This window comes from Mya arenaria, chromosome 8 (assembly GCF_026914265.1).
Source record: "Mya arenaria isolate MELC-2E11 chromosome 8, ASM2691426v1".
Taxonomy (NCBI): Eukaryota; Metazoa; Mollusca; class Bivalvia; order Myida; family Myidae; genus Mya; species Mya arenaria.
In genome coordinates, this window is record NC_069129.1 from 16,605,774 (window position 1) to 16,677,862 (window position 72,089).

The 72,089-nt window shown below is 35.3% G+C and overlaps 1 protein-coding gene and 2 long non-coding RNA genes across 3 annotated transcripts; all 3 read left to right on the plus strand.

The window, feature by feature from the left end:
• The first annotated feature begins 10,189 nt into the window (after positions 1-10,189).
• On the plus strand, positions 10,190-21,946 carry LOC128242745 (uncharacterized). The gene is made up of 3 exons (XR_008262693.1): positions 10,190-10,271; positions 21,174-21,276; positions 21,883-21,946. It is a non-coding gene; the product is annotated as an uncharacterized LOC128242745 (long non-coding RNA).
• Positions 21,947-35,755: 13,809 nt separating this feature from the next.
• On the plus strand, positions 35,756-38,417 carry LOC128242614 (uncharacterized). The gene is made up of 3 exons (XR_008262649.1): positions 35,756-35,931; positions 37,823-37,952; positions 38,346-38,417. It is a non-coding gene; the product is annotated as an uncharacterized LOC128242614 (long non-coding RNA).
• A 9,799-nt stretch (positions 38,418-48,216) lies between these two features.
• Positions 48,217-68,162, plus strand: LOC128245096 (ankyrin and armadillo repeat-containing protein-like). Its single transcript, XM_052963312.1, has 8 exons — positions 48,217-48,522; positions 49,355-51,103; positions 57,351-57,595; positions 58,977-59,133; positions 60,110-60,257; positions 60,753-60,869; positions 62,663-62,830; positions 64,619-68,162. The coding sequence occupies exons 2-8, from the start codon at positions 49,513-49,515 to the stop codon at positions 64,785-64,787; spliced, it is 2,595 nt and encodes an 864-aa protein (XP_052819272.1). The 5' UTR covers positions 48,217-48,522; positions 49,355-49,512; the 3' UTR covers positions 64,788-68,162.
• The last annotated feature ends 3,927 nt before the right edge of the window (positions 68,163-72,089 follow it).

Sequence of the window (72,089 nt, forward strand, 5' to 3'; positions counted from 1 at the left end):
AGCCTCGTTACCTGGTAACGCAGGTACCCTCGGGCTGGATTTTTCTATCCGGAACGATAACACATAACAGATATTATTAGTCAATCCTTCTTTCCTGTCCTTGTTTCATCAATACAAGGTACACATAGTACATGGTCCTACAGCTTAATGGACAATGTGCCTAATCCCGCCATTCCACAAGGTAAATAGTCACCGGGATTAAACGTATGCTTTACGTAATCTACATCTACGGGGTATCTTTACAGTTTCGTGTTTTTCGTGTTTAATCAGTATATTGTGTTCAGTTTTAACGCCAATATGCTAAGGCGCATTTTCGTCGACAGTTTGGTATAATTGCCGTGTTCACCGTGGGGTTATACGTTACATTTCAGCAATATTTCAATGGAGAGCTTATGCATAATATGCACGTCAATCCAAGTGCAGTTTAAACAATGTCATTTCAAGTTATATGTCGACATAATATAAGAAAAGTGTGCAGATCGATAATACTCGTATAGGAAGCAACAACAGTAGAATTTTTCAATTTATTCAAGGATAACGAGGGCGAACAAAAATGATGGATAAGGTAGGCTTACCCTCCATAACGATTTTATAAACCTCCTCAGATGATACAGTCTTGTGTTTTATTCTGTTTAAAAGAATCTCTCTTTTTTTACAAATTAACTCATCTACACGGGGATTTCTTACAATCAAGCAACATTTAGCCATCTATCAAGGATTTTTCACTTTATTTCAGGTGTGAAAGCTGAACAAAAACAGTGTACAGAATATGTAATACATTTTCAGAGCAAGTCTGGATTGTGTCGGTGGCATTCGGAACGATAAAACTAACATATGTTATGTATAGATTCTTAAAACCTAAATAAAAATACCTAAATCAAAATTGACGGCAAATGAGAGCTGCAACACTGTCGGGTACTGAAATATATTTCTTTCCCATTTTACATTCAAAATAATGCATTCAATATCTGATAGTATAGACACGGTATTTTTCTATCGTATATTTAAAGTCGTTTTATATTCTAACTTTTAAAAATAATTATGTAAAAGGTACAACGCAAATGGCTAGAGAAAGGAGTTGACTTGAAAGCAATGTGGCTCCCGCATGTAGTGTTGGCCGGCAACAAAATTCCCTTTTTTCATATATGTAAAATCGCTCTTGTTTAACACATTATTTTGAATTTCTAAAAAATATTTCAGCTTTAACACTTTTTCCTCATATAATGAACGCTTTGCCTAATTTCAATCTTACACCAAAAAAACAATATCAGAATAGTTTCTTTGTTTCGATAGCTTAATTTTTGTACAATGATTCTCTTTAAGGTCCATGTCTCAAAGTGATGGCCGCGTCCATGTGGTCATCTCTTAATCAATCCAGCCAGGGAAGAGAGCAATTAACATATCATTCAAAACTATACTAGTGTCTTCAAATATGATATAAATCATGTAAAAACTGGAAAAACCTTCAAACAAATGAGAATCCTGTTGACTTATCTATCTCTTATATTTTATAGCATCAAAATGCTTTCTATGCACTATGGATCTCGGCGTTTACTACCCTGAAATTAAATACGTAGAAAACACCGTACTGCTGCTTAAAAATCATCCTTGCTCTAGTTCAGCTGGAGATATCGATTCCACAACGGCTTGAAAACTGACCCGGAGCATTGGAACTAAGCTTTCAGAAGTATCTGCAAAAGCAGGGTGGAAATCTGGGAAACCGCAGTCAATTTGACATGGCACTTATCATCATAAGTTGTGTACATGTAGAGCCTTTAGAACATGATTAGAAATGCCATAAACTGAAAGTTTCTAAAAGGGACTGCGATCTAAACTTACATTTGTTTGCCAAAACAGCGAGTTTTGCTCAAAACAAGTACGGACTTGAAGCAAGCGCATACATTTATCGCTTTTCTGAAATTTGTACGGTAACAAAAGGTATAAGTGTATTGCTGAGAAATGCAGACACTGTCAGCACGAATCTCTTATCTGTGAGGGAAAAGAGGACTCAGATGACTGATGGTACCATTCTGCATTTCTGCCCACACTCTACATCGAGTGCCTTAAACTAACAGTTTATTACCTTGCGCTCATGGAATGTATACTGAAAAAAAACGCACTAGAAATGTCTGTGCAGAAAAAAATGACAACTATAACTGGGTACCCTTTTTCACCTGGAGCATCAAGTTACTTGTCAGTAACCTCAAAATTGTCTAGAATTCACAAAATGTATCAGAAAATTGTAAAATACCACACAAAGCGTCAACTGAGAAGGGTGAATCTGAAACGAAGATAGTTCAAAGGATAGAAATCTGGTAAGAATAAAGCAGAATATCCATTTGAATGTTGTATGCTGAACTGGTTCAGCTTCCTATGACACTCAATTTATTACTGGTTCAGCTTCCTATGACACTCAATTTATTACTGGTTCAGCTTCCTATGACACTCAATTTATTACTGGTTCAGCTTCCTATGACACTCAATTTATTACTGGTTCAGCTTCCTATGACACTCAATTTATTACTGGTTCAGCTTCCTATGACACTCAATTTATTAATCCATGATCTACAACAAATGAACAAATAACTACATGGAAAGATTCGTAAATGTAAATAAATAAGGTTATTTTATCCCACAAAATGAAAATAATATTGCAGTAACAATAGCTGAATAATCAGAACATATGTGTTGTTGCTTTTTAATTTGCAGACGACAGTCCGAATACCCTGATGTATTGCACATATTGAAAGCGAGACTAATAAAAAAATATAAAAAATAAATAAAAAAATTGTTGAAATATTTTCAGAAACAATATTCCTACATTCATAGTGATTTGTGTGTGAACATTGCTGAGAAGCTGAGATATTACGAAATAATTTCCGGATATGCAAAGAAACTCCCCTGTTATTCATATGTGAATTTCCTCCTGTTTTTGTCACTTTTTATGAATGTATACTTTTTTCCACAACATATATATATATGTATATATATATATATATATATATATATATATATATATATATATATATATATATATATATATATATATATATATATATATATACTTTATCTGAGAAAACCATATCAAGATAGTTTATCTTATTTTGCTGACATGATTTGTTTACAATCACTATCTATCACGTCCATGTGACACAGTGATAACCGCATTTCTAGCATCGTATCTGAATCCATCCACCCAAGAAAGAGGTCTTGCAAAATATCATTCAAAGCCTCATTGATATCTTCAAATAGTATATAACTCATGTGTTAATATGTAAATGCATACAAGAATGCAATGCACACATCTTTAAAGGCTAACATAATGAAGTATTTTAAGTATGGTGGCATATAATTGTTGAAATATGTTACTTGTTAAGTGAAATTTGCAAAACATAACAAATTAAATTGTTAATGTTATAAACATTTGTGTACTTAAAAAGGGTATTAGGTGGCAGTTCTGTGCACTTTCAAGCCTGTTTTAGTCTGATGATATTAACCTTACCTTAAACGTTTCGCTAGTATATATAGCTAGATAATTATTACGAAAATTAAATGGTTAACACGAAACAATTCACGAACGCTATCAGGCAATTTTACGGCAGTAATATGCCACTATAAAGAGAAGAGATATCGATAATTATTTATTTAAAAGTTAATAGAGTGTGTCCTTGTCAAATATTTTATGATAAGCATATAGTTCGTGAAAGCTGTTTTTTCATGCAACACCAGAAATGAAATGTTGAGTGAATACAAATTTCGTTAACATACATTTATATGTTGTTAAAATTATTATTTGGGGTCGAAAGTAAAAATCATTTTCTCAAGTTAATGCATACTTTGATAAGATTTATCTTTTGCGTTTTATCTTTATTAAGAATTGTTGGGATAAGAGTGAGGTTTGTGCACATAAACTGGTTTAAACCCCCAGTAAATTTACATTTTACTGACCGTTCCAAGGCGGTATCTAACAATTCTTGATTAACATACCAATTATTTATATATATATATATGTTTGTAGAGTTGTGTGCTGTTCTATGTTTCTTGTTTGTGAATTTGTGTTCTATATCTTTGGCGTTGCCCATTGCCACTAAACCGGGTTTATGTTTAAACTTTTTGCTACTGAGCATGTTTCTGTAGCTTTTTGCATATATATTGAAACTGATATATAGAGGATTTCTGATAAATACTTCTTACACAATCAACATTTTTTGTGTCACAGTTTTTGAATATGTATTTGGTTGAGATGAATATTATTAAAGCACAAATTTGCTCATACGGTGGCGATTTCTTACCTCTGTATTATTGACATGAACATGGAAGTAATGGATTGTTTTCTATTCACGTGGATAACATTTGTCTTCGAAATCGGCGTGTGGGATCTAGCGTTTGTTAATGACTGGTCGGCCATCTTCTTTCCGTTAATTGGGATGAGCAGTAAATATTACCGTGCTAAATAACCCGGTAAAATCTTGAATCTGTTTCATACAATTATTTACTGCCAATTTACCAGAAAAATACCGACGGTAAAATATTACCATGGTAAATGTGTTTGTACAATTTATACAAATGTCACAGGAAGGGAAATCGAGCTAAGCTGTACCTCCCCCCAAACTGGCAGCCATCGTCACAGGGAGAGAATTAAAGTAAGGCGTAACCTCATCCACACTGACACCCATCATCATAGGGGGAAGGGGGGTGTAAGACGAAACCTTCCCTCAGCTTTGCAGCCATCGTCACAGAGAGGAGAATGGAGATGTAACCTTCCCACACACTGGCAGTAAGCGTCATAGGGAGATAAAATGAGTAAGACGTTACCTTCTCCCCACTGGTCATAATCGTCTAAGGAAAGAGACAACTTTACCTTTCCTAACACTGGCCAACAATGTCACAGGAAGGGAAATTGATTGATACGTTATATTTCCAACACCGGCCAGCATTGTCACAGGGAGAAAAAATGATTGAGACGTTATATTTCCAACACCGGCCACCATTATAACAGGGAGAAAAATTGATTTTAGACGTTATATTTCAAACACCAGTCACTATCGTCACACGGAGGTGAAAGACGGTACCTTCTCTCATAAACTGGCAACCATTGTCACACGGTGAAAACTTGAGAAAAAAGTTACCGTTCCCCACACGGGCAAACATTGTTATAGGGAGGGGATTTAAGTTAGACGTTACTTTCTTACACACTAGCAATCATTTTCACAGAGAGGATAATTGAGTAAGATGTTATCATTGCCCACATTGGCCGCCATTGTCACGGGGGGGGGGAGTTAGACGTTAACTGTCCCACACTGGCCAATATAGCCTCAGAGACAGAAATTGGGCAAGACGCCATTGTCATAGGGAGCAATCATTTTAGGCATCCAATTGTGCGGTTTTAGACTGCTCTGTATACATTTCAAGTTTTCGCAGTCAATCTTTCATCCAATTTGACATTTACGTATATGGCATATTTTGGTCAACCGGAGAAGATAAATGCATTTAACAGTGATAATTTAAATGGTAATATGCAATACTTTGCTGGAAGTTAGTAAATTTCTAATCCTGCAGAAAGTATATTTATCTCTGAGATTCATGTATTTCTTCTTTCTGATTGGACTGAATTCAAAAAGTAACAACTATCAATAATTTTTATAACTTAGACTTGAACATGATATTTATCTAAATAAGCACTCTCAATATCTAATATAAAGAGTGCATCCAGCACCTGATCCGGGCACTTGGCATTTGGTTAAAACTACCCTTTAATTAGATAACATCTGTAGAATAGTGTTTTAGTCTAACATTTTAAAACGAAATAAAAAAATAATGTAAATAATGCGGTTAGACGTTTTTTCCCCTCACAATCGCCACCATCGTCACAGGAAAGTAAATTTAGTGATACTGGCCTCCAGTTTTACAGGAATGTTAATTGTTTAAGGCGCTGCCTTCCCTCATACTGGCCACTTTTGTCACAGAGCGCGGAATTGAGTAAGTCCTCCTCCACATTAGCCACCATTTTCACAGCTCTGGAAATTGAGTAAACATATCCTCCCTCTCATTTGCCACAATTATCACAAAGACGGAAAACGAGTAAAACGATACCTTCTCCCACAACGGCAAACATTGTCACAGAGACAGAAATTGAGCAAGAAGTAACCTCCTCCACATTGGCCACCATTATCACAGGGAGGTAAATTAAGTAAGACGCTACCTGTTCCCGCACTGGCCACCATTGTCACATGGAGGTAACTTGAGAAAGATGCATCCTGTTCCCACACTGGCATCCTTTGTTACAGGGAGGAAAATTGAGCAAAATGATACCTTCCCGAAAAACGGACACAATAGTCACATTGCGGAAAATTGAGTAAGACGCTTCTCATCAACATCGGAAACCATTGTCACAGGGATAGAAAGAGAGTATGGCGTCTACCCCCCGCCCCACCACACACACTTGCCACAATCCTTACAGGGACTGAGATTGAGTAAGACACCATTGTCAAGGGGAGGTAAATTGATTAAGACGCTGCCTGTCCTCACTCTGGCAACCATTGCCACAGGAAGGGAAATAGGTCTTGATTTAAGTACTAGAGGGTCTAGACGCTACTTTCCCCGACACCGCCACTATAGTCACATGGCGAAATATTGAGTAAGACATCATTGTCAAAGGGAGAAATAATTCGAGAAATTGTGGTTTGGTTTCTTAGTCTTTGTGTTTTCTTGACGTTTATATAAATATGTAAAAAGTAACCATCAGACGTCTGTTCATTGCTTTAAATTTGCTAAAAACTGTTACGCATTGCTTTTGTCTTAAATCTTTAGAAAAACTCATCAAAGAATGAAAGAAATCATGCAACTTAAATAATGTAATCCTGAAAAGAGACTATACATATAATTTTTAATAAATAATTACGTATTTGACGAGATACAGAAACAATTACGGTACCAGTACCAGAAAACTGAAGACAATACATGCCAGAATTCGCTCAATATCGACCAAACTCAAACTTTCAGGATGCATGTCAAAATTAGCAAAGTCAAGTCTAGAAAAGCAGACACCATGAATGAAATAAGGGATAAATACGGCTTCAATGGGAACTAAAGATAAGTTATAAGAATATTTAAAAAGATGGTAATTGTATATTAATAAAATACTAATATTAATTAGGTGATTTCATATTGGCCCAGTTACTTTCGGGATAAGGCAAATACAGCTAACCTCGGACAAATAACTAGGCCAATATGCAAAACACCTAATTACTGTAATAACATTATAATATAAATCAACTCTTACCACATTTATGAAAGGAATTGCAAGTATAAAAATACTTATTCAACCAAAGTCAGGAAAACATAATTATTATGCATATTTTATAATTTAAAACGTTATAAATTAACCTTTCTAATTCCCATCAAAGAATAAATTAAATGCGGACCACTTGGTCCGTGCAATGAATCGGATTATTATTGCGGTAACAGTTCTGGGCAATGATATTTTGGAAGAATGAAAAACAATGCTTTTCCCACTTATAAATGCGCAAATTAGTATTACAAGACGACGATTGTTAAATACAAAAATGGTTGTTATATGAACACATTCATTATTTGTGTGCTTGCTATTAAAGTCTGTTGGTTTGTAATTTAGTTATTTTGCACACAAAAATCGTTGAAAAGTCGTCACTAGGCGCTCGTCTTTTGTTTAAAGCCGATTGTATCTCTAAATATTCCGCACCTAAAACGTTTCAAAGTTATGGAAAAAAGTAGTCAAATGATATTAAATATGTTTTGACAATAGAGCAGATAGAATGTTGCTGAACACGGTTTTTGTCGAATTCCCAAAATATCTTTGTTCGTTTATGCATGACATCATAGAGTACTTAGATTTAAGATATAAACAGATTGCAGAAATCATCCGATTCATTTATATAATAAAAACATTCTTGCCTTAATAAACATCTAAACGCATCTGTGTCGAGAACTTAAAAATGACGTTGATCCTAATGAAAAACATGGATGTTTATTAAAAAAGCTACTAAGACATTAGACTGTACATAATATGAGTTTCATCCTCATCTTGATAAATTTAGCACTTAACCAGAAAACATGGTGAAAACAAGATGGCGTAATGCAAATTAAATCCGCGACAACAAGGTCAAACTCTGGGTGTCTATTTCAACCAATGTTTACATGTTATCGCAAATTTGAGAATTAGATTTCACCATATTATCAAAGGGTTTTGAGGTTTTTAGTTTAAAACAATTCGATAATTATTTCGATGTTCACTTTTATTCAGCCAATCAACGATCGTCAACGTGTTAACCACATTCAGCACTCTCAGTGCTTTAACGAGAATAAGTGATTGGCTAGATGGTCCGAGAGGCGCGTTCCCCACACACCGTCAACTTACACACGTAGTTTACAATATTCAGCAAACTCATGAAACTGCACGACACCAAAGAATACGTTTTCTTGACAAGCCGCACGGACTCTCATGATTATGACTAGTTATACAATGAATACTACAGGGACAGGTCGTGGAGTCGAAAAAAATCAACTAAATACGCTGTTTGGTAAAAGAAGGTAAGGATCCTAACTACAATGAATAAGATAAACAAACATATAAACACCACATACAATAGAACTCCCAGGAAACGGCAAAAGTACCTCGAGCCTCGGGAAATTAGAGCCAAGCTAGCTTATGTTCAGTACCATGAAATCGGTCTTGGGCACGGGACTCCCTGGGATGAAAAAAAATATCTATATAGTCTGTAGCCGATTGAGTCTCGCTCAAAATCAGCGGGGTGACTTAAAAGAGGGCAGTTTTCAACTTTACAAATATCAGCACTGTTGGACTATCCACATTTAATAATCGTTGCCCCCACATAATGTCGGCTTTATAATTACTTCTACGTTGTATAATCGACCAACCCAGTTGTTGGTAATTTCAACTTCAAATCACACAGGGGGTGTGACTTGGTTAAGTCATATTGCATGATTATGCAGAAATAAAGGCGTGGGCAAAACATCACCAAATTTAATAGAAAAAGACATTGAAATGGTAAGAAAAACAGCGGTTTTCAAAAGGGTTGATCCGATTTGCCGTCGCTCAACCGCAAATAGATGTTACATACGTGATAATAAATATTATTATAAGATGGCAAGAGTGGTTATATAATATAATACTATGTTATAATATGGTTTAATCGATGAATAAAATGTACACATATTGTGAAAGTAGTTATATATGAAAACACATACAATACCAATAGATACTTAATTTCAATCAACTTTCATGCGAATTTGTGCTGTGGTGCTGAGGAGTTTCATATGTATACATGGGACTATTCCCCACAACAATAAAGCACTATTGTTAAAATTAATTTGAATTTGCAATTACAAAAGTCACTTTCTTGCCGAAAAGCGTAAGTAAAGCTTTTTGAAAATTGAATATGTTTTGGCTTTGATAAACACAAACTAGATTTGATAATGAAAGTTTTTTTCCGATTTTATAGCATCGCGAAGTCAACAGAAACAAAAGCAGTTTGGAAGTTGTTGTTTGTTGCTTATATCAAATGACGTCTCTGTTTATGTAAGCTTTGTCCAAAAGGTGAGGGAACGTAATCTATGAAAAGGGAACTCCATTTTCGTTCACTTCAACAAGCAGCTGGCGACTAGACAGACGTTAAAAATCTTCATCGAATCACAAAAATGTCGATTGTATTGCTTCATTGGTCAGGTAAAGGGAATTGAAATGATGTACTGGCATTGATATTTGTGCGATAGCATTCGACGTGTTCTATGATTGACAACCACTAAGAAAAGTCGAACAGCGATGGACCAGTATTTTGATCATTAAAGACACGTTGGCGTGTTCAGTTGTAAAACACAATTATAAAGAATCCACAAGCGTTTGCCTTCGATCTTAAAATTATCCCAGTCGCATGTTAATTGATGTGGTTAATTATAAAAGAAAGACAAATCAAAAAAAAAAAAAAAAAAACATTCACGCAATACATCTATCATTTTAATATTTGGTTTGATTGAAATGTCATTGTTATGCAAATTCCTGCTATTAAAATGTAATACTGTCTATCATCGGCCGTTATGAACAAGATGAAATACATCACAATGTCGGTGTTTTTTTTGCAATTTTGCTATCTTATATAAGAGCAATTGACTCCCTAAATTGTATTCACCACACCAGCAACCTCCAGACATGAACAAGCTCTTCATCGTTCTTCTTCTGGTTAGCTGCCTGACAATGCTGCCTGCCACTGTTGAGGGTAAGGAAACTTTTCTTCTGTATTATTTGTTTTACATTCGTTTTGATATCAAAGTAATGTTCTGCTTTTTTCATACTAACTTAGTAGCTTAAAATATGGTTGGATGTATCATAATAAATGTTGGGCGTTTCGGACACAGCAAAATGTAACAAAATGAAATTACTTCTTGCAAGGATTTTTGCCCCTGACAATAATCAATATAAACCACCCTACATTATGGATAGGTTTTTAGGCTGATTGTATTTGATTAATATTCTTGTTTGACTCCTAGTGCCGTATTCATAAATCGTGAAACTGTTCAACTTTATAACAATATATATATACTATTTCTTCCATGTATAATGATCGTTTATGAGATAAAGGTTGGTAAATCATTGTTCTTAAGTTCGATGAAGGTTTTCTAATAATTCATGCCGCACGAATTGGTGTAAATTACATTACTGTTAAAACGTAACATAAAAAGGAACGTTTTTTATAGAAATGAAATGTTACACAGAGTGTTTATACAAATAAAGTCATGTATTTTGCTTGTTGAACGAGGTAAGCCATATCTTAAATACTTATTAGACGATTTCATCAATAAATCCCTAAACTTTCTTATTTCTTGTGCAGATAACGAGTGTGTAATTTACGTTACTTTTAGTTATGATTTGCATAATAAAGATTTATGCTGGTAAATTATGAATAATATTATTACACATTAATCGCTTTAGTTATACACAAATTATATTCTGGTCGTATTTCTTATTTGAACCAGTGATAAAACCTACGTAACCATGATTACGTTACTTGGACAAAAGATTTGAATGTCATTGTTAAGTTTCAAGTGGAAAGATCAAATAGAGTTGCAATGAATGAAATGTTAAAACACAATAATATAAAAACATATGTATTTGTTCAACAGAACTTGTATAAATGCATAAACAATATACATTGTTAATTCATACTCAATACAGCGTGAAAATTCATTAAAATGCAGTTTACAACCCTAAACATCAATTGATAAAAAAGTGGAAAAACTAAATTTTGTAAGATAAATTAGATTTAAAATTGTGCTCATGGAACGGGCTAGGCAACTATGGAATAGTCATTAAAACCTAATTGTGAACAAAACTGCCCTTTCCTATGGTCAAGTTACGTGGTCCTTAGAAACCTGATAGAACAGCTTAAAAACCATGTGAGGATGTTGCACAAACATATGTCGGCAATGCAACACTTCAAAGCCTACCAGTGGTACCCGATACATTCGGAAAGCTGGTTGATTACCCTGACTTATTTAAGTAAGTTGAATGCAAAAAAAGAACTGCGCCAATATTCTTGATATCTGGTCCCGAAACAAGAACTCCTACGGATAGATGAATTTTTATGGGCAACAAAGACATACTAGTAACCTAAATGTCATGTTTACTTTTCGACCAAGGGAAAATTGGCAACTTTGCAGAAAAGTTTTGGGACCCTGTTAAGAGAAATATGTTAAAATCTTACAAGGGTTGAAGGTGCCAATGTTGAAATATTTCAGAAGAAAGCATTGTTTTCATCTTAACAAGAGGCAGGCATAAACACGTTCATTGTTAGATCTCAAGATGTCCTAGTGGTTTGAGCGAGGTATTTCAGGGTTTTTTCATACTGGTGTAGGTAATAAGCGACGATTTTTCTTTGGAAATGAAATTGGTCAAAACAAAGGAGAAGATATTTCTTCAGATATATTAGCAATTCATAACTTCACGAGGTGTGATACAACAATGGCGCTCCTTTAAATCATAGAAAAGGACTAGGTATTACCAATTCCATATGGGTTCATTGTCTTAACTTGGTAACATTCTTAAAAAAATCGAATGCTTTGTCTGCTGAATGGTAAACCAAAATATACACAGGTGAACAAATTGAGATATGACACATTCTGCAAAAAAAAAGAGAAACCTAGGTTCTCAATGTTTCTCTCTAAACTCATATAACAGTATTAACACGAGTTATAGAGCACCGCTTTAAATGCATGGTCAACTATCAATTGTACGTCTGACAATACTTCCATGAAAATTACCCACTTTAACTTTGAGATATAAAATGAAGTGGTTGGATAAATGTGCCAAGAAGTATCGAAAACATGTGGACATGTAGTAAGATTGTTTTACAAGAAGTTATTAAAAGTTTGTGTACAATGGAAGAAGAATATTACAGTGACTCGGAAAAGGATAACGAGGAAGTGGAGCTTGATAATATGACTGACATCGTATTTGAAGATGAATCTGATACAGACTAGAACAGGATGTTGCTATATTACGAGCATGTCGGTTAAAGTGACACTCTTATTTAAAATCAATACACACACATGTATAACAAACATAGATTTTGAGTGAAAATCTTTTTACTTTTGAAACTTACTCAATTATTCATTTTTGGAAACTATTATTTACTGATAACAAAATTGTAATAGTGTATTCAATATCTAACACGCAGTTTTCTGAGATTGGTGAGTACTTAAGATTAACTGTAATCTATTTTCTTCTCATAAGGTAGAAATACAGTGTTGTCTGCGTCTACACTCGGTATCCTTTATAAGAACAACTGTTTTCGACGTTTATTTATCCTCTTTGGTTTATTAAAACATTTATATTATTTGTGGTAAAACATATTTGGGAGTAAGAGTACATCTTTAAAACAATAACGAACATTAAATGAAGAAAGTTGACTTCACTGATTGCAGAATGCTTTTTCAAAATTTAACTATAATGAATGATTTTAAAAACGTTAAAAACGACAATTTTTCATGTAAATTATGCAAAATTATAAGATGTATAGCTTTACAATATGTCACGTACATGACACATACTGTTAACAAATGTCGAGTTTTTTTGATGTCATGTAAGAGAACTGCATGTAGAGGAACACACGAGCGTGTACAGCAAATTCCTAAACTGTGATTTTTAACATATAGTGTACAATTATAATTATATATTGTCCCGTTGCATGGTTATCGATATTCTTGTTAACATTGGTAACGTAAACTACAATTAACAGATGCAATAGTATTCCCATTTAAGAATGTAATTGATATGTCTAGTCCATTAACATAGAATATATAGGAGTGGTCTGTTATGACTTATCGAGTCAAAATGTCAAGTTATGTAATTGAAATTTGAAGTAAAGTATTTTATATGCAGATTGGTATTTTTGTGTGACATATCTTTAATTCAAATTTAATGATGTATTGATCGTTCATTTTGTTTTAGCCATTTAATCTTGCATAACAGATTATAATTATGATGTGAAAAGTATGAAGTTAATAAATCTAGTCCTGTTTACTTCAGAAATGGTCGGTCACGTATATTTTACAAAGTAACGTATTCTACATGCACATTCATAAAAAAATGTTTTTCAAAATTATATTTGTAATTTGCTTTTGTGCCATAAACAAGGATCACTGTATAGATAGGATTGCCAAATGACGATAAATCCTCATTGTAGGTATTATTTGTTTAATGTGTATAAACAGCCAACATACTTTTCTGTCGATGTAACGTAATATAAATGTGAAAGTTTAACTTGACATTATGTCTTATTCATCAGTATTGTCTGAAGTTTAATGTCTAACTAAGATTTCTCATCAAATCGATGCAGTTTGTTTTGATGCTTGTTTTTCGTCATAAAATATTGCATGTTTTGAAGTAACGTAAATAACAGTATAGTAAGCCATGAAATATCTTTGTTTTTAGCTGAAAAACTATTGGTGTGTAAAATGAGGCCATATATTATTAAATTTAAACAGTTTTCTACCTTTTTTCTTTAATAAAATGAAAGTATTTTACAAGTTAGTGGTATGTTCGAAAGTTTAAAATTATTTGGTAGCGAACTTTAAAATGTTGTTGTTTCCAAATGACCCAACGGCCAAGGCGTAAACATGTCTTAAAACGTTTGTAAGATGATACACTTTCAAAAAATCATAGTCTACAAAATTAACCCTGGGGGGAGCAAAACCTTTGTCCGCTCATAGTCTATATGGTAGCCTGCCATCTTGTTTTATAAACATCTCGTTATCTATCTCTGAACATGAGAACAAATGCACGAACATTGACAGACTCAGGAAATTGCCATAAGTCTGTAGAACCATATAGTGAAGGATAGTTTTAGTTTAAGTTTTAACAGAGGCCCAATTTATACTTTGATTGTTATCATTTATATTCATGTACTTCGACGACATATGACGCTGCTTGTGCGGATTATCACTGTCATAGCAGTAACAAAGCGTACGAACGAAGTCTAGATTTGCATGATTCTATACACTTTCTGGGTCATGTGACAACATGATCGTAGTTGATCATTTGGTGTAGATCTATTCAAGATAATTGTCATAGTGGGTCAAACTGGATTCACATCTAAACCGTACCATAAGCGTTGAGCACGTATGAAGCCGAAATCGACGCACAACAGTACCTAATTGCATTGGTTATATTGCATACTGTATTAAGACAAAGATTCAGGCTACAATTTACTAGTGAATACATTGAATACAACATTTACCATGGCAGTTTCAAGCTGCTTGGTCTTCTCTTCGATTTGAACAAAAAAATGAATCGTGTTACGGCCAGGATGGATTGAAGCCATTACACAGATTCCTGGCCCTTCCCGATAACTATTATACTGTAGTGGTGAAGATTTATGCAAATACCGTCAAGTATTTGTCCGCGATTTGCTACGTTTCACGAAACATTTGTGAATCGACAGCCGATGGTGACCCGAGTCGTGTCAGTGAGAGAAGCAATGTCCATAATAATGGCCCTTATTATTCAAAGAAGAGAGTACGAATGTCAATGAATATTAACGATTGCAACGAAAAGTCACGTAACGATATATGACGCCGTGTCGCGGTCTAGTACGGCTTGATAAAGGAAGGGAAGGGATACATTGACCGATATTGTAGTTCAATCGTCGTTATAGTAGTGAACAATCGTCATAGAATAGATCGAGGCCATTTTTATAAAAAAATAATAGTCGTACATATATCGATAGTATTCGCATTTCTTTTCGATGGAATTTCTCCAGTTGTTCATTGATGCAATGAAAACTACAGGGACAGGCCCAATTTTTATGCCAGGTTGACCATATTCCTCCTGATAAACGCCTCAAGAAATTGTGTCACTATTGAGGCACCAATCGATACTCTACTGTTCTTCTACTCTGAATATCCTAGTGTATGGAGACAAATAGTTGGTACAAACGTAACGGCATCAGCATGAATATTGCTTAATCCTTAAAGATCATGCGATTCCTATAATTCCTATAAACCTTTGTAGATCAGGGCCAATCGAAGCAAAATCGGTAGAGTGAAATTCGAGCTTGAATAGTCAATAAAGTACAATGAACCTATTGTCCAGCTCTATTTCTATTACCATGCCCTCGTGTTGCTGCCATCTTAACATTATTTATTATTTATTTTTCATAATATTTTTTTTCAATTCATCTCTTTAGGTTATTTCCATGGAAATATTAAAAAATTAAGAGAATTATGAAAAACAGTGAATATAAATTAGTTTAAACACATGAGACAACTGAATTGGCATCTGTGCCATTAGGACCGGATGTACTTTATATTAAGTTGGGGCTTTTGATTTCGTATCTTATTCTGTAACAAGTGCCATTACTTAAAACAAGTTTCATATTTGTTTTTAGAGCTAATATTGAGTGCATCTGTTTTAAGTGACTAAGTTATTTAACTACTATGTAGAAGTGAAATATTTTCAATAAATGCCTCCAAGCAATACCACTAAGATAACTTTTGCATAAAAGCAAATGGAGAAAATAATAAGAAATTTACCATTATATATAGTTGGAAACCATCTTAAAGCCATTTTGAATAGTAACCATCAGTAATGTTTTATATACACAATAACACATTTCCTTAATTATGACACACTATATTTTTAACGATCTATTAATGGAAGCTAAGGTTTTTGGTCGGAAACCAATGTTTTACTCCAGCCCGAAAACGAATTCCCCATTCTTATAACCTAGTATTTCTTGAAAGCTTGTGTAAATTATCAATCGGATTATTGTATAAGAAGGTCTAGGCTTCCAAAATATGCAAAAACATGTTCTATGCGCCGCCTTGCAGGACTGTTTTACTTAAAGAGGAATACAAGAAAAAGAATGAAGAAAATTTACAAGATAATTTAATTTTGGTGACTTTAATGGCAAAGTTTGTCAAAATCGTGAGGTTATCAACAGAACGCCGTGACATTTTTAACCAAGCCCTTTGTCACTATCAACAGAACCCCATTACACTATCAAACGAAACCCGTGACACTATCGACCGATTAATATGACACTATCAACCAAGCACTTTGTCACTATCAACCAAAACCCGTGACACAATAACTCGATCCTGCAACACCATCGACCGATTTCCTTGACATTATCAATCGAACACCTTGAGACTTTAATCGAACCCCATGACACTATCAACCGAACACCGTGTACCTATAAACCGAGCCTTGTGTCACTATCCTCCACCCCATAATACACTCATTTATAACATATTTACATATCTATATAATGATGACATTATATTACACATGAAAATGTAACAACAGAATAAATTGGTACGAATTGACCCAATTCCATCAAAATTCAACTCCAATGAAAATTTACGGTTTCATGATTCCTAAACGCATGCTTGGAATGTAGGTAACCGTTTAAGAAAAATCTCGTGATCTGTCACTTCTTAATCATGTTAATGATAATAAATAAACATTTAAAGAAACCATTGCTTGACTGCTATTCATTTTTAGTATTAAGTATTAGGTCAGATATTAAGATGCTGATGGTTTTTGAAGGTGAGAAGATAAGATTTCACAGAGTCATCTTCATTAATTATACACTATTCATATACTTAAATATGTTAACAAATATCAATATGTAATACTAGCATGGGTTTATTGCAAATGTATTACGTAATCGTTGTATTTCATCCTGTTTGGTGTATTTTCTCAAATAATAGTTCTCAAAAAAGTACAGGAATATGCTAAAGATAAACCCTTCCATAACCTGCTTTTGTATTTATATTTTTACATACGGCTATAGAATTCACTTTCTAGTATCTTTGAACCAAGTTAGGGGATATAAAGAATACGGGGAGCGAACGTTTAGAGTAAGACAATGTAAGGGGAACAGATGGGGGATATTTTGGAGAGTGGATGAAAAACGAAAGATGAAATAGTAATGAGTAGGTTTGGAGAGAGAGAGAGAGAGAGAGAGAGAGAGAGAGAAGAGAGAGAGAGAGAGAGAGAGAGAGAGAGAGAATGGAGACAAGTAAAGTCGGTAAATATACCAAACGTTCGTTGTCCTATCAGTACTACAGCAAGAAGTGTTGTAGAGCCTTTTGAGCTGAATTCATTATGAGGTCATATGGATTGGTGAGATAAAACATGTTTGTAAAAGAGTCTTTTTGTATTGAAGTTTTATCAGTAAAAAGAATAAATTGACACGAATATGTAAGATTTATCAAGTTGATTTGCCTTCCCATGACGTTTTACGTTTTCTGTAGTATGTGATCGTCAACAAAGTATTTTTGTCAAGCTCGGTTTTGTGATTTGGTCGTTTGCATGAAATCATGGTTTCCGAAAAAGGTATGATGTCTTAACAATAACGCCGCCACAATTTTGTGTTTGTTCTTAGTCTGCCGACTGACATTCAAAACAACACAATTTTGAGAAGTATATTGAAACTCGAGACTTACTACCATATTTAGATTTTACTTGAGGACTGTTTATTCCATAATACATTTTAACATTGCAATTAACCTACCATGGTATGGCCCCTTGTCATTTGAAAAAGTTACTTATGATTGCAAATAATGAACACTATTCACTCTGTTAGACTTCAAAACATGACTTATGTTTAAAGAATAACGCAGACGAATTAGTTTTAACAGTCATTTTGTATTTCAGTTAGGAAGTACTGATTGAAATTTACGATGACATTAGAAAAGCAAAGAGCTTAACAAATTTCAAACTTTAATATAATGCACATCAGTTGAATATCGGATCGCGGTAATTACGCTGCATATTTATGACATATATTGTGTGCATACCAATCTTTATGAACATAATTATTGTGAAATTGATTGAGTGGTTTCACTGAATAAATTTAATTGCAATATTTTAATATATAATTTTTATATATATTTAATTCACATTTCTTGATGTCGTAGTATTCTACAAATGTCATTAATCGGTATTATTTTTTTAGCAAATGGCCATATTGTGAACAAGTCAATGTAAATCAGTTTAAGAAGGTTATGTGCCTTTTCTTTAAGGAATCATTTGCTAATAAAATAGTATTCAAAAAACAATTTCTGAGACATACCTTGCTCATGGTATTGTTTAATGATTGATGGCCAAATACCATTCAACAAGACATCGCACATTAAATCAACAGAACAGTTGCATTATACGTGAATTAAACAGTTTTTTGGGGTTATAATTACATAATTTATAATATGTTAACATTCATATTTTTATAATTATTTTTATAACTCTTTGATCCGCTTCGGCGTGCATGTTACGAATAGTGGACGGGACTCCCTGTGATAAAAAGTATCTATATTGTCTGAAGCCGATGGGGCCTCGGTCAAAATCAGCGCGGTGGCTTAAAAGAAGGCAGCCTTTCCTTCTTTACAAAATATCAGCCCTGTTGGACTATCCACACTATATTAATTGTTGTTCACATATAACGTCGGCTTCAAAATTAATTCTTTGTCGTATAGTCGACCAACCTGGGTAAAGTCAACTTTAAATAACACAGGGGGGGGGGGGTGCGTGACGTGACTCGGTCAAGTATTAACGAATGCCTATGCAGACATAAAGGCGTGGGCAGACAATCACCAATTTTATTAGAAAAAGGCCTGAAAATGGTAATAAAAACAGCGGTTTTTTAGGGGTTCAACCGCAAATAGATGTCACAAACGTGATAATATTATATTATTATAAGATGTTTAATCTTAAAATGGGAAAACTGCAATGGCAAGAGTGTTTCAATACTATATGTTATAATACGGCTTTATCGATGAATAAATTGTACAAATATTGTGAAAGCAGTCATATCTGAAAGCACATGAAATACCAAAAGATACTTAATATCAATCAACTTCCATGCGTATTTGTGCCGTGGTGGGGGAGAAGTTTCATATATATAGATAACAGTGGTGGAAAATATGCATAACTATTGGGCATTAGCTGGCGTACCTTGCGACATGAGACTGTTCCCCCACAAAAACCCTCTCTCCGACCCACAAAACCGAATATTTTATTGGATCTTATTGCAATATGTGTGTTTAGGCCTCTTCATTTCAAAATCAGTTCAAATAAGCGCTACTATTAAAATGCATTCGGATCTGCAACAAAAATCTCTCTTTTTTGTCGAAAAGCGAAAGTAACGCTTTTAAAAATTGAATAATTTTACGCTTTGATAAACACGAACTAGCCTTGTTAATGCACGATTTTGTTCGCGTTTCATAGCAGTGCAAAATTAACAGAAACAAAAACAGTTTAGAAGTTATTTTTATCGTTTATTTCAAATGACGGCTCTGTTTATGTGAGCTTTGTCCAAAAGGTGGGGAAACGCAATCTATAAAAAGGGACACCACTTTCATTCACGTCAACAAGCAGCTGGCGACAAGACCGACGTTAAAAAAAACACATCAAAACACAAGAAGTCGATGGTAGTGCTGCATTGGTCGGGTCAAGGGAATTAAAATATCATACATGTACTGTCATTGATATTTATGCGATAGCATTCAACGCGTTCAACGATCTACAATCACTAAGAAAAGTCAGCGATGGACCTGTATTTTGATCATTGAAGACGCGATGGCGTGTGCAGCTGTGACATACAATTATAAATAAGCCACAAGCATTTGCCACCGATCTTAAAGTTATCCCACTCGTTTGTTAATTGATGTGGTTATTTAATAAAGGACGACTATTTAAAAAAAACACTAAAACAATCATTCACGCATGCATATCTATCATATTGTTTTTTTTTTGGTTTAATTTATATGTCATGGTTATGCAAAATACGTTATTAAAATGTAAAACAGTCTATGATTGGCTGTTATCTCAACATATTTCAATCAAATTAATATAAAAAAAATAATTCTGGACGGAAACATCAACAATGTGAAATATATGACATTGTCGGCGGTATTTTCCAGTATTGCTGTCTTATATAAGAGCAACTGGTGTACCTAAATTATATTCACTACACGAACAACCTCCAAACATTAACAGGCTCTTCATCGTCCTTCTTCTGGTCAGCTGCCTGACAACGCTGCCTATTTCGTGAACAATTAATACCAACATTCCTTTCGCATTGGTCGTGCGACTCCTTGTGCCGTGTTTATAAAGCTTTTTGTTGAACAGTTTCACTCTTTTAACAAGGAATAATTCAAAAACCCTCCATTTTGCATCAATTTTATTCATATGCCTATATATTATTTGGTCCTGTTCCTTACTCTTTCGTACTTGGTGTAAAGACAATATTAAATGTGACGGCCCCTGAACACGCGACATTCCAAACCGGTCCTGCGAGTGATTTTACATCATTCATCGCAGCTCTTATTATGCTATATACGACTCGTAGTAGGGTGAGCGAAAGGGAACAAAAGTCCAAAATGTACAGCGCACCCATAATTTATGGATGATTTCATAAATTTATATAATGTATGCCGATATTTTATGGTTGAACCGTACATATTTGTCAAAGTGACCAACCTTGAGGTTGTACACAAACAATACAACTTCGATCAAAAGACTCACAAATTCGGCCGGTATCGTACGATCAATACATTGCACAATTTAGCGTGGCTCAACAGACATTAGTTATATACATTTGTTTTAACTTTTTCAGCCTGCCAGTGCCGATACCAATGTAATCTTGCGCAGGATTCGGACGGGGGACGCTGTGGTTATAACAAGAGGTGGTGCTGTCGAAGGGGAAGAGACTACCGGGTGTCAGTGTTTAGCAAGAACTTTGCAGTCGAGTCACTAGTAGAACGAAAACGCTATTTGCTTACAAATTATACATTCAATAATTTAACAAAGGTCGATTCTGACGAATACAAGATTTATATCATAGAGTATATTTCAATCGGTCTATTTGCCCTTAAAGGCTTACTCGTTAAACTAGAGTAAGTAGTAATAGGTAGCAGACACTTGGTGTTTGCAGGCCGGGGAATAGAAGCCCTCTCTTCTTTCTGTAGATCGCCAAAATTAGGATCTAACATATACTTGTGTGTCATTATCTGAATACGTTTATTCCCAATGCATCATGGCCTTAGGCCCATGAGCATACATTAATGCAATACACAAGTGTATTAATGGTATATTTTTATTATTAAGAACTTTTCTTAGGTTTACTCACATTGGCTTCTCCATTGAAGCACGAACATGATCAAAGCATGTCGGTTGATTTTTTTTCACGACATATCATCTTTAGGCTTAGGTTTACCATATCTTTAGGAAATATTCATTATATACATATACAATGAGACTGACCTATTTAAAACGTAAATATGCTTAATTTATATTGTTTCATGTCTACATTTTTGTTGTTTCAGGCGACGCTAAGAAGTACCGCTTGAATATTGCTTTGATCGTGTGTTATAAATTAAAGCGTTGTCATAATTAATTTGTCTTTTTATATATTTCGGTCGTTGAACAGATCATAAACGGTATTCAAACGATGTTTGACTTTAAAAAAGAAGTTTCGATGCACACGAAAAAGCCATGACGGAATTGGACAAGTATCTAAGCATTTATACAAAACGTTCTATTTAAAATCATTTACTAGTATAACTTACTGCAAAGGTAAATTCCAAGAAAAACAGACCAATTGGGGACACCAATGTTTGACTTCCGCCCGCCCTTATGTATCTTTTTAAGTAAGCTTGGCCTTGACCCCACCTCCTTTGAAGCAAACCTAAGCTGGGCGGAAAGAAAGGTTTGACGACTGACTACAGACTGGTCGCATTATTTACTGAGCTTGCGACATTAATTGTCAAACGCGGGGCCAGGGTTACTTCCCAGTGTATGAGGTGGATTGAGAGATGTGGTGAGTCGAGAAGCCGGAATTATGGGTATTAATTCAGTTAGTGAGTTAGAAGACGAATTCCCATACATAGGTGGTAAATGTCATGGCTTTGACACGCACCGGACAGAGAGTATGTCTGTTATCCTAACCGGTACGCTCAGTTGGTAGAGCACTTGATTTTAAACGATGGAGTCCCTTGTCCAACCCCCTGACCTTTTTTAATTGTATTTATGAGCCACATAATAAAAATAGAGTTCATATCGATATACAAGTCAGAACTCTATTCCAAATAGTGTGTTCCGTTATCGATAATGTATATAAAATAAGAATACCTCATTCAGCTTGAAAATATTTACATATATATATATATATATATATATATATATATATATATATATATATATATATATATATATATATATATATATATATATATATATATATACAATATATGTACATATTGAGCATCACTGAGCAAACTGTATAAGATCTCTGAGCAAACTGTATATAAAGCTAGATGTTTTGCAAAAGAGTCATTCAGCCATAATACACACATTTATAACATATTTACATATACATATAATGATGACATATTAATATCACTCATAAAACTATAACAACATAGTGAATTAGTACGAATTGACACAATTCTATCAAAAATCAACTACATCGAGTATTTAATATATTATGATTCTTAAAAGCATGCTTTGAAGGTAGGTGTCTGTATATAAATAGTGTCCGTATATAAATAATATAGTTATCTGCCTCTTCTTAATCATGTTAATGATAACAATTAAACATTTAAAGAAACCATTGCTTGACTGCTATTCATTTAGATTATTACGTATTAGGTAAGATATTAATATGTTGATGGTTTTTGTAGGTGGGAAGATACGATCGGATTTAACAAAGTCACAAATCTTCATTGATTATACGCAATTCATATCAGTTAATATGTTATCAAATATCAATTTGTAACACTAACATGGGTGTATTACATATTATTACGTTATTATTGATTTTATCCTGTCTGATATATTTCCTCAAATAATAGTTCTAAAATTTTTGATTTGATAACCACGAACTAGACTAGCTAATGCACGGTTTTGTCTGTTTCTTAATGATCGCGAAATCAATTAGAACAGTTGTAAGTTATTTTTATCGGTTTTTTTTTTCAAATAACGAGTCTGATTATGTGAGCTTTGTTCCATAGGGGGACACCACTTTCTTTCACTTCAACAAGCACCTGGCGACAAGGGGAACGTTAAAAACATCATAAAAATCGATTGCATTGCTTCATTTGTTTGATAAAGGAAATTAAAATAATAAACATGTACTGCCATTGATCTTTGTGCGATAGCACTCAACGTGTTCTACGATTTACAACCACTAGGAAACCGCGATGGACCTGTATTTTGATCATTCAAGACACCTTGGTGTGCTTACGTGTAACACACAATTATAGACAAGACAGACAAGACAAAACATTTGTTCTGTGATTTTGGCCTCCAGCCCCCGACACAGTTATGCTCAATATTACAAATATAAACATAGTACAGTGTTTTAAGTTACACAAACATATAAACATATATAGCATATAAACATGGATTTTCACAGACAGGCACGAGCATGCACGACACATCTATTAGGTTTTTCAAAAGACAGGACTTCAAGTATATACTTTCGTCTCTTAAAAGCAAGATATAAATAAAGAGCAATATTTTGAATAATACTCTAATTTCTGGATGCTCATAAGACATGCATCTTCTGGATATTTGTGTTAGTCCTGCTCGGTAAAAGTGACAATCGCAAATCATCATACACCGGACACGAGAGGAGGAAGTGGTACTCATCTTCTTGTTTAGCACATACTTTACATAGTCTCTGATTTCGAGGGGTCCCGGAGTAACGTCCTCTTTCAATTTCTAATATATGAACACCACTACGAAATTGAGCATAAGCATGTCTGTATTTTCTTAGCAAAAATATATCATAATATGCCTCTCTTTCATTATTACATTTGATATTTTATACAATATAAGCATAATAGCATTTTTTTGCATATCTCTCATTTCGCATTCGAAGTAATGGCAGTCAGTTTTTAAATGTCCTATTCATAATCTCAATCCATATAAGAAACCCACCACAATCACATGACACAGCAGCATTACATGACTTTATGTTAGTACACAGAACATTCTTACAGGCAAATACTAATAGCATTTTTTTCAATAGCATGTCGTTTACAAAATCCCCACAAATCCGATCCATACAACATTATTGTGGAAATGTTTACATCAAATATTTTTTAAAAGTTACTACTGGAAAGCTGACCATAATGATACAAACTAGAAAGATTGGAATTGAGGGCACGTTTCCCCTTTATCGCCTGCTCTGAAGCCATACAGTCAAGTGAAAGTTTTGGTGTGAAAACTGCACCCACATATATAAAAAAATAAAACTTCATTGACAGTTCCACGGTAAGTCCAGCTCTCCGCCCTTGAGAGATGCCCGCCAATTATAAATACCATAACCTTTATCTTCTCTGTGTTAACACGCATATTTTACTCTATACAAATATTAGACAATGTTTCTAGTTTTCTTTGTAAATCAACAATGATATTAGCTTACAATGCAAAATCATCAGCAAACATGAGTAGGTAAATATCTAGTTCATTTTGTACTAGTTGTATACCACTTGTGGCGCCATTTTGCAACATAACTGCTTAGTCATTTAAAAAAATATGTGAACAGTTTTGGTGAAATTAAGCAACCGTGTTTCAGACCAACTTTCACCTCACATTAATCACTACATATACCATTTAGACGGACACATGATCTTACATGCGAATACATTGATTATTTTGTTTGCAGTAATCTGCCTTTAATATCTGCTTTTTGTAAGACTTCCCACAGTTTATGTCTTTTGACCGAATCGAACGCAGTTTTAAAGTCTACAAAACAGACATATAGTTTCCGTCACTTAAAACACGTATACCTTTCAATCAAGGACTTCAGTATAAAACTGTCTATAATCGAAAAGTTTTCGCGAAAACCTGACTGGGACGCTTCTATTTCACTAAACACATTGGCATAGAATGTTAATCTTATAATTATTATAGTTGTATAACTTTTCCTCATTATATCCAATTGGCTTATACCTCGTTAATTCTTTGTGATATTGGGGTCAGCTTTTTATATATAGGTACGATGATACATTTGCTCCATGCCTCCAGAAAGTATCCATCACTGAAGATACTTTGAAACAGTCAGTTTTACCACCAGTGGGAGTATGTGGTTTATAGAAATCTTAAAAAACTAAGGTGGTAAATAATTTTCACCTGCTGCTTTTCCATCCTTCAGAGATTTCACACAGAAAGTCCTCTTCTTCCGTTATATACGAATTAAAAATGCAATCCTCAATGTCTTTTACTTCTTGGTCTTCACGATGTCGACATAATCACAATTAACATTTATATCTGATAAAAAAGATCTTCAAAGTGTTTTCCCCTCCACTCAAACGAATATCATTTCCCATTGCAGTCCTTCCTGACATATATCTAAGTTTTCTCCAAAAATACTTTGGGTCATTATGTTTTGAGATAAGTTCATCTAACTGATCCTGATAATATCTGTTTTTAGAGGACTCGTATTTTGATTTGAACAGTTTCTAAGACTTAACATAATCACTCAAACTTTCATCAGATCTCCATTTTCTGAATTTTCATAAGCACCTCATCATATTCTGTTTTAGCACTTAACACTGACTGTCAAACAATTTACTTTTCTGTCTTTGTGATGTACATTTTTAATGCATGGTTCTAAACAAGATCTAAAAATATATATCTCACAACATCATTCATATCTATTTCAAGGTTAGATACATCGAGCAACAGGCCGTTAATTGCACTTTTATCAATACAGTTGTGGTATGACTCCTGTAATAAGTCCTAAGAATATACAGGCGAACCCCGTTGGCTCGAACTTCTAGGGCCCGACGAAAATACCTCGAGCCTCGGAAACTTCGAGCCAAGCGGGAATTATAACCATCAGTTTAAAGAAATTGGTCTTTAACATCCAGTTCGAGCGAACGAGGAATTCGAGCCAAACGGGTTTGAGCCAACGGGGTTTGAATGTACTTATGAAAAATAGTAATTTTTCGATCCCCGTATTAATTAATCAACGTTTTCAACTCTAAACTTCAAACAAACTGGGAAATGGCTTGATTCTATTCTATCACACACTTTAAAGTATATCATGTTTCGAAAGAGATCTCTAGATACAATGAGATAATCAATAACACTACATCCATGTGAACTTGCATGTGGGAAGTGGCCAGTGTTTTTATCATCCCTTGTTTTACCATTAATAATATATATAGAGAATTTCCTTTGCAATAATTCAGAAATTTCCGTACTTATGTCCTTGTGAATTTATTGTCAAATCACATGACCTTCTTGCTGGGATCCCCGAATCAAATATCTCATTATATTAAACTCGGATACATTGTTAACCATTTCAATAAAACTGGAGACCGAGCTTGTACGAGCATTTAAAACACCAAATATTGATGTAAACATATTCGATATACATATAAAGCAAATCTCAAAACTAGAATTCAAACAAGTCTAATCCTACTCCTGGTTTCTCCCGATTACGTGGCGATGCAGTCGGTGGAAGATGTATAAAACAAAAAAGAACATCTTATCGGGTATTGAATAGTACCTTTTTAACCCTTCAAAAAGACAAAATTTCCAGGGGGAAAATATCTTTGTAAAATGTTTTTACAAGATCCGTCATACCACACATAGCTCTAACAAAATTTGCATATTTAAAAGCTGGCACGTTGTACCCAGTATTACCATCTAAGACAGGCAATTCCTCACTATTCCATTATGTAGATTTTAATAACTATGTACAGAAGGATCATCAAGCTTTTAACAAAGACCTTCAATGTCCCAAGATAAAACAGAAATAGTTGTGTCAGGTCGACCTTGACCACACCCCTATTGGGGAGAGTCTACAATAATTGCTCCTCTTGATCTCCAAGAGTGTTGACCAAAGCTTTATTTTGTAGCATGACTGAAGTAGCCTCCTCGGGCCGCGGGTCTGTAGCTTTCGACGTATTGCGGGCTGTGTCAGCTCAGCGGGTGACTCTAACACATTAGATTGAGTAACAACGTTATCAATGTATGCTGTTGAATTAGACTTAATTGGGCGAATTTGTAATTTGCCTTTGTAGTAATATCCTGCTCGGCCTTGCTTTTCGAGTGATATCGATATTGGCACGATGTTGTGCTAGAGTGTGGTCTTGTGTTGTTGGTGTTGTTGGGGAAACCGGAGTGCCCGGAGAAAAGCCACTTGCCCGGCTTGGTGACCACAAACCAAACTCACATGCGCCCAGGCCGGGAATCGAAACCGCGTCTCCTTGGTGAGAAGCGAGTGCGCTAAGCATTGCATTAATCGGACAACCTCACCTTAATACCACAATCACGAAGTTTATCCCTGCCATAGTAAATTCGGAAGTCATCGTCCGTTTAGTGTAAATGTGCAATTACAAGAGGTGAAGACTGGCTTTGTTCACCAGAATTAATCTTAACTAATGCAATGTCATCATGAGAACAATCAACTGTAGAGCATACCACTTTTAGCAACTATACCCGATTTTCTTTCGTCAGTGGTTGAGACTATATTTAAATCCTATCCAAATATTCTGATGTGGTTTTCAAAACTTTTCCTGTTCAGTTACTCCAAATTTTCCTCAACAGCTGTGACTTTAACCATACCACTCACAATACAGTAAATATCAAGTTGGACCAACTCTTTTCACTTTGATAAAAAGTAACAACTTCTCCAACATTTTTGATAGCTGAGTCATGCTTGACTTGTGTATCCTGCATAGTAGCTATATTTGAATGGATATTCATTTGCTCTTTTTCAAGCGACATCAAATCACTTTTCCTTTTTACTATATCATGTTTAACTGAATTTATTTCACTTAAAGTTGTACCGGTATTTTCACTTTCTTTTATAGCCAGTCGAGTAGTTTCTAAATCAGTAGGCCCTGGATTACTTTTTATATCTGAGCAGAGCATTAGGAATGTGTTTATGATATCTTATGTTAATTTATTCATTGAGTACAACATATGAATCAGCAGAAGCGACCAATATTGAGTGAATAATATCCGGTCCCCATTTACTGCTGTTCTCGTTTCAGCTAATCATCATGGTTTCTTTCAAGGATATCATGTAGATATGGTTATAGACTGTGACACATATGAATGGCATGACCATGGTGAAGATTCCACAGATGAACATGCGAAAATGGATATCTGGCCATGATATAAACGGTGTGTAGATCTCATCGTCATAGATGGAGCGGGTGCTCCCACAGCTATGACCATTGCCGGAGCGGGTGCTCCCACGGCTATGCCCAATACAGAACGCCCCGATGCGAGCCCTGTATACATACAGCTCAATTCCCATATTAATGGTCCAACTGGTACACCATAAAATACACAAAACTGTTATTCATGTAATAATGTCAGTATTAAGGATACACAAAGATTTGCAATACTTTAATACCCACCTTGTAGTCATGACATTGCAGATTTAATCCCGGTACAGTGAATTTATTGGTCACTTTTGTATTCAGTAATCCAGTAATGGTTGACACTGCTGCCCTAGGCATCAATATGTTATAAAAATGTTAGATAATTATTTCCACATGTATTTTTATTTTATAACGAAAGAAAAGTTATTGATTTTTAATTTTCCTCCTAAAATACTGAGTAATTTAACTCATATCCAATACCACAATAATTTCCTACTATTAATAGCGATAACCATATAATTTTAGCACAAAGATCTTTCTAAATATCAATCATATTGTTATTTGGTTTTATGTTTGTGTCATAATAATGCAAAAAACAGGTGATTCAAATGTAATACAGTACTGTCTTTGATTGGCCGTTTTTGCAACATATATCCTCATATGCAATCAAATTAACATCAAAAAGAATATTCTGCATGAAGACGTCAACAAGATGATATATATCACAATGTCGGAATTATTTTGCAGTTGTGCTGTCTTATATAAGACCAATGGGTGTACCAGAATTGTATTCACCACACCAACAACCTCCAAACATGAACAAGCTCTTTATCGTTCTTCTTCTGGTCAGCTGTCTGACAATGCTGCATGCCACTGTTTAAGGTAAGGAAATATTTCTTCTGTATTATTTGTTTAACATTGTTTAACTGTGTGCCACAGTAATGGCCCATAGTGTGATGGAAGCAAAGTCCACAGTAATGGACCCTAGAGTGAGGGAAGCAATGTCCACAGTAATGGCCCCTAGTGTGAGGGAAGCAATGTCCGCAGTAATGGCCCCAAGTGTGAGTGAAGCAATGTCTATAGTAATGGCCACTAGTGTGAGAGAAGCAATGTCCGCAGTAATGGCCCCAAGTGTGAGGGAAGCAATGTCTATAGTAATGGCCACTAGTGTGAGGGAAGCAATGTCCACAGTAATGGACCCTAGAGTGGGGGAAGCAATGTCCACAGTAATGGCCCCTAGTGTGAGGGAAGCAATGTCCACAGTAATGGCCCCAAGTGTGAGTGAAGCAATGTCCACAGTAATGGCCCCTAGTGTGAGGGAAGCAATGTCCACAGTAATGGCCCCTAGTGTGAGGAAAGCAATGTCCACAGTAATGGACCCTAGTGTGATGGAAGCAATGTCCACAGTAATGGCCCCTAGTGTGAGGGAAGCAATGTCTATAGTAATGGCCCCTAGTGTGAGGGAAGCAATGTCCACAGTAATGGCCCCTAGTGTGAGGGAAGCAATGTCCACAGTAATGGACCCTAGTGTGAGGGAAGCAATGTCCACAGTAATGGCCCCTAGTGTGAGGGAAGCAATGTCTATAGTAATGGCCACTAGTGTGAGGGAGGCAATGTCCACAGTAATGGCCCATAGTATTTAAAGTCGACAATATCATTGTCAAAGCATATTAACCACTGCAACAAATATTTTCGCATCATTCTATTACGCCTGTGTAACTCTAGTTGTATTTTATATGGCATTTAGCATTGTTGTATGGGTATGTGTTTATAAATCAGCTCCTTCGAGAGCCGTAACTCTATCGTCAGAAATCCGTGACACTATCGACCGTTCCCGGTCTCTCTATCAACCGAACCCGTGACACTATCAACCGATCACCGTAACGCTATCAACTAATCAACTGAACTCCATGACACTATTGACCGATCCTGTGACACTATCAACTGAACTCCGTGTCACTATTGACCGATCACCATAACACTATCAGCTGATCAACTGAACTCCGTGACACTATTGACCGATCCCGTGACACTATCAACCGATCAACTGAACTCCGTGACACTATTGACCGATCCCGTGACACTATCAACCGATCAACTGAACTCCGTGACACTATTGACCGATCCCGTGACACTATCAACCGATCAACTGAAGTCCGTGACACTATTGACCGATCCCGTGACTCTATCAACCGATCAACTGAACTCCGTGACACTATTGACCGATCCCGTGACTCTATCAACTGATCAACTGAACTCCGTGACACTATTGACCGATCCCGTGACACTGTCAACCGATCAAGTGAACTCCGTGACACTATTGACCGATCCCGTGACTCTATCAACTGATCAACTGAACTCCGTGACACTATCAACCGAACCCGTGACACTATCAACCGAACCCGTGTCACTATCAACCGATCACTGTAACACTATCAACTGAACTCCATGACACTATCAACTGAACCCCATGACACTATCAACCGAACCCTTAACACTATTAACCGATCACCGTAACACTATCAACTGATCAACTGAACCCCATGACACTATCAACGGACCCGTGACACTATCAACCGATCACCGTAACACTATCAACTGATCAACTGAACCCCATGACACTATCAACCTAACCCGTGACACCTTCAACTGATCACCGTAACACTATCAACTGATCAGCTGAACCCTATGACACAATCAACCGAACCCGTGACACTATCAACCGATCACCGTAACACTATCAACTGAACTCCATGACACTATCAACTGAACCCCATGACACTATCAACCGAACCCTTAACACTATCAACCGATCACCGTAACACTATCAACTGATCAACTGAACCCCATGACACTATCAACCGAACCCGTGACACTATCAACCGATCATCGTAACACCATCAACTGATAAGCTGAACCCTATGACACTATCAACCGAACCCGTGACACTATCAACCGATCACCGTAACACTATCAACTGATCAACTGAACCCTATGACACTATCAACCGAACCCGTGACACTATCAACCGATCACCGTAACACTATCAACTGAACTTCATGACACTATCAACCGAACCCTATGACACTATCAACCGAAACCGTGACACTATCAACCGATCACCGTAACACTATCAACTGATCAAACGAACCCATGACACTATCAACCGAACCCGTGACACTATCAACCGATCACCGTAACACTATCAACTAAACTCCATGACACTATCAACTGAACCCCATGACACTATCAACCGAACCCTTAACACTATCAACCGATCACCGTAACACTATCAACTGATCAACTGAACCACATGACACTATCAACCGAACCCTTAACACTATCAACCGATCACCGTAACACTATCAACTGATCAACTGAACTCCGTGACACTATCAACCGAACCCGTGACACCTTCAACTGATCACCGTAACACTCTCAACCGATCACCGTAACACTATCAACTGATCAACTGAACTCCATGACACTATCAACCGAACCCGTGACACCTTCAACTGAACTCCGTGTCACTATATATCAGGCGAGCCTCGTGACACTATTAATCAAATCCAATGACACTTTCGGCCGAAAGCCGTGACACTATCGGCAAGAATCTCTTACACTATTGACCAAGAGCCGTGGCACAATCACCCGAAAGATGTGACATTTTGAACCATACGAAAAAAAACTTAGCGATAAAAGATCTTCCAAACCCGTTTTCTAACGCGTTGCAAGGCAATGCGATAATGTTATATCAGTGTCACATTACTGACTCGTACAGGTGAAGAAGTATTGGGTAGATAGGTAGTTTAAACAAGGAGTTCTATCCCAAATCTCGCAAAACGTTCTAAGTTTAATATGCTTAAGTAGCTTATTTCAATAAGTCTTAAACCCTTGAAGAAGAAAAAATAACATTAACTATATCAAGCCAAACATAGTGAGCTTAGCTTGGTAATGTTATAAGGTCTTTAAGAAGTTCTGAGAAACTGGTTACCAAGTTCAGTCTCAGGACTGGCTCATAATTTTATTTATGAGCCACCTAATAAAAGAAGTGTTCAATTCTATATACAACGCAACAATCATATTTCAAATAGAGTTGTCCATAATTTTACATGCATATAAGAAAGCAAGCAATACTGAATTAATATGGTACGTAATAAGGTTTCATTTAGTGTCAACATATTTACAGACTTAAATGAATTGAAGAATATTGATGTCCAAGTACATATTGAGCAAAATTGTGAAAACGATAAATGTCCACTATTCAAGTTATATTTAAGATTCATTGTGCTATAGGTTCTACGTGGCCATACACATAATTTATAACATATCTACATATATACAAGGATGATATTGGATCAAACATAATTATATACTGACATAATTAAATGGCACGATTTAACATATAAGACTTTGAAAAGTCTTCAATATAGCATTCTTGGAATGAGGGTTTCCTTACAGTATCATTTTTTCACAACCTCTCTCTACATCACTATGTTTTGATAATTTAAATATTTAAGGAATCATTCCTTGAAAGCTTTTCATTTTTATACCAATAACTAGGTTCATTATTTAGATTTTAATGGTTTTTGAATAGGGAGAGATGATTTTGGATTTAACAAACGTATCTTCATTTATTATAAGCAATTAAAATATTAAAATATGCTAAAAAACATCAATTACTTTCTTAGAAATTTTATTGCATTCTTTGATTTACTTCCGAGAAACGAAGTACTCAAATTATAGCTCTCAAAAAGGATTCGATAATAAGTACTTATAAATGAGGGTTCATGTTGAATACTAACGACACCAACCTTTGTATGGATATTTATTCAAAAAATGCACTTACTAATGTCTCTTGTTTGAGCCAAGTGTTGGAAATGAGCGGTTATTGAGTGTTGTCACAAGCGCGAGAAACAGAATTGTGCAAACTGAGAGACTGAGTTGGTCGGCAACCATCATGAATTATCTTACGTGATCTTTTATCGTCCTTTATTTGTCGCACGATCGACATACATAAGTCGTATGCAATCGTAGCTACGCTTTAGCAAATTTCAAACAGTATTGCATTGTCATAAGTTATTTTGTAAAATTGTACGACAGCCAAGAATATTGTCTAGCCTCACGTTATTCAAGATCATGACAAGGACATAGTCGGGAAGAAATTTAGGACCCAGGTTCCCGATCGTTATTAACCTACGGGTTCATAGACACATGTTTATACAGTTCACTCCACGGAATAAACACAACATAGTCGAAAAAGTAAATACAGAGGTTTAAAACACTGCAAAGTAACCATGTTAATAAACTTTGTTTTATCTTTTGTAAAAAAATGACGATTTGATTTCTCTGTTTATGTAAGCTCAGTCACAAAGATTGAAGAAAATCATCAATTAAAACGAAACACCATTGACGTAAGTAAGCAGCAGACCTAAAGACACCTTAAAAGCACCAAACGTTACCGGCAAGCGAGTACCTGTCTGCCGGTCCATGACCAGTCCAGTTATGACAAATTTTCATCTATCATTGTGCGAACGCCTTCAACCTATTCTACGATTTGCAACAACTGAGAACAGACAAGCTGCAAATGATGTATCGTATGATCAATGGAGAGTCGTTGGCGTGTGCAAGTGCTACACAGTTTTACAAAAAGTCCCAAGCGATTGTAACGAATCTTTAAATCATTCCAGTCGCATATAATCTTATCTATTTAGAATTGTATGAATAGTGCGAACGGGGCTTAACCAGAAAATTTTATTTATTTACTTTTAAAAGGTAAACTAGAAACCAGGATTCTAATATAGGCAATCAGAAAGTAAAACCAATTATTCATTCTATGAGTTAAGAAAGAGTAGCAACCTTTATCTTTCATTTTATAAAAAATAGACGTAACTGAATATTACTCTAGTTATGTATCGTATGTGTTTGGTTTCCATCCATTCTAACTTCAGTTGTTTGGCTGTAACCAATTTTCTTTTTTTAGTAACAGTGACTTTGACCTCGAATCAATCCCCAAAAAAGTAAATCCACGCTAGCTCCTTCATTACTACCAATCAAATCTTACTTAGGTTTTTTGGGCGGAAACCATTTCTGTTTCTATTTTAATTAACACTGACCTTGCCCTCCATCCAAACCCCACTCAAAAGCAATCCAAAGATAGATCTTGACATAAGCTATCTACACACCAACTGTCATCACTAATCATCAATTTTAACTTATGTTATTGAGCGTAAAACATGTTTCTTATTATTGTTACACTGACCTTGACCTTGATCCCAGCCCCTCAAAAGCAAACTCAAGTTCATCACATAAGCTTCCTATACACCAATCTCCATCACTATCCTTCGATTCTTATTTTGTGACGAAAACAATTGTTCTATTGAAAGGAACAGTGACCTTGACCTTGACCCTATCCCCATCAAAAGGAATCTCAAGCTAGTTCTTCACATCAGCTATTTACATACCAACTTTCATTTCTTTCCAGCAATTCTTAATTAAAAAATTGAGCGGAAACTATTTTTCAGTTTTAAATAAAAGTGACCTTGACCTTGACCCCACCTCCCTCAAAAGCAGTCCCAAGCTTGCTCTTAACAAAAGTTATATACACATTAACTTTCATTTCTCTCCATCAATTCTAGACTAAATCGTTGGGCGGTAACTAGACCTTAACTCTGACACCCCCACAATCAAAAGCAATCCCAAGATAGCTGTTTATATAAGCAACATACACACCGGAATTATTTACTATTCATCAATACTAGCTTAAGGTATTGGGCGGAAACCAATGCTTGTCGCCGGCCCGTCCGCCCATCGGTCCGCCCGATCAACGCCATCCTCATTCTTATAATTTAGTTTTCGTTGAAAACCTGGTTAAAAAACAACATGGAAAACAAATCAAGCATGGATGTATATATATTATCGTTTTTTAAGTGTGGTTTGATAAATATGTTAAACTTATACACAATGTGTGTAATTAAAACTTAGTATTGTCCATGATTTGCCGTTTTCTTCAACATAAATCGTGATATACAATCAAATAAACGTCAAAACACTGCATCAACATCAACAAGGTGGATGTTTCGCAACATCGATGGTAGTTCGCGATTTTGCTAGCTTAAAAAAGAGCAAACGGTGGAAATATATTTTATTCACCACTCAAATCCCTAAACATGAACAAGCTATTCATCGTTCTTCTTCTCGTCAAATGCTTACCAATGATGTTGCTGCCAGCCACTGTTGAGGGTAAGGAAGCTTTTATTCCTTATAATTGTTTTTCATTGTATTCGCTTGCTTCGATTTTAAAGTAATGTTCTGATTATTCAAAAACTGAAGTAGTTGCTAGAATATATGGTTAGGAAGTATCATAATGAATGGTGTGCGTTTCTGACACTACGATATGTAATATTGTGAAATTACTGCTGACAAGTATCCACACATTCATCATGAGTTATGGATAAGTTTTCATCCTGATTCAATTAATAGCTTCGCATGATCGGATTGACAATCACAAACATTCAACGAAATGTTCTTTACACTACGTTTTCTCTGTTCCTAATTTATATACCAACTTGCAACGCAAGACTGATTCCGTGATTGATGGAAGTATTCATAAAGCTCCTCATAAAACATTTTGAAATAAGTGATTCATATTCATGTATTATTTTAATATTTCCCTTGCCAAATGAAAAGTTTTTAGTGTTGTATTCGCCGTAAATGTGAGTTTAAAGCACACACAAAAAACTTAAGTTGGGTTGTTTTCTTCAAAAGTGAGCGAAAGGCTTATCAAAAGAAGTGAGTATATATATATGTGTATCTTTTAGCGGGTCTTTATACTCTGGAAGAGAGTATTCAGATGCATAAGTAAGTCTTTTGAATGAAGTGATTGAACAAAGTGGGTCTTTTCATATTGATGAGTTTTTCACAGAAAGAAAACACACTAAAAGGTTCACTTTAAACTTTATTCTAAAAAAGTGGGTCTTGTAATGCTGGCATTTAGGAAACTCAAATGAGACACTTTTTAAGCATTCTGAAACATTCTTCAGTATTATTTTGTGCCTTTAAGAGAGATTTTTATGAAAAAGTTACAAGATCAGAATAACATTATTAACACGTATATTTATTGGCAAATGTTCTAAGATATAGTGATGAAATGTTTTATCACAAAGAACAAACAAGCTCTGTCAAAGAAAACACATGCAAAACAATACATTTTCTAAATTTACTGGCAACATTCGTACATGAACATTGTTAGTTATACATATTATACTCAAACAAAAATAACAATTTATTAATGAATACATATTTAAAGGAATTTGCTTAAGTTGTGTATATAACAAGAGCGCCAACTATCACAAAAAATGCCCGTCCTTATTTTAGGACATCAAATTTGGTGGTTGCGGTCACTGTAAAGACAGTTTTTGCCAATTTAAGGGTCATAACTCATAACGTGACCAAGTCTACATGTCTGATCATCGAATCCGATCAAGATATTCTGCCCTTACACGTTCTGACCAAATGTGGTAATGGTTGAAAATAATGCTCCTAAAGTAATTGATTGGACAAGACCGATTTTAGGAAATTTGTATGATTAAAGGGCGATTACTCTTCAGTGACTCAAATGATATTGCTGGTTGTCAAACTTGGCACATCTTTTTTAGAATATCTTCTTTTGCTTATAAGAGTTATCTAAAAAAAATAGATGTTCTAAAAAAGAACATTTGAAAAGGTAAAAGCTGCCAAACACGACTCAAAGCGAACAAGCAGATGCCAATCTGCCAATTTTCATTTTTCATCATATAAATACAACCTGAGACATGTATCTACTCCGAACTTTGAGGGTATCGAGGACATAAAGAGGAAATAAATTTACTTATCATACATAAGAAATTAAAGTTGTTCGATCGAATTAATATTACAATAAACATGAAAATAATTTATCACAATGAATACAGATACTTAATTTTACACTCTCAGCTATTTGAATAGTACTAATGTGCTAAAGTAAAATAAATAGTCTAATAAAGCAAGATTAAGCTTAATTTAATTGCGGTCGTAGACAAGCAGTACACCTCTCATTCAAGATATAGTGTGTTTTGGCCTTAATTATGTGCTTATGTTTTAACAACTATTTCAGCCCAATCTGATGGTCGCCGGAACTGCCCTTGCCGGTACATATGTAACTATCTGGTGGAGACCGACGGAGGGCACTGTGCAATTAACAAGAGGTGCTGTTTTCGGAGGGGATGGGTTAATGGCGGATAAAGGTAGGTCAGTGTTTAACTAGTCAATTGGAGTCCAGTCATTAATATAAAGAAAACATGATTTGTGTGTCAAAATTTGAATAAAAATGGTATTGTTTCGTTAAGCATGTAGATGTTTTGTTTTGGTTTACTCACCCTGGCTTCTCCAGTGAAGCACGAACAAAACACGGTGGTTCATATCTGTGTCATTCGCATTATTATTTAAATGTTGTGTTAAAATGTTTATCTTTACTTTTTTGCATCATAACTCTTTGATCAATTTTAAAACAAACCTTATCAAACCGACGTTTATGTTTACATATACCTTTAGAATCTATTCAGTGTCATATACATATAAACGTATGTATATTAACTACTACAGAACTGTTGTTTATGTCTTCATGTTTGTCCTTTCAGGCGAGGGACAAGCGCCAGAACATTGTTTTAATCCATTAAATTGGTGGTGAAAATAAAGCGTCGATGTAATAAGATTGTCTTTTTGTATCTAATGGACATAAAAAACAACATTTAGCGAAAAAGTATGTAAACGATGTTCGATTTTTATAGCAATTCCGATATCCCCGAAAAGGCCATTATATAACTCGACGAAGTATCTTAGCATTTATCCGCAAACTTTCTATTCAAAACTGTTTACATTTATTAATTTACCAGTACGTAGTTGTTGTTTTTTATTTGTTGCAATCAGAGGGTTTGGTGTAGCCAAAAAGCACAATCAAATTCGAGAACTGATGTATACCGCCGGATGATATATATTCATAGAACTAAACATTGCATGAGAATTTTATCTGAAAAAAGAAATTATGAATATAAATTTCATTAATAAGATATTGGCTGTTGTGAGTTGACAGGTTTTGTTTGTGGAATTTATTGATATTCGCAATATATTCATACAAAAACACAATTGTTATCGCTTCAAAGTGATAATTTAAAGACAATTTAGTTCATTAATTAAAGTAACGGTGTTGCTACTAATTCCATTTAGACAATACATGTGCGTTATCCACAGCACTGTAAACATCATTAGGTTCCAATAATTTATGCCATTAATTAATATAAAGATGGCTTCCAATGGACAATTGAGCGGGGTTATTCATGAAATAAAGGGCCATACTTATTGAGTTACTGACCCAATTCATACGACCTTTAATCAAGACGAATCATGCCCCTGCACAATCACACAATTATATATATATAGTTACTAGATACACACCATTCACATTAGCTTCATATATTTCAATTAGTTACTGGACCGACATACTTTTTTATTATTTAAGGTCTCGAGTTACTGACCCAATCAAGAGTAATGGCGTACACCATCGCACTATACTTAAATTATGTTCAAGTTAAATTGTAATGGCTCTGAACAGAAAAACAGCTCCCAATTGACATTTGAGGGTGTTTTTTTAAATATCAAAAGGCAATAACTTCTGTTCGTGTAACTAATGCGTTATTAATGTTGAGATTACACCAGTGCTATATGATTACACACATTTGACATAGGTTTCATAAATTATATCCTTCTGTAGTTACATATAAATGTCTCCGCTTGAGTTATACTAATGTATCAATTCATATTAATTTTGATATTGGCAAGAATATACAATTATCGTAACCAATTAGTCCTTAAATGAAACATCAAGATGTTCCATATCAGTCTTCAACATACCTGTGATACGATCGGTGTAAAATTGTTAGCTGATTAACCAATTTTACTTGAAATCCGTGACACAAACAACGCAAACATTACATTTCATGTATTCTAGTCCGGCAGCTAAATGGGATATTTTAGCCAAACCTTGCATGACGGCGCTAGAAATCGATCCATAAATTGAGAGCTTCGAATTTTGTAACCCTACTCACATTATGGTTACATGGGTTACAGGCAAATATTCCTAGCATATTGAACACATCGAAAACAAATCAAAGTTTAGCATCAAAAATCGAGTTTTCAGGTCGACATCTGATCAGAGTTATGCGGTTACAATATATAGTTACAATGAGTTACAGCAAAGTTTTTCAAAAGTTTACGCGGTTGCATTCGTTACAACCGGTTACATCGGGTACATCGAAAATGTTCAAAGTTCAACCTCAAAAATAAAGTTTTTAGGTCGACATCTTATCTATGTTGTACGGTTACAATAGCTAAAATAAGTTACAACAAAGGTTTCATAAAGTTTGAAAAGTGTTATTTTTTCTTTGCCAAATATCGAGTTACGCGGTTACATTGGTTACAACCGGTTACATCGCTTTCAACGAAAAATTTTAAGTTCAACCTCAAAAATCGAGTTTTTAGGTAGACATCCAATCAGAGTTATGCGGTTACAATAGTTACAATGAGTTGCAGCAAAGTTTTCCAAAACTTTTAAAAGAGTGTTGTTGTTTTTCTATGTCTAATACCGAGTTAAGCGGTTACATTGGTTACAACCAGTTACATCGCTAACAACGAAATTTTTTAAAGTTCAACGTCAAAAGTCGAGTTTTAAGGTCGACATCCAATCAGAGTTATGCGGTTACAATAGTTACAATGAGTTGCAGCAAAACTTTCCAAAACTTTTAAAACAGTGTAGATTTTTTACTATGTCAAATACCGGGTTACGCGGTTACAAGATTCAAGATTCAAGAGTTATTTACAGAATATCCAGAAGGCCATAGCCCATGTGGACAAATATATATACAATATAGTGTTTTCAGGTGATTCCATGCATACACATTACAAAACTAAACAACCAAAAAGAAAAACAACATAAATAGCAAATGCATCATCTTCATAAGTTCAGTAAATAAAAAATAAAATTATAATGCAATGTATTAATGAAATTAATGTGTCAATAACGTTATTTATCTATTGCTCAACGTCAATGTACTAGGTGACAGGCCGGGTCGAACTCGTATGGATGAAGGGAAAACGTAACACAAGCTTTGAATGAAAATAGGGCATTTATTAATGCCATAAAAGTGTTTTTACGAAATATCGTAAAACAACACATTAGTGTCAATAGCATGTGTATAATAACATTTATAACTCCCTATGTCGGACAACCTATAAAAAAACGAAACTATAGGAAGCCTAAGGGAAATCACTAAAACTTTAAAATTCACTTTTGTAAAAGTCTTATCTGAATCAGGTAAGATCAGAAAATAACTGTTAATGTAACATACTTCAGACAATCATTGTACATGAACACTGTGTGTAAATATTCAGTCTAGTAACAATACAGACAGAAAGTGTGTTACAACCGGTTACATCTCATCAACAAAAACGAGAATCAAAATGTTTGTAAGTGCATAATGTTTCATTTTTTTCGAAGGGGAAACAACAATGGTAAGACCGTTTTATAATATGTGTTAATTAATCGATGAATACAATCTACAATTATTGTGAAAAATAATCTGTAACACATGATAAAGCAAAAGCGAAAAACGTATATCAATCATCTTTTTTGGGTGTGATGTGAATCACGTGATATAGGTGTAGTTTTTCCTGTCTGATAATTTATGAAATACATTATGTTTTTGAAGGATTTTTTCATAGTATGCGAATGGAATATTTGGTGAGCATTTAATCAATATGTGAGAGGAAAATATCAATTTGATGGATAAAGGGGATAATATAAGCCAAAAACGAAAAGCAAGCGACAGTTCAAATTCGTCATGTATAATACAGGATAACAAAGCGGGGCGGTAACACAAGTATTCCGGGGTCGATTACAGCCACCGTCAGTGATTTATTGAAATATGCAAACTCTGTTTTATTTGATGAGGCGGATACAGTGGCAAATCTAAACAGTTTATTTTGATGAATGTAGTACCTCTGTGACGCATAGTGTTAGTGAGCGTCTTCCCACATCCGCCAGCTAACATGGGTAAAAAAGGAAAATCAGGGCCCTCAACACAAACTTTAAACTCTATTGTAAACGTGGTCAAAGATCATGAGTCCGAAACGTCAATTGCTGACATTATGACTTTATTGAAATAAATTGATAGCCGTGTTAGAGGGGCCGAGAAGCGACTAGATTCATCAGATATATTAAAGAAAAGAATTGGCAGCTTTGAAAAAGAAGTTACAAAAATATGGAATTTTGTCCAAGATCAGGCGAAGGGGGTTGGTGGAAGATAAAACGGAGAGCGTAGACTACAACTTTGGAATCGCCGTGGGGAGGATTCAAGATCTGGAAAAACATAATGACATATTAGAAAAAATGACTAAAAGATGAACTGAGTTATATTCAGTCTCAGTCAATGAGGAATAATCTGATTTTCGGCAATATTCCGAAGGCCCCGATCGGGGTACAGTTGAAAATACGGAGGATATTATCAAAGATTCCATTAGAGATATACTCAAGAAAGCAAATACATTAGTAGATAAACTGTCATTTGAGCGAGTTCATAGAATGGGACAGAAAGTGGTAGGGAGGAACAGGAAAACCGTCACCAAGTTTACGCTCTATATGGAGAGAGATTTAGTTAAGAGGGAGTGAAAAGTGTTAAACGGGACAGGGTATTTTATTCCTGGACAAATTCCTAAGGAAGTAATTGACAAAAAGAGAAGTCTTGTACCTAAATTGATCGATGCGAAGCAGGAGGGGAAACGGGCATGGTTATCATATCACATTTTGTACATTGACGGTAAGCCGCAGCGGGAGAAGATGGGCACAAGGAGGGTAATCTAAAGGTGGACTCAAGGAATGTAAATGGATTGACAGATGATAAGAAGGACAATGATCATGTTGTAAATATTGTTACTAGTGGTGACATTGTGATTTGTATGAAACTTGGACTATATATTAATAATGATATTGACATTTCTGGTTTTATTTCCCATAACTACATAGTGTATTGTCGTAAATTTCAACCCCGAAAAAACTAAAAGGCGTCTTGATTAGTAAGACAAAGGTTATGGTATTCGCAAACGAGATGGCCTGTTAAGAAAAGAAACATTTACATACAAAAATAATAACCTGGATGTTGTAAATGACATCAATTATTTGGGTGCTGTTTTTAATTACACAGGTAAATTCGCACACATCCAAGAATACCTCGTTGGGAAAGCCCTTAAGGCCCTTAATGTGTTATTATCGAATTATAGTAAGTATAGTATAAAGCCTAGCATTTTTGTCAATTATTTGATGCTTTTGTTGGATCAACTTAAAGTTATGGGTCTGAGATTTGGGGATTTGGAAAATCTAAAGAAGTTGAAAGAATCCATATAAATTTTGTAAAATAATTCTAAATGTACGTATTAATACATGCAACTGTGCGGTATATGGAGAATTAGGACGTTTTCCATTGTAGTATCACGTTATATTAGAATTATAAAATATTGGGTAATGACAATGTTATACTTAAGGAAATATACGATATGCCTGTTAATGATTGCGAAAATGGAAAACGCAATTTGGTTGCTGATGTTAAAGATCTGCTTAGTAAACATGGTTATACATGCGTGTTCAATAATCGTTGTATGAGGTTAACACATTTGTTAGCATATTTAAACAAACATTTATAGATACTTTTAAGAAAACATGGTGTAATGACAAAGCAACAAGTGGTGTGTTAAAATTGTATCATAATATTAAAGATACATTAGGCTACGAGCAATACTAACTTAAATGTTCTTCCACTTGATTTACGATTTTATGTGAGTAGACTAAGAGTTTCGGCGCATTCTCTAAGAATCCATACTGGTAGATATGCACAGCGTCGTAGCTACACTGAGGCACACCCAGGCAGCCGCCTCGGTTAAAATTTGCAGAGTAAAAATATAAAAAATGTTGTAGCAACAGACGCTGAGGCAAGCGATTTTTGCTCGCGCGCTATTGTTCAAAAGATTCCGCATGAATTATCTACAATGGTAGACATCGCTACAAACAGGGCAAGAATCGGTTGTTTCTCGATCGCTCCTGGGTTTGTGATGGACCTGGACTTTCGAGTGGTTGGCGCAATATAAATATTGGCATTTATAAAAACACTGTCTGTGCCAAATGCCAGTGAAAAAAAAATCAGTGTTGGACCATCCATAAGCTATCCAAATTTAGACCATGTAATTGAACACCTTTCTTCTCGTTTCCTGAACAATTGGATGACGTTTTAGAGGGAACATATGTGTTACATGGAAAACACGACCACCTTTCGTGTAGCATTGAAGACAAAATTAAACAAACATTTGCAAACGATATTCCTATGACAAGCAAACTTGCATCCAAAGTTATCAAATGGAAACACTCAAATAAAACATTAAAAGACTGTGTTTCTAAAAGAAGGATTTGGAATGTGTGACTAAAACTATTTCCCCAACGTCAATGCAATTTTTCAGTTAATTTTAATGTTACCTGTGGGTTCCTGTTCGAACGCAGTTTCAGTGCTTTAAAAGACTGAAATCATGAACACGATCAACCATGATAGACACGCGACTTGATGGGTTGGCTTTAATGTTTATTCATAAAAACATTCCAATAGACCGCACGGATATTTTGCAATTGTGGGATTCTCCCGGACATAGATTTGTTTGCGAAGTGCCCATAATAGTATTTGTTTTATGGCCGAAAGTGTCGCCAAGGACCACGGACCTATTAACCATAAGTCCGTGCCAGGACGCACTACTCAGCATACCTATCAAGACTGGCTACGGCACTGTCAATCATACAATTTAATGAAAAATTTTGGTAAAATAAATGACTGAAACTGAACAGAAAACATCCCAGAGCTCACCACAGATGATCTAGGAACCAACACATATTCGCCCCCCCCCCCCACCACAGAATAATTTCTGCCTCGGTTGAAATATGCCTCTGGCTACGGCACTGATGCAACTAATACTATTCCCAGAAATGAACGTTACTGTACCTTTTGTAACACTCGTGACATGGAAGATGAATATCACCTTGTATTAATTTGTCTTTGTTTTTTTTATGAAATTAGGTGATCAGTGTATATAAACACAATTCAATGTTTATTCAATACTTTAATAACGATATACATCTCATGATAGTAAACACAACTCTGCTATGTACAAAAGCCTGCAGCAGTAATAAGAATAACATAGGACATAAGACGGAGCCTTATATTCATTAGCAGCTCTGAGTATTCATGGATACATTTTATATTCTAGGTAAGGCCCATTTCCCGCTATTTTCAGCGCCAAAACAAAACCACCGCGTTCACCCGGCACTGCGGGGCCACCTGGAAGGTAAAAACACGGCCCACTTCCCCCGCTATCTCCGGTATACCGCCGGACTGGGGGGGGGGGGGTATAATTGACTTGTGCATTACATCGGCATCGAATCGCTTTTAAATAGGGATGCAAACGAATATTCGAATATTCGATCGAACGTTTAGTATTCGAATGTTAAAATCGGTATTCGAATATTCGATTATTTTTTTCAAAAAATAATGATATAAACCTTGAGTCTTTAGGGCAGTTGTTGTGTTTAAAATTATATTGTCTTGTTTTTACAACAATACGCATCTTGTGCCTGAGGCGTTAACGAGATGACAATCGAGTGTGCGTCATGTGTCAATTAGGGATCGATCGTAGAGTACTATAAACAGTGTCCATAATTGTAAAATAACTGGCTATTAGGAAGTAACATCAAACAAGTTTAATTGATTTTCAGTTCTTTTAAATGACCATGCCAATTAAGAATTTAAGGAAGCGACCTTCACACCCTCTTGTCAGTTTGCCTGCCAATTAAGCTGAGCAATATTGCTCAAATCGGTGATTGATATTATACGCTGAAAGTAGATACCACTTCGTTCCTTCAGAATATATGTTCGCAAAACATTATAAGTTAAACTTATTATTATTATTATATATTAGATTTGTATTTCTTAACAACGTAAAAGATGCCAGCCACATCTGAAGTATTGACTTATTTCACGCGCTCTGTTGACAAGAAATCTGTCACGTGCAAACTATGCAGTGTGAGGTTGTCGTACATGGGCACGACGACTAATCTCTGGAATCACGTGAAGGCTAAGCATCCGAGTTCTCAAAGTGAAAGCAGTAAACAGCAATCAATGAAAAAGTTTAGCGTTTCTGGTCTTAAACATGATTTGTGTTTTGGGTGCTTTGGGCAAACACTGCAGCTGGCCATCAAGCCGGCATTTGCTCTCCCGGATGTCAACAGGGTCGTCTCCAGATGTCGTAAGCTGGTCGGGCACATCAAACACTCGACTACATTGACGGCCGAAATGCGCAAGCGCCAAGCTACTCTAAAGGTGCCCAAACACGAGCTGGTGCAGGATGTTACAACCCGATGGAACATCACGCATGCTATACTGGCCCTGCTGAACGAGCAACGCCGCGTCCTGTCCGACCTCATGCTGGACACTCGGGTTACCCGGAAGGCCGACCAGCACCTGTCGTTGAAGGACGGCGAGTGGACCGTCGTCTCCGAGCTGAGTGACGTACTCAGTCATTTGACTGAGACGACTTCGTATATGTCAACGGAGAAGAACGTGTCATGCAGTGAAGTTTATCTCATCGTGACAAGTCTTTTGGACAACACACTCCGTGCATGCGAGGCTGATTCCCATGTCGTCAAGGAAGTGAAGGGTGTTATTGCTGCTGAGCTTCGTCGCCGCTTCCGACCTTCGAACGATGCCACCGCCATATCCACCCTAGTCCTTGCCGCTCTATTGGACCCCGGCTACAAAGACCTGGACTTCCTGTCAACGGAACAGCGGCGCTACACGGAAGACACGCTCGAGAGTAGATTGGACGATGTTCCATTTCGGTTGCCAACCCCGACGAGAGTGCGTCAACACCCTCCAAACGACCCCGTCTTAGCTTCATGGTTCCAAAGACGACCAAGACGGCTAACGACGAGCTGCGTCGGTACCGGCACGAACCTTCCGACGAGGAGGCCACTCCACTTGCATGATGGAAAAAGAACGAGGGACGCTTTCCTCGCGTTTTAAACATTTAGTGTTCGTATTGAATTAACATGGATGGGAGGGAGGTGTAACAGTGTGTAAGGTATGCCTGTGCCTATTGGCTGCATTATGACTTGACCCAAATGCACTCTCTGGTCACACGGACACACTAATGGTTAGTAAAATGCAATTTTTCATAACGAAGTAAAGTGTGGTAAATCATTAAGGTTGTTAAAACTAACCTACCGACAGCTGGAACCCTTCAGCAAATGTTGATATTTGCTCAAATATACACTGAAACCAAAATAAAAAAGATACTTTAATTGCATTTTTATGCAATTTCGATATTGTAGATTAAAATAATGATGAAATAAGTGTTTTCAGATGTATTACCGGGAAAACTAATTATTGGTCCAAAAACATTAGCCGGTCTCTTTAAAGGCTAATATAGGTTAATGAAAAAAAAACTTTAATGCATTTGACTTTAATGATCAAAACAAAAATGCAGAGGTTTGATCGTGATAAATCTAACACATGGTACACGCATAACATCATCACTCTGGTGAACGAGAACGATGATTTAGATACAGAAAAATACGGATGTTTTTACTTGGGCACTTGTCATGCTTGTGGCCACGTAGCTATTGATTAAATCAAATTATAATGGCTTATATTTTTTATCTGTACGTAAATCATATGCTTTTTTTGTTTGTAACATAAAAGTTAAATCAAATGAACATGGTGATGCATTAAAATTTACAATTATTTGTTTTTGCATCAATTTATGCACCTGTCAATTGTAATCACGGTCCCCAGGTGCGGGGAATAGCGGGGACTTTGACTTGGGCGTGGTTACAATTGACTGGTGCACTTTATTGTGTGTCTAAATTAAAGCATAATTTAAAAACGAGAACTTACTCTTCAATGAGGTATGAGGGTGTAATATTTCATAAGCTTAACACACATTTTTCTCAACTAGCATCACAGTACAACTGAATACATGATTAGACAATGCAAACCATAAAGTAATGCACCAGTCAATTGTAACCACGGCTCCCCCAGATCCGGGGAATAGCGGGGACTTTGACTTTCAGTCCAACCAAGCCCGGATAAAATCCCCGCCAAATGCCCCCGCACCCTGGGGACTCTAGGTAAGGATCATTCCCCGCTATTTTTAGAGCAAAGACAAAACCCTCGCATTCCGCCGGCACTGCGGGGCCACCTGAAAGGTAAAAACACGTCCCATTTCCCCCGCTATCCCCGGTATACCCTTGGACCTGGGGGAGCCGTGGTTACGATTGACTGGTGCATAATATTCACCCGATAGTCTATTTCACATTTCTACAGAGGGCAAACACAATAATTACGTTACGAATGTATCTCAAAGTCGCCTATCTGATTATATAATCCTAGCCGTGAAGAATGTTAAACAGACATGTTATAAAAATTGTTCTTATAATGTTTTAGCCATTTATTCTATCCGATAATGATCTATTTGTGGTCTAAGGGAAGCAACTCCGTAAATCCAATCAATGCAGCAGGTGCGTTCTGAAGAGTTACAACGCCTGTTAATTAGAGTGAGTACATAGCAACCAATCAAATCACTGCATTTCCCATGAGCATAATTTCCTGTGAGAAATGGCGGATTGGCCTAGCACCTGCGTGTAAACATTGCATGCAGAAGAGAGATAAATGCCAGGTACATCTATTATTTATTCAGTATTGTGTTGAGATGATAATACTTTTATTTGTGTACAATTAGTTAATCATCGTAAGAATGTTGTTTTACTGATCTATTGACTTATTCATGGTTATTTGAGTATTTATTTGTTAATTTATTTCAATTATGAATGACCACACTGATCACGGCATGTATTGAAGATTTTTAATATATCAAATATAAAAACAAAGATTTAAAAATATAGAGGTCGTTGCGTTCTATATTTTAGTATACATGTACATCAGATTTCAAGTGAAATAAATAATTATGATATGCATACATGTATTAAAGTGCAATCAGTGTGCATTTTAAAAAGGATTTTTAATAAATTTAATCACATTTGAAACTGTCTCCACCATTATAGGATTGCCAGATGGTTTTGGGTTAAGTTATAAAAATAGAAGGTTTCTGATGAATTTGATTGCTAAATTAACCTTTTGTCATTAATTTATTTTATTTTATGAGTTATTAAGCAGTACATGCATGGTCTATGATTGACAATGGCTGTTACCATAATTAAGACATTCACGCCAACACTAACAAATTTGATATTTACATTTATGTTTGCTTCATTCACATCCCGTTAAATCAAGATCGACATAATACTGTCTCCAGCAGCAAAACTAATGTTGTTTTTTTAATAACATTTTCTAAAGTTTAGATAAAAAGAGACAAATGATTATCTGCAGGGTTTTTGTGAGCACAATTTAAATCAATATCAATTGATCCTTCATATAATATTATATTACAATATTATGATATGGTTTTATTACTAGAAATTGTGAGCAAAAAAAATTTGGTTTATTTTCAGAATATGCCCAAAATGACAGAAGACGACACTCATCTTGAATGATACAGAAAATTAGAATATGACATGGTTACCGTTGTGCCAAAGCAATCAAATTAAAACAAATAATATAAGCTATTGCTTAAATTTTCATTTGACACATTAAACCTTTGCTTTCAACCATGGGGGAGCCTATGGCAGAGTATGATGAGCATGGATGGGCTCATATTCACCACGCTGCCAACCGCGGCTTCGAGAAGTCCCTGGAACGATTTGTACATGCAGATCCAGGGCAGCTTGAACTTAAAACAAATGATGAGACCGGCTCAACGCCCTTCCTTATTGCTGTTACCAGTGGTAATCTGGAGTCTATAACATGCCTTATTAATCTAGGTTCCAAAATCAATGCTATCAACAATCAAAATCATGGCGCTGTTGAAATCTGTGCAAACAAAGGATTCATTGAGCTTTTGGAGCATTTTATTTCCATGGGCAGCGATCAGTTGCCAGTATGGAAGAACTTGCTTCGATTTCTTGCCTCCGAGTCCGAGGAGGAAGCGGAGTCTGCTGGTACAAGCCTTCGCACGCTCACTGAACCATCTAGCAAAGGTGAAATTAATCCTCACTGGGAGGCATTGTATAAAAATGGATGCATTCCCACCATAGTAAAGGTGGCCAAGAGTTCCTTGAATGATGAGTCCAAAGTCCCAGCTTTTCAGGTTCTTCTCAATATCTTGGAAAAACAGGAAGTGAAGGAGCAGTTATTCAGCTCAGGTGGAATTCCAGCATTTGTAAGACTGTTAAAATCCCAAAATAACATGACAATTCAGCTATCTGCTCAAATTCTGAAAGAACTGGCTACAATCAAGGAATATGCCGACAACATGGTTCAAAATAATGCAATCCCGAATCTTTTGAAAGCTATGCAGACCGTGAATGATCATGAAGTGTTGGTGGAAGCTGTTGACTGTCTGGGAAACATTGCCGAGGTCAATCCGTCACATCAGTCGCAAATAGGACAACTCCCGAACTCCCTTCACACTATTGTTGGATTATATAAGGACCAGAAAGACAAAGCTCTTTTATTCTCACTCAACAAAGCAATAGGGAAAATTGCAAACAAAAATCAAAGCAATCAGAATACAATTGCTGATTTAGGAGCAGCATCTTATGTCGTTATTCTGTGTAGAACTCGCAATAAGGACTTGCAACTTAGCTCAGTTGAGGCAATACAAGCACTTGCTGAAGATAACCCTAAGACGCAGAGGGTGATTTTGTCTGAGAGAGCTCAAGACCATCTTATGCAAGTGCTAAAAAAGACAAGAGTTGAAATGCTCCAGGAGAAAACTGCAATGGCCTTGTGGGCTTTAGCTGGTGACAGTTTAGATGAACAAAGAAAAATGGCTGAGAAAATGGAAGTTTCACTTTTGATAGAATTTGTAAATAGTTTATCAGAAAATTTACATTTTATAGGCTCAGAAGGTCTCGGAGTCTTAGCCCAGGGACCCCTGAACTGCCAAGCAGAAATCGCTGATGCCAATGGTATTCATCCTCTAGTGCGTTTATTAAGATCAGATAAAGAATACATAGTGCTTAGTATTATACGGACATTACGACACTTGTGTGTTGGCGTGGGGTATGTACCACATAGAAGAAACCAGGGTACGATATCGCAATCTCGCGGGATAAAGTTTCTTATAGCCCTCATGGTTCATTCTCGAGATGAGATGATACAAGTGGAGTCAGCGTTAACTCTTGGCTGTGTTTCATTAGGTAAGTGATCTAGCAACCTGTAGTTGTGTATTATAGATATATAGCTCTCAGCCGTACTATGGGGATCCTTTGCTGTGGCACAACAGAGTCCTTAGACTTAACTCTTTTTATCTTGAAGTTTGCATTATGCTTGTTCAAGCATTTAAACAGGGTTCTCAATAGGTTTCGGTTAAACCGTCTCAAATGGTAAAGTTACCGACCAGCTTCTACTTATTCTACTGAAAATTCATTTAGTTTTCCAAATTTGAACCGGCCCTATTGCCATTTGAACCGTCCATTTTGGCTGGCAGCCGGTTCTTATTGAGAACACTGATTTAAAATATATAACACCCTCAGCCTGTTGCCCATTGAAAAATTCAAGCATACTTTTTTCCAAAATGGGGAAATAAATTTCTAATTCTGTTTCAAAATAAATGTATACATTCACTATACATACAAAAGTCCTCTTTTTTTACATTGGACCCCAACTCTGTAGTAAAAAGGGAGCAGGGTGCTGGAAAAATTAAGGGCAGGGGGTGCCCCACTCTGCTATTTTAAAGGCCTAACTGGAGCACAGCTTTCCATTTAGGTTTAGTGGCTGTTACTTAATCAACATTTTAAAGCACTCAATCGCTAGAGCTATTGATCTGGACTTTAAAATTCCAACTCTTTAAATTTCAACCATATACATATACAATTTCAGAGAAAAAATATCAGAAATTTATAACATATTTTTCTTTTTCACCAGACTGATTATAATTTATTACATGTTGTATATTCTTTAATACTTTCGTTACGAGATTGAAAAGTGGATTTTAATCGGTTTAAATCTCACCTGAATTCTTCCTTGCTCAATATTATTATTACAAGGCCCTGGTAGACAAAGATCAGAAATTATTGCACGGCTTAACCTTATATCATTAGAAGTAAGTTAATGTGCAGCGAGAATGGTGAAGGTGGATTGTAAAGCTTTTAAATCCCTGTTGAAATGCAATCAACCACATAGGTGATAGAAATTATTTATCCATCTAATAAACTTTATTGACTCAAACCGTTTTGTAAGAGTTGAGGAACACCGAAAATGGTTTTGAGAAATGCTTGTTGTTTAATTTTTTATATCAAGTGTTTGTATAAGCTAAAATGTATTACATGCTTGAATTCCGCAAGTTTATATAAAGTAAATTATTGTGAGATTGTTACATAAACCATAATCATGATACTTGAAATATTTGAATGATGAAAAAAAGTATGACCGTCATTTTTTTATATGACCAATTTGGGACTGATATTCAGCCCCATTCCCAATGCCAAAATGTAGCATTTTTTCCACAATGAAACAACAACAAAAAAACAATTTGTTTTTTTAAGAGAAAGACAGACATTTGAGATGTCGTTTTCAGCAAGTAATTTGACCTTGTGGTGGTTCAAGAATAAATCCCTTTTCTGTAGGAAAATATCGCTGGCACCGGATTTTCAAACTCAATCAAAGTGCATATATGAATAAAATAAATATATTTCAATATTTTTTCACATTTTTGGTAATTTTTAGTTTTGAATAATAAGATTTTTTTTATTAAAAAAAAAAAAAATGATTTGAGTTTATAAATCCGGTGCCAGTGGAAAGTAATTCTCACATTCAGTGAACATAATTATTTCTTCTTAAAGCAGTCTTTCTAAGTTCTATGAAAAAGTGAATTTCTAAATTTAATGATTAATTATTTATTTTTTAAATCCCAATCAGAAATTCCTTGACTTATAGATATCCAAAATGGTGGAAAAAAACACTTTATGACCAAATATTTATTATGCAGTATCTAAAAGTACGAGTATCCTATTCACCTACATTTTCAACAAAGACGTTTTAATGATCACATAAAATTTTGATTATTCAATTATTTCAAATTTTTCAATCATAATAAAAGCCATACTTTCCTGCTGACATTGATTTTGCTGTCTAAAATGTTATCATTTCTTTGGTCATATAAATTGATTTTGTGGCTGAGAATGATGATTAATCAGGCAATTTGATTTGCCAATACTTAATGTTTATCAAAAAGCTATTTAGGTTATGGGAACCATTGTTTGTAAAGATGATAAATGTAAATATCTAGTTCAATTCATTTTCATACTTCGTATCTCTTTTTATCCACATTAGATTTCAAGTAAGACTTGTCAACAAATTACTGCTTATACCTCTACTGCCGTAGGAAAAGAATAAAATTTATCAAATGTTTTCCGGTGATTTATCAAGATTTATCATTTAAATAAAACCAAATGTCACTGTTTCAAACAATTGAATAGCAATTTCATATTTTTCAGTTTTTGAAATTTTCACTTCCAAATCTAAATACGTCAACGAGCACAGGGTAGGGACATTTTAAAGACATCATTTTTGAATTGAGGTTACATGTATGTCTGCATACAATTATTTGGCTTTTTTGAAAAACTAACAAATAAACAATTGACTGTCATTGACATTTTATATCCTGAGTAAGTTTTAAGGCATAAATATAATACACAGAAAAATTGTTTGTTTGAGTGTTAGATCACAAGATCTTTTCACTGCATGCACACCAAAAGTAAATATTGTAAGAAATATAGCCTTTGATGCTAACTAAGTTAGTTCGACCCCATTCTTCAGGGGTTACAAGTCAGTTTCACTTGATAAGTAAAGTATACCCAAATTACTGATGGTATTAGTGTACTGGGTATTGGTGACTTTGTTGTGTTAGGTAAGACATTTGCATTTGATTTGACATGTACTAATAAGTCTCGTTCGATTCACTGAGGCAGAATGAAAGCCTGACAATCATTCAGAGCTTAATAACCTTGATATTCTAATTCCATTTGCAAACAGTAGCTAAAGATTAATGTTTTACATTCACGTTGGTCCAACTTTAATAAGTCATATTTTATCTGTTCTTTGAGGTTACATAAGGCTGCTTTAAAAAAAAAAGACCTTGTATTGTTAAATTAGATCTTCTTTTGGACTGTGTTCATAAATTTAGATAACCTAGCTGGCAGTGTAATAAATTTTCTTACATTTTGGAAGGCTAGGGTTTCCAAAAATGGTTTTATTAATTACGTTTCGTGTTATTGCCATTATAATTTGATTATATTGAATTTAACTACATAAACAAAATATCCAAAATAGCTCATAAGATAGAAACGCTGTCGTTATAGTATAAATGAAGCATTAATTAAGTTATCGGAAACAGCAATAAATATGAAGTTTCAATTTAATAGAAAATTGATCTTTATAAATTGCTAATAATCTGTATTTATATATCAAATGTCCTAAAAGTGCTTTCTTACCGAAATAAATATTTAATAAACTGTCCCATTGCTGAAACACAATCAAATGGTTTAGAATGTCAAATAATTGCTTTCAAATTAACTGTGCATTTTAATGGTTGGTGTCAGATTTAATGATCATATTTAATGTAAAATAGTCTCTTTCGCTCCTTTTTTTGTATTCATTGTACTGACATCTGTCTGTCTGTCTGTCTGTCATCAGACTGTCTTTATATATACATGTGTAGATTTTGGTCTTTCTATGTGTCTGTCTGTCTATTTGTCTAACTGCTTATACCTGTCACTTTGTCTAACGGTTTGTCTGTCACTTTGTCTAACTGCTTGCCTGTCACTTTGTCTAACTGCTTGCCTGTCACTTTGTCTAACTGCTTACCTGTTACTTTGTCATACTGCTTGTCTTTCACTTTGTCTAACCTGCTTGTCTTTCACCTTGTCTAACTGCTTGCCTGTCATGTTGTTTAACTGTGTGTCTGTCACTTTATCTGACTGCTTACCTGACACTTTGTCTGACTGCTTGTCTTTCACTTTGTCTAACTGCTTGCCTGTCACTTTCTCTAACTGCTTACCTGTTACTTTGTCTTACTGCTTGTCTTTCACTTTGTCTAACTGCTTGTCTTTCACCTTGTCTAACTGCTTGCCTGTCATGTTGTTTAACTGCGTGTCTGTCACTTTATCTGACTGCTTACCTGACACTTTGTCTGACTGCTTGTCTTTCACTTTGTCTAACTGCTTGCCTGTCACTTTCTCTAACTGCTTACCTGTTACTTTGTCTTACTGCTTGTCTTTCACTTTGTCTAACTGCTTGTCTTTCACCTTGTCTAACTGCTTGCCTGTCATGTTGTTTAACTGCGTGTCTGTCACTTTATCTGACTGCTTACCTGACACTTTGTCTGACTGCTTGTCTTTCACTTTGTCTAACTGCTTGCCTGTCACTTTCTCTAACTGCTAATTGCCTGTCACTTTGTCTAACTGCTTGTCTGTCACTTTGTCTAACTGCTTGCCTGTCACTTTCTCTAACTGCTAATTGCCTGTCACTTTGTCTAACTGCTTGTCTTTCACTTTGTCTGACTGCTTGCCTGTCACTTTGTCTAACTGATTGTCTGTCACTTCGTCTTACTGCTTGTCTTTCACTTTGTCTAACTGCTTGCCTGTCACTTTGTCTAACTGATTGTCTGTCACTTTGTCTTACTGCTTGTCTTTCACTTTGTCTAACTGCTTGTCTTTCACCTTTTCTAACTGCTTATCCATCACTCTAACTGCTTGCCTGTCACTTTGTCTAACTGCTTGTCTGTCACTTTGTCTAGCTGCTTGTCTGTCACCTTGTCTATAACTGCTTGTCTGTCACCTTGTCTAACTACTTGTCTGTCACTTTCTCTAACTGCTTGTCTGTCACTTTGTCGTAGTGCTTGTCTGTCACTTTGTCTTACAGCTTGTCTGTTCGTCCTTCTGACTGTCCGTATGTTTTCTGGCCTCCTTGCCATTCACCCTTGACCATATCTGAACAAATGATACACTCTTAACATCTTCTCTTGTGCATTATTCATTATCAGACTTTATCAATTTATAAGATTGTTCGAAGTTGTCAAATTGACAAACAATACTATACATAAAAACTTTTAAGTGCACCAGAGTTTTGAATTTATAAAATGTCAGAACATAAGAGAAGGTGGCATATATCTTTTTCAAATGTTTGTACTGTGCACTACAGAATGGGTAAAAGAATAAAGGCTGCATTTCTGATTGAAGGGTACAGTATTACTTTGAAGGCACTAAGTGCTATTGATCTTGAAAGAAATCCATACTTATTACAGACCCAGGTAACATTGTGAATGACAATGGATTATCGCAGGCGCTAAACAAAGGCCCACAAGTAACAAAATCTCTCTTCAAAGTTTAAGATAAAAGTTGCTAATGTCATAATTGCTATGTAGAAAACAATTTGAAAATGATAGGTCTTTATTGTTAAAGCTTATTGCATAATTATACAGATAATGGTTACCTGACATTGTTTAAAATTACATACATTCATTAGAATATGTTTTTAGCTCGACTATTTGAAAAATAAGGACAGATAATACTACTAAGCCTTCTAGAAAGTTTGGTTAAAGTTAATTAGAGCAACTTGGAGTCTTAACTCAGATCTCAAATACCGTTCATTCATACTTCACAGAGTTGTTCACAGCCATGCCTTGATTATTGAAAGTTTTTTTCAATTAGCATTCGTTTTCATGGCAACACAATACACTTGAAAGCTAGACGTACCAAAAATTTATCATTCACCTAAAAGACACAAAAGCATTATTTTAAAGATTCCTACCAAATTATTAGGTATTTTCTTTAGACAGAGTCACATTTTCAAGTTCTAGTTTCAGACTTAGTTCTATAGTATTTTTTTGGGGGGGTGGGGGTATTTTAAACTTAAAACTTGCAGTGTCGGCTAGTGCTCTGTCATGACGTAGAAAAGTAAGTGAACTGAACAATTCTTCTTGTTTTTTACTTCATAGGTCATTAACTTTCATTGTTTATTTTGTCTTTGTAATAAGGGCATGTTTTCACGTTTTTATTTTTGAAAACTTATATCATGCTATGAAATCATGCAAGTCTCAATGCCGTTGTGTTATGACTGTATATACAATGAGTTAACTTTCTTGAAACCTTTTTCTCGTATGTCGATATATGGCAATTCATAGATATTTAAACATGTAATTAGTAGTAGGAAAGCAGTAGGAAACCTTAATCCTAAATTTGGAAAACATAATAAAAATTTCCTCTTTTTTTCCTCAGATTAAGAAATACTTTCACTATTAAATCAACACTCAGGTACATAATATTACTTAGAAAATTGCTGATGCAGGTACTGAATAGGTTCATTTATGACTTTGAAATTGTTAGTACAATTGTATGATAAAATTCATGAAATCTAAAGGCTTTTTATTATTTTTTTATATTTCAGGAAACCAAGATATTCTTGAAGAAATTAATGGAACAATTGACTTCAGCTATGTTCGTATTCTCAAGATGATGTACGCGCAGGACGATGTGGTTCGACTCCTAGCTGGTTCTGCCCTCGCAGCGTTCGCGTACAACAATATTAACCAACAGAAGGAGATTGCTGAGCAGGGGGGCGTGAGATTCAACTGCTTCGTTCCGTTCCTCCAGTCCTCCGATGAGTTCTACCGATGTAATGCTGCCTTCCAGGTAAACTAGAGAGTACACAAAATATTTGCAGTTGTAAGCAGTCATGCATGCATTCTAGAGGAATCCAAATACAACTTTGGCTTTAAGAATTTAATTTTATAGGTTCTCATCAGGTTTGTTTTAATGAAATAAGCATATGGTATGTTTACTTTTTATGCTATTTCTTAGGTCGTAAACCTCATGAAAGCTTAATTTTTGTCATTTAGAATACAACCTACATTTACAGCCAATGAAATTACAGACAGGCAATCATTAAAAACTAGGCTTCATCATTAAGAATTTCACCTTTCGTGGGTGTTTGAAGGTCCTCCTACTGCCACGTATATGTTTAACTACCGGTATCCCTGTGTTGAATTTTGCATTGACAAAGTGCCAGGCAATGATGTTGTATTCTTAGTCAGTTAGAAGACCTGAATTAAAATCTTAATGATAAAGAAGAGATTGTTCGCTACATTCACTCTTCCTATTCTTTAACATTAAGATTTAAATTCATGTCATGTAACTATTGCATAAAAAAAAAACTTTTGGGCAGGGTTTCAGACTGGGGCAGTTCAAGATGCGAAGGGTCTTTTTTCTCTGAAATTTTGAAAGTGTGTTGTTTTTATTGGAAGGTTTTAAACTGTCTGTGAATTTTTATATTTTGAAAATGAGTGTGATAAGTTCCATGTTTAGGAGATTTTAGATCATGCCAAATAAAAGACAGAGATTACTTGTTTTACCGATTTATTATACCACTGTCTGGGTCATATTATTATAACTAAATTATAAATCTCGATGGCGTTGATGCCAATTATTATGAATGGCAGATGGCTCACATGAATTATTAGAGATAAATTATTCATATATATTTTTGGCATGATTTTTAGGTTCCAGCTTTATTGATCTATAAAAGAGTCCTTATTCATTAAAAGATCAATGATGACCTTACTGATTTCATCAAATCTGTATACATTTTTTAAAACAAATTATTTGAATATAAAATGTTAAGTTTTTATTTTGAATTTGGAAATTATAATGAAAAAACAACAACACTGTTTTCAAACATGACAATGAGCAGATCTTTCAGGACTTAGTTAAACTTAATAACATTAATGACATCATTGTTAACTTTTAAAGGTGAACTCTCATATGACGTGCTGATATCTTTAAATAAAACCAGCATGGCTGAAACAGTTGTCTTTATATGTGTAAGAGGTTCTGCAGATCACAAACGTGTTAATGAAACTTACAGAGCAGTGACAATTTGAAAGTTAACAAACAATTTTGTTAACAATTTTGTTAACTTAAACCAAGTTTTAAAAACAATTGGCCCATTGTTTTCCACAGTTAAAAACATCACCTTAAATGTATCGTCTAAAAATCCTTGTGTTATAACCTCCAGGTTGTAATATTGTCCCGCATCATCCCGGACGAGGAGCAAGCCCTGTCATCGGCCACGGGTATCAAGCTTCTTGTCGATCTGCTACAAGACTCTCAATCTGAACAGATCCTCGCTCTTGCCTCCGACTGCATTGCCCGCCTCGCGCACACCAGAGCTGGTACGTCATCATTTAATATTGTGGTTTATGCGTGTTATACAGTGTTCATAGTAATATGGGTATATTGATGTCAGTGGAACTGCTTCAGGACACTCACTCATAGTCAGAACAGGGCCTGTTCACTAGTGTCTTAAGTCTGATTTTTGAGACTCATGACTCAAAATTGCATATTTTGGAATTTAAAAATTGCTATCAAAAGGAAGGAATGTATGTATCTGTTACAAATGTCTTGTTTCAATGATATTAACACATTTATTGTCAAATATTTATTTAAAGACTTTCTGTAAAAATAAAGAAATTGCTTTTCTAAGTCCATGTCTTAAACTGAGACATCTTAAACTGATATATCTTAAACTAAGATGTCTTAAAATGAGGACTTTTATGTGAGAAATAAGATGTTAGTGAATATTGACCCAGCAGAACCTACAGGATTTCAGTTTAACAAAAACTTAAACCACATCCTGGGTCTTGCAGGGGCTTAAACTACATCACCAACATTGCGCACACCGCAGACTTTGTTTTTAATCTCAAACAATTTTTTTTCTGTCTGTTATTAAAGAAAAATTAAACAAGTCAAGGTATATCGTTTCCTTGGTGTCTTTAAATTCAGCCATAACTCATACATGTACCAGTTTTTCAAATGAAACTTATGCTATCAAACTTATGTCATCCAGTCTGCATACTTATGCTACACTTATTTTGCTTAATGTTTGGTTTGAGACATATTTTTCAATGCAAGACCGTATCTGCCCGCCTTTGAATCACATTCAAGCTCTGTAAAGCAAACAGGCAAAAAGTTGCAATTTTTGTCTTATTGCATACAGATAAGAAATATTTAATAAGGGAGATAACCTTAGTTAAACCACAAAACGTATTCTTTCAGATTTATATTCCCCAATTAAAAATGTTTTTGTTTTAAAAACTGTATGTGGATATTATGAAATCAGTCTCACACAACCATGTATGTATATTACAGGTGTGCCGTCTGCCATTATTGCCATCAACGCTATAAACTTCCTGACACACCTGCTACTCTCAAACGCTGAGCAGGTACGGGGCTGTGCCGCCATTGCCCTGGGGTATCTCTCGCACAACCATTCTGCAGCTAGACAGCTTCTTAACAAGTAGGTGTATGGAAGCATAATTTAATTGAAGAAGTTGATGCAAAAAAAAAGGATTTTGTTTCGACAGGTAATTGTGAGGTAATCGTCAAATTGTTAAACATTGGCATGGTAATGATACATGTATATTGAAATTGTAGTGTAAATCTATCATTATTCATCGAATGATATGCTGAACGTACATTGTAGTTAATGTTAGGATACAGAATTTCCTATTTCATGACACCAGATGAGCTTGCCTGATTTCCTTTTACATAAAACTGACAGACTTTTTAATGAACTCCCAGGGACCAGAAGAAATACATCAAGCCTCATAAAATTCGAGCCAAGCAGGAAAGTTTACCTTCAGTATAAAGAAATCAGTCCATTACATCTAGTTTGAGCCAATGAGGAATACCAGCCAAGCGAGTTCGAGCCGACGAATTTCAACTGTAATCAGATGAATATAGCTTGGGTTTGGACGATCATATTACTTAATACCTGTCTTTTTCTACACAGATGCCGTATGGATCAGATGCTGATGAAGATATTGAAGCATTATGCAAAGAACAAGGTGTCACGAGAATTCATGGATGGATGGAAACACTACCAGCGAATTGGCCTTCCACCCATCAGGTAAGTTGATGATTTACAGTGTGTAGGGGGGGGGGGGGGGGGTTGGCCTGAATTTGGCCCCATTCATATGCTCATGAAGTATATTTTTCTCTTACCAAGAAAATCAAATGTATTTGAACAAAATAAAAATATCATTCAACATAAATTGATAGAAACCACTGCCGATTTTTTTTTTAAATAAGATCAACCATAAGTAATGTACACTACCTTCATGGTTTTGATAACTACTTGGCCTCAAACTGACATTCTGAGATGAATCGTCATGAGTTTTGCAGCATTTTCAGCCTGCTCAAAATTCCATGTACCCAAAGGCAGCATAGTAGCTAAAACAACTACCCTTTTTGTGGAGCAGTGATTTCTCAACAACTAGCAAATGTAGCTATAAAGTGCCATTCATAAATATGTCTATAGGATTGTTGAATAAAAAAGGTTAGAAACTAGTTGAAAATCATATGAATCGTGTAAGTATTTTTTCCCCTTGGCCAAAACGAGGCTATTTATCCCGTATCAAAGGGCTCCACCACCATTCCCTTATAGGTTAAAAAACACACAATATTATAGAAAAATAGTAGTGTGTGCTACTTAAAACATTAAAGGGACTGTACACCAGTTTGGCACCAAAAAACGTTTTTTTCTGTAACGAATCTCAGGACAATTATTGAATAGAATGTGTTACGCTTTGATATCATATTTGTAAAAAAAGTACCAAAATGTAAAAAAAAATTGTGTCGGAGACCGGGTTCGAACCCGTGTCACCAAAATTACAGTCCAGTGTTGTATCCACTGTGCTACGAGGGCTTACTCTAAAGGAGTGGTCTGTTTAAGCTATATGCCTAACTTGGTAATATCACGTGATAACATCGACTAGCCAATCATGCAGAAGGAATGAATTCTACTAGGTAGACATACCCAGTAATATTTTTTAATGGAAAAATTTGAAATAACTGCTAAACTTAAATAAATTTTAAACTAGGTGGTTCTTCAGTTAGTAAGTTTCAATGCATTGTACACATTAATACCAAGTTTATGTCAGTTTTCGACAATTTTCCAATTTTCTTACAAATTGATCATCTGGTGCACAGTTGCTTTAACTGTCACCATATAGTCTGCACAATTTTTCAATACTTTTAATCTATGTTAATCATAAAACACTGTTTTCCTACCTACCATGAAACTATAGCAGAATACAGTAAATCTTTCAGCTATTATATACTTGGTAACAATCTTTTTATCAGTAATTAATCTTCCATAAATGCATTATTTAGTAAGTAGTAATAGAGTAAGCACTCAAAATGTATGTTTGTTACACATGTGTATGTATTGATTTTGAATAAGAGTGTCACTTTAAAAAGACAACTTTGCAGGTCATCTAAAAAGTTAACTATCAATCAATTAAGAAATTTTTTAAAGTAGACTCTTACATTTTCATATCAGAAAATTACAATCATAACGATGCTAAACAGTTTATGCATTGTTTTACTTTATAATCAGTTATTTTAAGTGTTCCGATTAGTGGTAACTTTGAAGCAATACAAGTGGGTATCATACAATTTCTCCAACTGACAATCGTATAGGGTTATAGTTTGTAAATATATAATAGCACATGGATGCATTATCCAATGGATCAACAGGCAAACCTCAACAAATTGCAGTTATTACCTTACTGGTCAGTTATAACATCGTGCCGTAGTGCTTGATTAAATTATGTTGTTAAATATTATGTTAAAACTGTGAATGATTTTCAAATGTATAAGTTTGAAGCAAACTAAAGTGTTAAACATTGTCTTCCTCAGGGATGGACGTACGAACCTGGTGTCAGGTGACGAGCCTGAGGAGGCCCCACCCACTCCCGTCAGTGGAATCAGCATCCTCGAGTCAAGCACGAAATCAACGAGCAATTTAAGAACATCTTCCTCTAACCTTGCCCTAGATGAGCAGCAACTCACCGAGAGAACTTCCAGGTAATTGAACTCTCTATGACGGTGCAAACCCCATCACCCCTTCCATCTTGATTAAGATGCAAACTCATCACCCCTTCCATACTAAATAAGATGCAACCATAATAACCCCTTCCATACTGAATAAAGGTAACTCCCATCACCCCTTTCATACTAAATTATTTGCAACCCCTATTACCCCTTCCATACTGAATAAGATGCAACCCCCATCACCCCTTTCATACTAAATTATTTGCAACCCCTATTACCCCTTCCATACTTAATAAGATGCAACCCCTATTACTCCTTCCATACTGAATAAGATACAACCCCTATAACCCCTTCCATACTGGAAAAGATGCAACCCCTATAACCCCTTCCATACTGAATAAGATACAACCCCTATAACCCCTTCCATACTGGAAAAGATACAACCCCTATAACCCCTTCCATACTGAATAAGATGCAACCCCTATAACCCTTTCCATACTGGAAAAGATACAACCCCTATAACCCCTTCCATACTGAATAAGATACAACCCCTATAACCCCTTCCATACTGGAAAAGATACAACCCCTATAACCCCTTCCATACTGAATAAGATACAACCCCTATAACCCCTTCCATACTGAATAAGATACAACCCCTATAACCCCTTCCATACTGGAAAAGATACAACCCCTATAACCCCTTCCATACTGGAAAAGATACAACCCCTATAACCCCTTCCATACTGAATAAGATACAACCCCTATAACCCCTTCCATACTGGAAAAGATACAACCCCTATAACCCCTTCCATACTGAATAAGATACAACCCCTATAACCCCTTCCATACTGAATACGATACAACCCCTATAACCCCTTCCATACTGGAAAAGATACAACCCCTATAACCCCTTCCATACTGAATAAGATACAACCCCTATAACCCCTTCCATACTGAATAAGATACAACCCCTATAACCCATTCCATACTGGAAAAGATACATCCCCTATAACCCCTTCCATACTGGAAAAGATACAACCCCTATAACCACTTCCATACTGAATAAGATACAACCCCTATAACCCCTTCCATACTGAATAAGATACAACCCCTACAACCACTTCCATACTGAATAAGATGCAACCCCTATAACCCTTTCCATACTGGAAAAGATACAACCCCTATAACCCCTTCCATACTGAATAAGATACAACCCCTATAACCCCTTCCATACTGAATAAGATGCAACCCCTATAACCCTTTCCATACTGGAAAAGATACAACCCCTATAACCCCTTCCATACTGAATAAGATACAACCCCTATAACCCCTTCCATACTGGAAAAGATACAACCCCTATAACCCCTTCCATACTGAATAAGATACAACCCCTATAACCCCTTCCATACTGAATAAGATACAACCCCTATAACCACTTCCATACTGAATAAGATACAACCCCTACAACCACTTCCATACTGGAAAAGATGCAGCACCTATAACCCCTTCCATCCTGAGTATAAGGTGCAACCCCGATACCCCTTCCACCTGAGTATAAGGTGCAACCCCGATACCCCTTCCACCTGAGTATAAGGTGCAACCCCTATAACACCTTCCATCCTGAGTATAAGGTGCAACCACTATAACCCCTTAGATGCATGTATTCCTTCATTTTCCTGCTTAACAATTTAGCTGTTCAACACGATGTAATAATTTTGAAATAACTTTGCACAAAATGACAAATATTCACTGCATCAAGCCAAACTGTAACATTAACGCCCATTGTGGTTTTTGTACTGATTCTAATTTCATTTCTCCCAGGATGTCCCAGCATTCACAGACCCACAGTGGCAGCCAGATGTCAGTAGTGGATGGAGAGGGGCGTCGAGCCAGCCAGGCAAGTCGACACTCCCTCATACAAGGGGAACTACAGGTGCCCGCCATTGACATCACCATGCAGGGGGAGGGAACTGGAACAGCAGAGGTGTAAATACCATAATGTATGGAGGGATCAGGAATGTATCGGGTCAGCCAAGGCCTAAAAGTTATCATGCAAGTGGAGGGGAATACAAAAGCAGATGTAGAAGCATCATGATGTGCAGATGGGTGGGAGTTTCTTGGAACAGCGGAAAGGACAGATTGTAACGGATCATTGTAACTGTGTTCTGGATTATAAAATACTATTGCAAAAGTAAAATCATTGACTTTTTTAGGGTCTTGTTCTAAACTGTTGAAGTTAATGGTAGTGTCCTGTGTGACTACCCTGACATCAGAATTATGACTGAACTGCTGAATAATGATAGAGCCCCAAACTTTATGTGACATAAAAACCTGATATAATATTGAAAGCCACACATTTTTAATCTTTTGCTTAATCTTTCAGCGCTTTTGTTATTTGTTTGTGCTAATTATTATGGAATAAATTTGTTAGTTCAGTTCTAAGTAATCAAAATTCATATTTTTAAAAACCAAACTTAGAAAACATTCTAGCAAATGGATTTCCATCACACTTTCATTTTCAATATTGAAGCAATATAGCCATAGGGTAAAAGTCATGTTTATTTTTTAAAGCTAAATTTCAGCTTAACATCATTATAGTAAGTTGCTTTGCAATATTTCGTTAAACCTTCACAGACATCTGTTTCTTCAGTGTTTGACTGACTATTATTTATTTTTATTTCTGCAGATATTGTATATACATTGTACTGTTAGTCATTTAAGTTCATTTACATATATGCCTTAATTGAAATGTATAAGATTGTTGATATTTACTGTGATATTGATTTACCATTATATTTCTTTGTATTTCTGTGAGAGATTTTACTGCTGATGCCATCACATTGTCATTTAGCCAAACAGTTCTTATTTTTTGTTTTATTTGTTGTTATTGCATACTTTTAAAACCGATTGTTACCTATTTTAATCAATCCGTAGTTGTCAAAATTATTGCTACCTGAAAACATAAGGTGAAATTATTTTTTATCATTGTTATCAGTTTTGTCTCTTTTAAATGCAGTGCCAACTTCATTTTAAAAATAAAATGAAAAAAAAATAAGTGTATAGTTATATTATTACAAAAACACCAAAATTAAGCCAAATTCAACAACTACAATAAGTTAAGATTAATGGGGGGTTTCTGTGTTTTGTTTAAGTTGAAATTATCTATTTTTAGATTTATTTGGTATTTTAATGCATACAGATTATATAGTACCAATATTTCAATTCTATACGGAGTTTAACTTTTCATAATGTGTTGTTGTTGTTTTTTTGCTTTATTTAGCAGCATTCTTTCTTATTTATCTCTGATTCTGTAATCAAATGTAAAGTACAAGAAATTTATCACTAATTATATTGTTTTAGGTTAATAGAAACATATTAAGCACTTGGTTGTCTCTGAAGGAAGATTGAAACAGTTTGTTTATGACCTGCTTTTAATTCCTGTTTCATACCATGCTGCAATAAAACTAAATATATATATATGCATAACAATATTCATACAATTCCAAATTTCATTACCCAATTGATTGATTGATTGATTGATTGATTGATTGATTGATTGATTGATTGATTGATGTTTATTCAGATTAAAGCACACTTGATGTACACTTTGCAATACACAACAGAGTAGATCAACAATTGTTAACACCAGAATATAGCTTTAACGTACTTGAAATATACCGCAGAAACATATGCTCAAATTAAAAATAGAGGGCAGATATTTAAATGACTACAATACATTTAATGCATTTGTGGACTAAGAACATGGAAATGATACCTGCAGTTGATATCTCGACTTAATGTTAGTGTGTAATAACCTAGAATGGCCCAGCATCCAGGAAAATACTTTTAAAGTAACATCGATGCAACAGTAATGATTATGGCTGTTTTGACTCCAGGGCCGTAACTTTTGTCCAGCATTAAGCCCAAGTTCTGATTTATTACAATTTCAACAAAGATTATCTGTTAAGTTTTAATTATATGAATGACATTATGAATACAGTTATTCATATCATTAAGTATCTGAGCAAGGAAAAAAAATCTTCAGTTTCTCAGAAAACAATTTTAAAAAATTGCGGAAGGTGTTATTTTTATTTTTTTAACTGAAATACTGAAATACTTATTATAAATTATTGATTTAAGATGTGTGAACATGCCACATATAAAGATTATTTATATGTAATACATAATAATAAAATATGTGATTGATATCATCATAGTTTCTTAAACACTATTCGCCAATAGAAAAACTAAAAATAAAATTGGGGGGGGGAACTAAAAAAAATATTGTCCTGAATTATGTGTGTTTTGGGCATAACAAGTCTGTGTTATGTGTTTTATGCTATATGTATATGTGTGTCACAGTTTTTGAATATTTGTGCTTCTATTCTGTTCATATATGCAATGATATGTCTTTTGTATCATCAGGTTTGTTATTTGTTTCTTTACAGTATCTGTTTACTTTATTAATCCCTTGTTCATTGTATTCGTTATGTAAGAATTGTTTCACCTATAAAGCTTCGATATATTATTAAGGGCTATGTCAGTGAAACATATAAACCCCAGGGGGGAAGGCAATTATTTAAATAGTATATGGGTGGGTGCCTTGTTTTGCTAATTTGGATCCTGAAAGGGTAAATTTGCTTATGTAGAGGGGTGGTATATTTTAAAAGTGCCTTCCCCCCAGGGGTTATATGTTTAAATGGAATAGCCCTAAGTTGTTATACATTACTGCCTTGTTCATAGATTATGTAAGAATTGTTTACCCTATGAAGCTGCGGTTATGGAGTTGTTATACAACATTTGATGTTTGGGTATATTGTGTTCTGTTGGACATGTTATTCATTTCAACATTTGAAAAAAAAAAATCAACACTTGATTTACATAAATAGGAAAAAAGAATTTTAGATTTATATTCTATGCTTGTAGATATGTTATTTTTGTATTGTAGATAGATTCTAATATAAAGACAGAAACAAGTTGACGATGTTAATGTAATAATTGAATTGAAAAATATTAATCTCCTACATACTTTTTATACTTTCCCTGCTTGGGATTCATACATCCATACATACATACATTCAGCATATTTTGATATTGTGCACGTGCTTTTAAAATCTTGCTATGTGAATGTCCGACTGTCTGTCTGCAGTTTTGAATAGGACAATCCACATCATGACATAATTATATATTAAAACATATTTTGTTACCAAATTCTGCGTTTTTGTTTTGTCTCCAGATAAAGATTTAACAAGTATTTTCCATGGCCGAGAGTGTAAGATAGGTTCATTCCGACCCAAGCGTAGGGTCGGGACGAACCTATCTTACATGAGTGGCTATGGTAGATGCTTTTTCTCCCACCTCAGTTAAACAAAATTAAGTAAAAATGTATTATTTGCTGGAACTCTTTTGTGCTTAATGAAAATAATTGCGTATTGTCATCAGTATTTGTTCAAGTATATTGAAGAATTAAATGTATAAAAAGCTCATTTGTAGAGCGCCCACTTCTGGACGAGTATTTCAGTATTCTTCTGCGTCATATTAAAGACGATTTGAAACAAAATGGTATTGTGGCTCCCTCGCCTGGTGCTCGGCTTCGTCGCTATTTCTGGGAAATCCGGTTTTGGTAAGACCAAGGAAAGTTGTCCCCTGTCTATGGGTGTTAAAGAAAGTCGGTTTATCAAAACTTAAGAGCAAAGGAAATTGATCTTGACTCCCAAGTGTCTCACTGTTTTCTCCGTTCTACTGTCCTTCAGCAAAACTCGAAGGACACAATGGGAACCCGTGCAGAAATTTACCCTGGTCTTTCTAAAATCCTGGGAATTTCCTGAGAATATCATGATTCCTGGAGCATGTATCCTGGTATTCCAGGCATACCACGATCTTTTAGTTACCCAGAGATAAGGACCATTGGATGCCGTTGAGGCAGTTTTAAGATTATGACCATTCAAAGTTTGAGGATAGAGTGTGTTTTGACCATGACCTTTGACTCTATGACCTCAAAATCCATAGCAGTCATCAGCTGGTCACCAAAAATCTAAATGTCAAGTTTAAGGACCATGGGTATAGGCATTGACAAGTTATCACACAGAAAAGCTTTTTTCGTTCAAGGTCACTGTAGCCTTGACCTTTAACCCGATGACCCCTAAAATCATAAGGGGTCATCTACAGGTCAGACACAAGTTTGAGGGCCATGGGTGCAGGCATTGTCGAATTATCATTTGAAACATTTTCGCATTCAAAGTCACTGTGAACTTGATCTTTGACCCAATGACTCCTAAAATCAATTAGGGTTATCTCCTGGTCAGGCCCAACTTCCCATGTAATTTGATGATCATAGGTTCAGGCATTGTTGAGATATCACTGGGAGAAGATTTGTTAACTTTTATGTGTTAAAGGTTACTGTGACCTTGACCTTGGCCAGATGACCCCCAAAGTCAATAGGGGTCATCTACTGGTCAGGCCCAACCTTCATGTCAAGTTTGATGACCATACGTCCAGGAATTGTTGAGGTATCACTTGACCGACCGACATGTGCCAAGCAATATACCCCTCTTCTTCGAAGGGGGGGGGGGGGTAGTAAAGAACATTTTGTATAAATGATGAATGGTTGGTTTAAAAAAATTCTTATAACAAATATGATAAAATAAATACATCATTGCTAGAGTGTGGTTTTATTGACTTGTTGTTTGTAAAATAAATTTGCATGTCTCTTTGACACTATAACATTAAAGATTTGATTACTCTTAAATACATGTGTATGTTGTTACACACTGACTTTGAATTTATTTACATAGTTTTATGAAAATAAAGACAAGAAATTATATTTTATGTCTGTTGATTTTGTGGTCCTGGTAAGTGGAAATGGAATCACGCAATGGTTTATCTAAGGTCATATAGAGAATAAGTTATTAATAATACATTGTATTATGCTGAGAAGGTTAAATTGTAAACTAATAATTTCTCTGTATTGATACTGATACCAAAAGTCACCTATAATATAACTGAGTTTAAATTTGAATAATAATACTAATTTGAATAACATATAAAACTAAACGTTTCAATGTCAACTTTGAATAACATATAATGGTAACATATAAAAAACAAGATAAATATATTAAATTAGTATCAAAAGGAATGGCCCCATACAAAACTCATTTGATTTTTTCAAGGACAAAGTTAAAACTGACTATATACATTCCTTAGATGGCATCTTCTACAAAAAAACACACTTATTTGACGAAGCCATTGCATTTCAATGAAAGTGACACTTTTTATTTCGGGTTGGCAAATACAATTTATTGGCAGCAGGTATTCACTTAAAACTTGTTACGGTATATTGAAGAAGAATATATGCATGATGTTTGCATGCTCATGCATTTTTATTTGCTGCAATATCAACAATATTGTGCACAGTAAAAGTTAAACACCCCTGTTTCCGGAATGAGCTTATCCGTTGAGATGTTGCATGTGTAATATTTATCAAACTATTTTTGACAGAAGGGGCGTATACATTGTTGACAGTTTTTTCAGGTATTACTATTTGGTTGAATATTTACCATTTTAATATGCTGGGCAGATTTAATGAAGTGTGCCATTAAATCTGCCGATGCACAGAATTCTATAAAGAGGAAATATGCACTTGAAACAGGTAAGTGCGATTTTATTAAATTGGTACTACTGTACCATGATATATTAGATTTTCATTTGTCATTTTCATTTTTAAAGGTACACCATAATCCCTATATATTGGTGTATATTAAAATAATTGGTACGCGGTAATGGATTTGACCGGTATTTTTTTCATTAAAATTCAACGACATTGTTGTAATGTCGTGGTATACAATGTATATGCCGAAAATGTCATCGATATTAACAGAAAAATGCGGTAAACACGCACTGACCGGAACCATGTTTATCAGTGCATTGTGGGTATTTTTAATGAAGTTTCGGTTAGTTAAAGTTGTCCAAGTTGGTTAACTTAGCCGCCGCATTTTCTGCCTTTATACAAACGGATAAATGGTTTGGATAATTTGGCCGACTTGGTTAAAGTTAACCGCTGGTTAAAGTTGTCCAGCGGTTAACTTTAACCAATCTAACCAACTTTTACTAGTTCTTTTATTTCTTTTGACAAGCACATTTTTATATTTTAACCAAGCTTTCTTAAAATGAAACCTTGTTATTAGAATGACGTACGACGTTGTTCGGACCAGCCAACGGGAGGGTGGCGTCAAACTCACTCATGGTATTGAATAATTTACGTTAGGTCTAACATATAAAGACCAAACCTGTTATAAAGAAAGAGTTTATGGAGACGTAGGCCTTTCATGGGACGGGGTTAAGGGTCGCTAGGGTCAAGGTCAAATTAATTGTTACTAAAATATATAAATGGTTGGTACTCAATAACTTTAGTTGGGGTTGACATATTGATACCAAACTTGGTATATTGGAAGAGTTCATAGAGACATTTCATGGGATTTTGGTTAGGGCCCCGAGAGTCATGGTTAAGATCAGGGCCACCGTTACTAAAACAGTGTCATTGTTGCTGCAGCAATTTTACTTAATTACGACTTGACAAGGATTCATACATGGACTAAACGTTGGCTAGTTTCTTTTAGTCCTGCAAAAACAGCGGCACTTCTTTACTCTCGAAACATGAACAAAACATGAGATCTATATGTTTTCATGAATAAAACACAGATCAAGGAAGAGACATTTGGGTGTTACACAAGATCCTGCTTCTGGTATGAACATATTAAGCCTGAAAGAGAATATCTATAATGAGGTCTCACAAATTCCTTCCCGATCGAAGATCATTAAAAACATTTTAAACAACCTTTATGAGACCCTAAGTCTGATGTCGCCTAGGACAATATCTCGCAAGTGGAAAATTCAACATGAGGCCGCTAGAAATATTTCCGGTGCAAAACGTCTTGTGTCCTTTTACAATCTATACATCGATACTGCCCTAGAGCCATTAAAAGACAAAAGACGCATACAAAAGCTCACCATATTTTACAATGATTAATACAATGACTCCGCCCTATATTTGTCATCCATGATACCTTCCCGTGTTGGAGATTCATTCACTTATCGGGAAATATTCGCAACATCAAATGCAGGTTTCAGCTGTTGTACAACTCTTTTCTTCCTTCTGCTATATCTACGTAGTATGCCCTTCGTGACGAAACTCGACCAGTCCCTTCCCTTCCAGCTTTCAAACGCAATCTGAACAAAACTAACAAAACTGTTTGAACATCAGTTTTATTACGATTGAGATTGGAAGTCGAGTGAG

Coding starts and splice junctions, on each gene's coding strand:
- LOC128245096 (XM_052963312.1), top strand. CDS start 49,513: ATGGGGGAGCCTATGGCAGAGTATGATGAGCATGGATGGGCTCATATT. Junction 59,134..60,109: donor CCTCGCGCACACCAGAGCTG/GTACGTCATCAT, acceptor TGTATATTACAG/GTGTGCCGTCTGCCATTATT. Junction 60,870..62,662: donor ATTGGCCTTCCACCCATCAG/GTAAGTTGATGA, acceptor TGTCTTCCTCAG/GGATGGACGTACGAACCTGG.